This window comes from Bufo gargarizans, unplaced genomic scaffold, assembly GCF_014858855.1.
Source record: "Bufo gargarizans isolate SCDJY-AF-19 unplaced genomic scaffold, ASM1485885v1 original_scaffold_2108_pilon, whole genome shotgun sequence".
Taxonomy (NCBI): domain Eukaryota; kingdom Metazoa; phylum Chordata; class Amphibia; order Anura; family Bufonidae; genus Bufo; species Bufo gargarizans.
Window position 1 is genome coordinate 1 of NW_025334646.1, and position 69480 is coordinate 69480.

At 48.7% G+C, this 69480-nt stretch overlaps 1 protein-coding gene across 1 annotated transcript; it reads right to left on the bottom strand.

Moving 5' to 3' along the window:
• Positions 1 to 2035: 2035 nt before the first annotated feature.
• Positions 2036 to 53107, bottom strand: LOC122923973 (integrin alpha-L-like; the record flags this gene model as incomplete). The annotated part of the gene is made up of 17 exons (XM_044274876.1): positions 52918 to 53107; positions 47813 to 47877; positions 41156 to 41270; positions 37888 to 38018; positions 34776 to 34918; positions 34243 to 34387; positions 33332 to 33470; positions 30501 to 30568; positions 4265 to 4385; positions 3965 to 4113; positions 3752 to 3889; positions 3482 to 3685; positions 3061 to 3182; positions 2633 to 2778; positions 2403 to 2557; positions 2201 to 2314; positions 2036 to 2097 (listed from the first exon to the last, which is right to left on the bottom strand). Coding segments are annotated over exons 1-17 (2207 nt in total), but the record flags the coding sequence as incomplete, so codon positions are not given.
• Positions 53108 to 69480: the final 16373 nt, after the last annotated feature.

The window sequence follows — 69480 nt, forward strand, 5'->3', positions numbered from 1 at the left end:
GAATGACGTCAGCTGCCACGTTGGGTGGACCTCCATCGGAAGTTACGGTTGCGGGACAGTGGGAGCCCAGTCTCCATTCCCCAGCGGCAGTGTGAAGTGCAGGGAGAGGAGAGCAGCGGCCTCCCTCCCCAGCGGCAGGCTGAGTTACAGGGGGCAGAGGTAGTTGTTCCTGCCCCCCAGCAGCAGCATGATTTTTTGGGAATTGGGAGCCCAGTCTCCATTCCCCAGCGGCAGGTGGAGTTACAGGGGGCAGAGACAGTCGGTCCTGTCCCCCAGCGGCAGAGTGTCCTACAGGGAATAGAGAGCCCAGTCTCCTTTCCCCAGCAGCAGGACACTGTATTGGGAGCGGAGGCGGTCGGTCACCCTCCCCAGCGGCTGGAAGTATGTATGGGAGAGGAGCTCGTTACCCCCTCTCCCAGCGGCAGCTTAACGCACCAGGGGGAGACAGTAAGCCCCACAACAGTGCAGATGGGACCGTGGTCTCTGCACTTACAGCACAGGGGGTAGGGACAGTTGTCCCTGCCCCCCAGCAACAGGGCTGTTTAGCCAAAGGGGAGACAGTCGGTTTCCCCCTCCAACAACCAGACTCCAACCAGGCTTCTTCCGTGGTAGCGCTGGTACCAGGGCAGAGTACCGCTGATCCCTGCCCACAAAGCAACCTCCACTCCAAGCCAGGGAGCAACTCAGAGACCGGGAGTACCAGCTACCAATATAACCTTGGTGGATTCACTGGACAGAGACAGGCTACGAAATTCAGCAGGTCCAGTATTGGGTTGTGGGTGGGCTGCCAGACTAACTCAGGTACCGACCGGCGTGAGGTCAGGTATCTGGTTAGTCTTCCCTGGGGGGGGGGGGGGGGGGAGATGTGTGGCGAAACCAACCTCGCCACGGTGTTTTGGAGGGGGCTGTTTGCCAGCCTCCTGCCCTGGGATTATGGCCCCATAAGTTATTGGGTCTTAAGACACTTGGGACGGAGCCCTCTGTCCCTGGATTGCATCCTCTGCCTTACTTGCTTGGATGAAGCACATGGTGAGAACAATAGATAGCGGCCATTTTAGCTCACAGACACTGTTCTGACTTTCCCACACGGTGCTATCCTGCCTGTATTTGGGGCACAGAGACATCATTCAGTAGTTTGAAACTACCAAACAGGGGACACATTTATTAGTGACTATTTTCTGTATAACTTGTATATTTTCAGTGTAACTGTATCTTCCAAACTACTGAACGGATGTGGGTGAATTTTGGACATGTGGTTCACCCAGATCCCCCGGTTCCGAGGATATATTGGTTATGGGGTTATTGCATGTTTTTTGGGGTTCCTGTGATATGTTTTATAAAACTGTATTTCTCTGCCGTTGATAATTATATTCACCCTTGTGTTCAATGGTCATTATCGGCAGAGGGGAGGATTTTGTGTGGGTGTTTCTATTGTCCCATTGTGTGTTTAAATGGTGATGTCTGTCTTGTTGTCTCCACATGTGTATTGGTGATCTCCCCTTTGTCCTGAGAGATAATTGGATTGCCCTCGGTTGTCTCCCAGGCGGAGAGGAGGAAACCATGATGCATTGTGGGGATGTGTTGTATCTGTTCTGTATTTGCAAAACTGTAATAAAAACCAGGCTGGGTGTGCCAGCACATCAGACCACTGCTGACCCTCAACACGGAGCCTTGTCTCGTTATTGGGGGGATTCCCTGTATGCTGTTAGAGACTGATTGCCAGGAGTGTAAGCCGATTGTATGCTTTTCCTGTTCGTCTGCTGACAGCTATTTGTGAGGTTCCAGTTTGGAGTGCTATTTTGTATCCAGTTCGGGAGGTTGGTGTTCTGCAGTAGCTGTGCCTGTCTCTCAGAAAGGGGCATATCGCCTAAACGGATTTTAACCCCTTGACTGCAGAAACGGTCCGTTACAAACCTCTCATGCAGAATGGAGGGCGCTCACCCACTGCCACCTACATGACTGCTGTGCACATTCCTGGAATCATGGGTGGACATAGTGACCCCATGATGTAGAATTAACCCCCTCATTATCTTACCTCAGTTTGATGCTGGTGTCCGGCTCACAGGTCTCTTCTCCTTCACACATTTTAAAGGATATCTAAAGAGGGAGAGATGAGAATACAGGAGGTCACGCCATGTCCCCCACCTCTCCCGCCAGACGTAGAGCAGTGTAAGAATATGAAATGTGGCCCCACACCTACCTGGCCGGTGGCACTGAGATTACTGGATGGGGCGAGAAGCCAGGGAGAGTCAACATGCTCTGGAAAAGCTGTGAGAGACACCTGCACCTCAGAGACATCCTCCATATGACAGTCCTAAGGAAGGAAGAGACATGAGCCAAGTAGTCTCCTCCTCAGTAAGTCCAGGAGTGAGGATGATGGTGGTGAATACAGCAGGTCTTACCTGGAGGAATATGGTATACATGTGACACTGGGCCCCGGGCCCCTGGATTTCTACAGTCCCATTCATCTCTCTCTGTCTGTTTGTGAAGAGCATTCGGCTCTCAGGTTTCTGATAATCCAGAACAAGTCTGTACCGGATGGAGAGGGACACGGAGCCTGCAAGGCAATGTACAACAGAGTGAAGCTGCGTCCAGCAGGCCACCACGGGGCCCAGAAGTCCACATTGCTTACCGGTGTATTTGGGGGTCAGTATGTGGCCGTGCACACACGCCTGTAATGTCAGATTACTGTTACTGCCATTCGCCTCCAGGCTGGAAACAAGCAGGTACGTCTGGTTTGAAGTCACACTCACACTCACTTTGAGTACAGGCTGAGATCTGTGGACAGAGGATGATAGATGTGAAGCCCTCCATGTCTGATCCCGTGATGGGGTCACTCCATTTGTGTTTCTCGGGTGTTTAGTGCTTCTTGTTCTGTTTTGTGGGAGGATTTGGCGCTTCATACTTTGCTCCAGAACTGGCCATGGCATCATTGTGCGGGTAGTGAGGGTCCCACAGGGCCTTGGATCCTCTACTGGGGCGTGGGATCTAGCTGGGCGTACTGGACCCTGAAGCCATTGTGAGTCTACCATGTGCTGCACTCATAAATCATCATACAACCTGTGCAAAGTGACATGACCCCGTGATCCGACAACCACATCGATCAGGCCATCCTCTGTCATATCCAGGACTCCATGGAAGGAGAGACCAAATCCCAGGATTCCGGGAGGACTAAGCAGCCTCTGAAAGAGAAAAGACTCAACCAACATGGACTCTCTCCATCATACTAAATTGTCCCGTGGCCCATCATATCTATAACCCTCAGTCACTCTTGCCCACTATCCATAAGACCCTCAGTGACAATCTTGTCCATCATCTCCATGAACCTTGGTCTCTCTTTTGTCTGTCATTTATATGAACCATGGTCACCACTTTGTCATCTCTTTGACCCTATTACTTGTCCCCTTCTCGGACCTCCTGTTACCCCTGTTATCACTCCTCTGTTCTTCCTCCTATTTTGGGGTTTTATTTCAGCTATTACCTGGCTATAGAAAGGTGACAGTCCAGCAGAGCCCCCTTTATATATGTATAATGCTCCTCTTCCATCCATCTCATATGGGGCGCCCACAGCCACCTCAGTGATGTTGTCTCCATCCAGGTCTCCAAGTGATGAGACTGCAGCTCCGAACTGAGACTGAAGATGACCTGGTTCTCCATGGAGGGTGACCGTACACTCCAGCTTCTGCTAAAGGAAAAGACTGTTACTAACACAGATCAGCTTAACCGTCTCATGTGCTCACACGCCCCTCACCTCAGTAAACCGGCACACAGAGACCTGTCCAGACCATTTAGGTTCAGAATGATGAGGAGCAGAAATTAGCACCAGGTCAGTCACGCCATCTTGGTTAAGGTCAGATACTGCAATCTCTGCTCCAAAATATGAACCAACCTACAAGATGGAGGGAAAGTCTTATTAGGACATGACATCATATTGTCCATCCCTTCATGTTTCTTAAAGTCTGACCTGTTGCCCCAGTAAGGTATCAATGTTCTTCCATTTATTTTCACCAGCAACTTCCTGCAGGACAGTGACGCGTCCAATGTACTGGTGGCGTGGAGAGCCCACCACACAGAACAGTTCTTTCCCATTATGGAACATTTTCACAGAGTAACCTGTGGTGAATAATGAGGTGGTGGTTGACTTTGCCCCTGGAGGACTCATGACATGTCCCCTAGACCTGCAGAGTCTCATCAACATGAGTATATATTACATGGGTCATATTATATATGGGAGTAGAAGTAGGGAGCAATTGGTGGGGCTCACCCAGATATCCATACTTGTCCTCTTCTTTTGTAGACATGTAAATGAGTTCTTCCTGCTCTGAGAGACCAAGGATCCCACCAGACCAATCGAATATACCCGGATCTCCCAGGATGCTCCGATCCTACAGGAGAGATAAAGGACACAAGCCTTGGCATGCAGAGAAGACACCAGGATGGGACCATTGCACTGTGCAAGAATTCCCCCATATTAAGCCTCATTCACATATCAATGTTTTAGTCAGTGATCGCCATCAGTGATTGTGAGCCAACACCAGGATTGGAGCCTCCACAGACATGAGGTATCTGGAGAGATCTGCACCTGCTCTGAGCTTAGAGCTGCACCTGGTTTTAGCTCACAATCACTGGTGGAAATCACTGACCGAACACCGACGTGTGAATGAGGCTTTTTTCTTAGGTGAGCTTCCATACACTGACTCCCTTCAGTAGACCACTGTCTTACCTACACCTTAGGGTCCATTCACACATCCGTAGTGAATTGCGGATTTTTTTCTAGAGCTGCGGACTGAAAGATCGGGGCGGCACTCTGGAAATGCGGAGAGCACATGTGCGCATCCATTCCTGCCCCATTGAGAATATTTTGTGGAATGGATGCAGACCCATTCCACGGACGTGTAAATGGACCCTTATGCACATATCTGCCTCATCAATGGAAGGCTCACCCCTACCCCCCCCCCAGAGGACTACCTTCTTACCTGCCACTCATATTATATGTACATTGGCCTCATCAATGGAAGGCTCACCCCCCCCCCCCCCCCGAGAGGACTACCTCCTTACCTGCCACTCATATTATACAGTTGCAAGAAAAAGTATGTGAACCCTTTGGAATGATATGGATTTCTGCACAAATTGGTCATAAAATGTGATCTGATCTTTATCTAAGTCACAACAATAAACAATCACAGTCTGCTTAACCTAATGACACACAAAGAGTTAAATGTTACTGTAACGGACCGTTTCAGCAGACAAGGGGTTAAAATCCGTTTAGGCGATATGCCCCTTTCCGAGAGACAGGCACAGCTACTGCAGAACACCAACCTCCCGAACTGGATACAAAATAGCACGAACAGGAAAAGCGTATCAGTCAGCTTACACTCCTGGCAATCAGTCTCCAACAGCATACAGGGAATCCCCCCAATAACGAGACAAGGCTCAGTGTTGAGGGTCAAGCAGTGGTCTGACTGTACTTCAAGTACAGCCTCTTTTATTGATAAAAAACAAACATAGTACTGCCCACAGGGTTTTGAAATCCAACCAATCAGTAATTCACAACACACACAATGTAAATACAGCAACCAATCGTTCCCGCCCCCTAGAGGACCAGAAGGGAGACTGCGACACAGGACAGATACAACATATCCCCACAATGCATCATGGTTTCCTCCTCTCTGCCTGGGAGACGACCGAAGACAATCCAATTATCTCTCAGGACAAAGGGAGATCGCCAATACACATGTGGAGACAACAGGACAGACATCACCATTTAAACACACAATGGGACAATAGAAACACACCCACACAAAATCCTCCCCTCTGCCGATGATGACCATTGAACACAATGACGAATATAATTATCAAAGGCAGAGAAATACAGTTTTATAAAACATATCACAGGAACCCCAAAACATGCAATAACCCCATAACCAATATATCCTCGGAACCGGGGGATCTGGGTGAACCACATATCCAAAATTCACCCACATCCGTTCAGTAGTTTGGAAGATACAGTTTTATGCCAGTTACACTGAAAATATACAAGTTATACAGTCTCAAACTACTGAATGATGTCTCTGTGCACCAAATACAGGCAAGATAGCCCCGTGTGGGAAAGTCAGAACAGTGTCTGTGAGCTACAATGGCCGCTATCTATTGTTCTCACCATGTGCTTCATCCAAGCAAGTAAGGCAGAGGATGCAATCCAGGGACAGAGGGCTCCGTCCCAAGTGCCTTAAGACCCAATAACTTAAGGGACCATAATCCCAGGGCAGGAGGCTGGTAAACAGCCCCCTCCAAAACACCGTGGCGAGGTTGGTTTCGCCACAGTTACCATGTTTGTATTGAACGCACCATGTAAACATTCACAGTGCAGGTGGAAAAAGTATGTGAACCCTTGGATTTAATAACTGGTTGAACCTCCTTTGGCAGCAATAACTTCCACCAAACGTTCCCTGTAGTTGCAGATCAGACGTGCACAACGGTCAGGAGTAATTCTTGACCATTCCTCTTTACAGAACTGTTTCAGTTCAGCAATATTCTTGGGATGTCTGGTGTGAGTCGCTTTCTTGAGGTCCTGCCACAGCATCTCCATCGGGTTGAGGTCAGGACTCTGACTGGGCCGCTCCAGAAGGCGGATTCTCTTCTGTTTAAGCCATTCTGTTGTTGATTTACTTCTATGCTTTGGGTCGTTGTCCTGTTGCAGCACCCATCTTCTGTTGAGCTTGAGCTGGTGGACAGATGGCCTTAAGTTCTCCTGCAAAATGTCTTGATAAACTTGGGAATTCATTTTTCCTTCGATGATAGCAATCCGTCCAGGCCCTGACGCAGCAGAGCAGCCCAAACCATGATGCCCCCATCACCATACTTCACAGTTGGGATGAGGTTTTGAGGTTGGTGTGCTGTGCCTCTTTTTCTCCACACATAGTGTTGTGTGTTTCTTCCAAACAACTCCACTTTGGTTTCATCTGTCCACAGAATATTTTGCCAGTACTGCTGTGGAACATCCAGGTGCTCTTGTGCAAACTGTAAACGTGCAGCAATGTTTTTTTTGGACAGCAGTGGCTTCCTCTGTGGTATCCTCCCATGAAATCCATTCTTGTTTAGTGTTTTACGTATCGTAGATTCGCTAACAGGGATGTCAGCATATGCCAGAGACTTCTGTAAGTCTTTAGCAGACACTCTAGGATTCTTCTTCACCTCATTGAGCAGTCTGCGCTGTGCTCTTGCAGTCATCTTTACAGGATGGCCACTCCTAGGGAGAGTAGCAGCAGTGCTGGACTTTCTCCATTTATAGACAGTTTGTCTTACCGTGGACTGATGGACAGCAAGGCTTTTGGAGATACTTTTATAACCCTTTCCAGCTTTATGCAAATCAACAATTCTTAATCCTCGTAGGTCTTCTGAGAGCTCTTTTGTGCGAGGCATCATTCACATCAGGCAATGCTTCTTGTGAAAAGCAAACCCAGAACTGGTGTGTGTTCTTTATAGGGCAGGGCAGCTGTAACCAACACCTCCAATCTCATCTCAGTGATTGGACTCCAGTTGGCTGACACCTCACTCCAATTAGCTCTTAGAGATGTCATTAGTCTAGGGGTTCACATACTTTTTCCACCTGCACTGTGAATGGTTACATGGTGCGTCGTTCAATAAAAACATGGTAACATTTAACTCTTTGTGTGTTATTAGGTTAAGCCGACTGTGATTGTCTATTGTTGTGACTGAGATGAAGATCAGATCACATTTTATGACCAATTTGTGCAGAAATGCATATCATTCCAAAGGGTTCACATACTTTTTCTTGCAACTGTATGTACATTGGCCTCATAAATGGAAGGCTCACCCCCCCAGAGGACCACCTCCTTACCTGCCACTCATATTATATGTACATTGGCCTCATCAATGGAAGGCTCACCCCCCCCCCCCCCCGAGGACCACCTTCTTACCTGCCACTCATATTATATGTACATTGGCCTCATCAATGGAAGGCTCACCCCCCCCCCCAGAGGACCACCTCCTTACCTGCCACTCATATTATATGTAAATTGGCCTCATCAATGGAAGGCTCACCCCCCCCCCCCCCCAAGGACCACCTTCTTACCTGCCACTCATATTATATGTACATTGGCCTCATCAATGGAAGGCTCACTCCCCAGAAGACCACCTCCTCACCTGCCACTCATATTATATGTACATTGGCCTCATCAATGGAAGGCTCACCCCCCCCCCCCCCGAGGACCAGCTTCTTACCTGCCACTCATATTATATGTACATTGGCCTCATCAATGGAAGGCTCACCCCCCCAGAGGACCACCTCCTTACCTGCCACTCATATTATATGTACATTGGCCTCATCAATGGAAGGCTCACCCCCCCCCCCCCGAGGACCACCTTCTTACCTGCCACTCATATTATATGTACATTGGCCTCATCAATGGAAGGCTCACCCCCCCAGAGGACCACCTCCTTACCTGCCACTCATATTATATGTACATTGGCCTCATCAATGGAAGGCTCACCCCCCCCCCCCCCAGAGGACCACCTCCTTACCTGCCACTCATATTATATGTACATTGGCCTCATCAATGGAAGGCTCACCCCCCTCAGAGGACCACCTCCTTATCTGCCACTCATATTAAAGGTACATTGGCCTCATCAATTGAAGGCTTATCCTCCACACCCCAGAAGACCATCCCCTTACTTACAATTCTCATATATCCAAGACCATTTTTCAATGCAGTTTTCTGTGGTCTTCTTGTGGAGGTGTTGTAGGAATATTTAGTGGGAGTCTCAAAGAGCTTTACTGTAGATTTCTTGAAAGAAGAACCCCAATCTAAAATATTGGAGCTGCTCCCCTTATCACTCATACCAGGGACGACATCCCATGTCAGACATCAGTCCGAGCTACTGGGAGGTGAGAAGTCATAAGTGGCCCCATGAAATCCGCAAATATAATCCCACAAATACCCTGTGTTCCTCAGGTGGAGGGTGGAGATACTGGGAATACGTGACTATTTCTCAGGTGGAGGGGGCAGATACTGGAAATACTGGTCTGTTTCTCCGGTGGAGGGGGGAGATACTGGGAATACTAGAATATTCCTCGGACGGAGGGGGCAGATACTGGACTATTCCTCAGGTGAAGCGGGCATATACTGGGGATACTGGACTATTGCTCAGGTAGAGGGAGCAGATACTGGGAATACAGATCTGTTCCTCAAGCGGAGGGGTCAGATACTGGGAATAATGGACTATTCCTCAGGCGGAGGGGGCAGATACTGGGAATACCTGATTATTCCTCAGGCCGAAAGGGGTAGATACTGGGATACTGGACTATTCCTTAGGCGGAGGGTGCAGATACTGGGAAAATTGGACTTTTCTTCAGGTGGAGGGGCAGATATTGGGATACTAGACTATTCCTCAGGTGGAGGGGGTATATTCTGGGAATACTGGACCATTCTTCAGGTGAAGGGGCAGATACTGGGGATACTGGACTATTCCTCAGGTGGAAAGAGCAGATACTAGTCTATTCCTCAGGTGAAGGGGGCAGATATTGGTGATACTGGACTATTCCTCAGGTGGAGGGGGTAGATACTGGGGATACTGGAATATTCCTCAGTCGGAGGGGTATATTCTGGGAATACTGGACCATTCCTCAGGTGAAGGGGCAGATACTGGGGATACTGGACTATTCCTCAGGTGGAAAGAGCAGATACTGGTCTATTCCTCAGGTGGAGGGGGCAGATACTAGGAATACTGGACTATACCTCGGGCATCGGGGGGCAGATCCTGGGAATACTGGACTATTCCTCAGGTAGAGGGGGCAGATACTGGGAATACTGGACTATTCCTCAGGTGGAGTGGGCAGACACTGGGAATACTGGACTATTCCTCAGGTGGAGTGGGCAGACACTGGTGTGGCGAAACCAACCTCGCCACTGGGTTTTGGAGGGGGCTGTTTAAAAGCCTCTTGCCTCAGGATTATGGCCCATAGTAACTTTTAAACCCCTGAACCTATTCCAGGGAATTTTGGATAAGTTTGTCCCCCAAGTTATACTGTTTAAATGGTGATGTCTGTCCTGTTGTCTCCACATGTGTATTGGCGATCTCCCTTTGTCCTGAGAGATAATTGGATTGTCTTCGGTCGTCTCCCAGACAGAGAGGAGGAAACCATGATGCATTGTGGGGATATGTTGTATCTGTTCTGTGTCGCAGTCTCCCTTCTGGTCCTCTAGGGGGCGGGAACGATTGGTTGCTGTATTTACATTGTGTGTGTTGTGAATTACTGATTGGTTGGATTTCAAAACCCTGTGGGCATTACTATGTTTGGTTTTTATCAATAAAAGAGGCTGTACTTGAAGTACAGTCAGACCACTGCTTGACCCTCAAGACGGAGCCTTGTCTCGTTATTGGGGGGATTCCCTGTATGCTGTTGGAGACTGATTGCCAGGAGTGTAAGCTGACTGTACGCTTTTCCTGTTCGTCTGCTGGCAGCTATTTGTGAGGTTCCAGTTTGGAGCGCTATTTTGTATCCAGTTCGGGAGTTTGGTGTTCTGCAGTAGCTGTGCCTGTCTCACGGAAAGGGGCATATCGCCTAAACGGATTTTAATCCCTTGTCTGCTGAAACGGTCCGTTACATTGGTGGCAAGCAGCGGGATCGTTCCTACAGCCAGAAGGACAGCTACAGGAGACACCATTTCTGTGGATTCTACAATTTAAGGGCATCGCATGTCTCAGTACAGCGACCCTAAAAGCAACAGGATGGAACCAGCAGTGTTATACGAGGAGGAGGACCTGGATGGCCGGGATGCATTAAGGAAAGGCATCTGGTACCAGGCCCTGGATAATGTACAATACCAGCGAGGTGAGAGTCTCCCCAGTGAAGAGCAGCAGTTGCAGAAGCAAGTGGCCCTGCGGATGTCCTTCCTGGGAGAGCAGCCCCTGGAGGAATGGGTGAAGGAACTACAGCACCGGGTATGGCAGGAGCTATGGCTGGAGGATGTCTACCAGGCGCTTTGGTGGTATGTGGCACAGTTTATACCCTGGACAGCTGAGCATGACAAGCCAGAGGGAGAGGAGTTTGATGGTCCTGGCTTGTTATGGGAGTCCTTTGCAGAGCCTGACTTCGGGAGCCCTGCACAGTCCAGACTTCAGGACATTTTCTATGAGAGGGAGGCTAGGCATGAGTGGGATGACCCCCATGAGGTAGAGAAAGACCTGGCTCACCTAGCAACCCTGGAGTGGGAACTGGAGCAGGACTACCGAGATCTCTTCCACTCCATTGGGAAGGCTCAGCAGGACAGCAAGAAGTAAGACCCAGGTCCAGAGCCCTTCAGCTGGGAGGATATTGTGGATGTTTACTGGGAAGAACCCCAGGTGGCCGGTGGAGATGGGACCGAGGTCTCTCCACTGGTCCTGCAGGGAATTGGGAGCCTAGTCTCCATTCCCCAGCGGCAGGCTGAGTTACAGGGGGCAGAGGTAATTGTTCCTGCCCCCCAGCAGCAGCATGATTTTTTGGGAATGGGGAGCCCAGTCTCCATTCCCCAGCGGCCGTGTGATGTACAGGGAATTGGGAGCCCAGTCTCCATTCCCCAGCGGCAGGCGGAGTTACAGGGGGCAGAGACAGTCGGTCCTGTCCCCCAGCGGCAGAATGTCCTACAGGGAATAGAGAGCCCAGTCTCCTTTCCCCAGCAGCAGGACACTGTATTGGGAGCGGAGGCGGTCGGTCGCCCTCCCCAGCGGCTGGAAGTATGTATGGGAGAGGAGCTCGTTACCCCCTCCCCCAGCGGCAGCTTAACGCACCAGGGGGAGACAGTAAGCCCCACAACAGTGCAGATGGGACCGTGGTCTCTGCACTTACAGCACAGGGGGTAGGGACAGTCGGTCCTGTCCCCCAGCAACAGGGCTGTTTAGCCAAAGGGGAGACAGTCGCTTCCCCCTCCAACAACCAGACTCCAACCAGGCTTCTTCCGTGGTAACGCTGGCACCAGGGCAGAGTCCCGCTGATCCCTGCCCACAAAGCAACCTCCACTCCAAGCCAGGGAGCAACTCAGAGACCGGGAGTAGCAGCTACAAATATAATCTTGGTGGATTCACTGGACAGAGACAGGCTACTAAATTCAACAGGTCCAGTATTGGGTTGTGGGTGGGCTGCCAGACTAACTCAGGTACCGACCGGCGTGAGGTCAGGTATCTGGTTAGTCTTCCCTGGGGGGGGGGGGAGATGTGTGGCGAAACCAACCTCGCCACTGGGTTTTGGAGGGGGCTGTTTAAAAGCCTCTTGCCTCAGGATTATGGCCCATAGTAACTTTTAAACCCCTGAACCTATTCCAGGGAATTTTGGATAGGTTTGTCCCCAAGTTATACTGTTTAAATTGATGTAAGTTATATGTATGGACAATGTAACCTCACAAAGTTGTAACAACTTATAATAAGTGTAACTTGTCAGCTTGGGAGGAATATGCTGGGTGTGGTTCTATTGTCCCATTGTGTGTGTAAATGGTGACGTCTGTCCTGTTGTCTCCACATGTGTATTGGCGATCTCCCTTTGTCCTGAGAGATAATTGGATTGTCTTCGGTCGTCTCCCAGGCAGAGAGGAGGAAACCATGATGCATTGTGGGGATGTGTTGTATCTGTTCTGTGTCGCAGTCTTCCTTCTGGTCCTCTAGGGGGCGGGAACGATTGGTTGCTGTATTTACATTGTGTGTGTTGTGAATTACTGATTGGTTGGATTTCTAAACCCTGTGGGCAGTACTATGTTTGGTTTTTATCAATAAAAGAGGCTGTACTTGAAGTACAGTCAGACCACTGCTGACCCTCAACACGGAGCCTTGTCTCGTTATTGGGGGGATTCCCTGTATGCTGTTAGAGACTGATTGCCAGGAGTGTAAGCTGACTGTACGCTTTTCCTGTTCGTCTGCCGACAGCTATCTGCGAGGTTCCAGTTTGGAGTGCTATTTTGTATCCAGTTCGGGAGGTTGGTGTTCTGCAGTAGCTGTGCCTGTCTCTCGGAAAGGGGCATATCGCCTAAACGGATTTTAACCCCTTGTCTGCTGAAACTGTCCGTTACAACTGGGAATACAGATCTGTTTTTCCGGTGGAGGGGGGAGATACTGGGAATACTAGACTTTTCCTCAGGTGGAGGGGGCAGATCCTGGGAATACTGGACTATTCCTCAGGCAAAGGGGGCAGATACTGTTGATACTGGACTATTGTTCAGGTAGTGGGAGCAGATACTGGGAATACAGATCTGTTCCTCAGGTGGAGGGGGCAGATACTGGGAATTCTGGACTATCCCTAAGGCGGAGGGGGCAGATACTGGGATACTGGACTATTCCTCAGGTGGAGGGGGCAGATCCTGGGGATTCTAGACTATTCCTCAGTCAGACGGGGCAGATACTGGAATATTCCTCAGGTGGAGGGGGCAGATACTGGGAATACTGGACAGTAGTAAGGGTATATATATTCCGTCAAACTGCAAAGTGACAGGTACCACGCCCCCTTTATATTGCTTGATATTACATTTATATTGATTTAATATTAATTAAATTTAATAATAGCATTAAAAATCAAACTATGACAAATTGAATTTGTTTTAAAAAGATTTATAAATTTTCCTTATTTACAACAGTCCCGTGGGGACCGACGCGTTTGATTGTAATTACAGCATCGTATACATAATCGTTTCATGCGTTTTGTTACAAATGAACGCACAATACGGTAATTTTTTCTAAAATCGTTAGTGAACATTTTTAACACATTTTCAAAAGACATTCCTTTAGCGAGACATTGTAAGATATAGATACAGTAACGGCCGCGACCGGCGTCTCTAAAGCGGCGTCAAAGAGGGGTGGGTAAGGCGCCCTCGACATCCGCTCAAACAACAATGTCTATAGCTTTTAAGCGTGTATAAACAATGCTTGTAATTTAACGTTTTTTCAGATGCTTGGTAGTGGCGCAAGTGTCAACAGAACTGCAGCGTTCCCGGAACCACCAGAGCCGGGCTCCAGCGCCCCCGACAGTTGAAGTTCTTAATACTTACATCTTGCTGCTTGTCTTAAATTATTTAATAAAAGTCGTAATGACATATCCAGCTATCTTTCGCGGTGAGCCGTTTTATTTAGCGCGCTTGAAATTCTTAATACTTCTATCTTAATGTTTGTCTTTAAATTTCAGCCAAAAGAAAAGAAAACACCAAATCCCGCGTCGTTAAAGAGAGACGACGATCAACCACAAAACATCATCAGGAACAGTTTACCGATAGCTGGAATTCTAACGCCGCCGGTTCTGCAGAGTGGTGAGCCCACTAGCGCAATAAATGATATTACAGCTTTATGCGACATTACACCAATACCCAATACGCAGGATGTAATACCTTGTAAAAAGCGCATCACATTTGATACGCCAGACACATGCAGCAACATACAACAGATACGCGAACCCCAACAGCGATACGCGCCTCTTGTCCATTCCTGTTATTGCCGGGGTGGAGAGACGTACGACACGTTGAGGGATATCGCGAAAAGTAACAACAAAATGGCACGCGTGGCGATGTATTTAAAATGTTACGTTAAAGACTCTACGTCTCTAGCGTTTAACAGTCCCAACAAAATTACTGCGGGGCAAATACACGCTACACGTAACAAATACACACGACTGATTACGCATCTTGACGCTCTTGAAAAAGCTGCTGGACAGAGACCGACTAGTGATGACTGGTGGAGGTGGACGCCCTCATAAAAGCGCGGAAACAACTGTAAGGGCTGGGGTTAGAAAGTTAGAACAGGCTAAAAAAACAATCTGTTTTTCAGTTAAACGTTCTAAAATAGCTAGAGAAAAAAGGAGTCGCCAGCGTAACAATGCTACGCCGCCGCGTCCGAAATAGCTATAAAAAAAAGACAGAAATGTCGAAACAAGACTGGTGCGGCGGCTCGTCTGAATGCTGGACAAACACATCAGCAATCGCAGACCGCGCAAGCGGGGCACAGTCGTCCAAACAGCTCGCACACTAACAGACCTTCAAATACGCAATCAAAGCGTATTCAGTCCGGCGACCCGCAAAATGGCGACAGGCCCTTTAACACGGATGTTACAGACGAACCCCCTGAACCACAAAACGTTAGATCCGTTTATCTGGAACGTGTATACCATCAGTACCATGTACACGGAACACTTCAGATTCGCTAGCCTCGAAGCCATTCGCTCACTAGTTGACGCTCTTGATGCGATACACGCTTCTATACAGACATTGTTAGATAGGGTTTTACGGACGCCGATCCGGGTGACTTCATACAATTGCGTTTAAATGGCGGCAAAACATTTGATTTGATTCTTTCTAATAGGTATTCTAGAGATGGATTTAGGGCCGAAACATTTTTGGACAATATCGCTAACGCTTTGCAGAGTAACGCGGAGTGCATAGCCGGTAATACACCTAAACTAGTTGTCATCACTGTCAGGGGCCGCCGTGGTGGGGCCAGAAGGCGTTTGGGCGGTATCGCGGATAGTCGGATTATAGATCGTAAAAAACGACATTTATACGATTTTAATAATTACGATAATAACGTCTGCCTGGCCGCTAGTGTTTACGCTATTTTGGAGGGTAAAGGTACTTGTGCTACAGAGGTACTCGTGCTACAGAGATACACAGCCGTGCTACAGAGGTACTCGTGCTACAGAGGTACACAGCCGTGCTACAGAGGTACTCGTGCTACAGAGGTACACAGCCGTGCTACAGAGGTACTTGTGTTACAGAGGTACTTGTGCTACAGAGGTACTCGTGCTACAGAGATACACAGCCGTGCTACAGAGGTACTTGTGTTACAGAGGTACTCGTGCTACAGAGGTACTTGTGCTACAGAGGTACTCGTGCTACAGAGGTACTCGTGCTACAGAGATTCACAGCCGTGCTACAGAGGTACTCGTGCTACAGCGGTACTTGTGCTACAGAGGTACTCGTGCTACAGAGATTCACAGCCGTGCTACAGAGGTACTTGTGTTACAGAGGTACTCGTGCTACAGAGATTCACAGCCGTGCTACAGAGGTACTTGTGTTACAGAGGTACTTGTGCTACAGAGGTACTCGTGCTACAGAGATACACAGCCGTGCTACAGAGGTACTTGTGTTACAGAGGTACTCGTGCTACAGAGGTACTTGTGCTACAGAGGTACTCGTGCTACAGAGATTCACAGCCGTGCTACAGCGGTACTTGTGCTACAGAGGTACTCGTGCTACAGAGATTCACAGCCGTGCTACAGAGGTACTTGTGTTACAGAGGTACTCGTGCTACAGCGGTACTTGTGCTACAGAGGTACTCGTGCTACAGAGATTCACAGCCGTGCTACAGAGGTACTTGTGTTACAGAGGTACTCGTGCTACAGAGGTACACAGCCGTGCTACAGAGGTACTTGTGTTACAGAGGTACTTGTGTTACAGAGGTACTCGTGCTACAGAGGTACTTACGCTACAGAGGTACTCGTGCTACAGAGATTCACAGCCGTGCTACAGAGGTACTTGTGCTACAGAGGTACTTGTGCTACAGAGATTCACAGCCGTGCTACAGTGGTACTTGTGCTACAGAGGTACTTGTGCTACAGAGATACACAGCCGTGCTACAGCGGTACTTGTGCTACAGAGGTACTTGTGCTACAGAGGTACACAGCCGTGCTACAGCGGTACTTGTGCTACAGAGGTACTCGTGCTACAGAGGTACTCGTGCTACAGAGGTACTCGTGCTACAGAAATACACAGCTGTGCTACAGAGGTACTTGTGTTACAGAGGTACTCGTGCTACAGAGGTACACAGCCGTGCTACAGAGGTACTTGTGTTACAGAGGTACTTGTGTTACAGAGGTACTCGTGCTACAGAGGTACACAGCCGTGCTACAGAGGTACTTGTGTTACAGAGGTCCTTGTGTTACAGAGGTACTCGTGCTACAGAGGTACTCGTGCTACAGAGATTCACAGCCGTGCTACAGAGGTACTCGTGCTACAGAGATACACAGCCGTGCTACAGAGGTACTTGTGTTACAGAGGTACTTGTGTTACAGAGGTACTCGTGCTACAGAGGTACTCGTGCTACAGAGGTTCACAGCCGTGCTACAGAGGTACTTGTGTTACAGAGGTACTTGTGTTACAGAGGTACTCGTGCTACAGAGGTACTCGTGCTACAGAGATACACAGCCGTGCTACAGAGGTACTTGTGTTACAGAGGTACTTGTGTTACAGAGGTACTCGTGCTACAGAGGTACTCGTGCTACAGAGATTCACAGCCGTGCTACAGAGGTACTCGTGCTACAGAGATACACAGCCGTGCTACAGAGGTACTTGTGTTACAGAGGTACTTGTGTTACAGAGGTGTGGCGAAACCAACCTCGCCACTGGGTTTTGGAGGGAGCTGTTTAAAAGCCTCTTGCCTCAGGATTATGGCCCATAGTGACTGTAAAGGAGAAGACAGACCGGCCGCACAGCTTAACTCTGTCTGTAGAATTGTATTTTATGTTATTATGCGTTCGGTTACATTGTATGTTATGTGAGGGCACCCAGATAGCTAATAGTATTGTATTTGTGTATTCTGAGTGCCAGTCACCTAATGATATGCACTCAGACTTGAGCTATCTGGGCATATGTTAAATGTCTGTGTTTGCTGGGAGGGTGTGCCATTGTGTGTTTGGGTGGTGATTCCTGTCCTGTTGTCTCCGCATGTGTATTGGTGATCTCCCCTTTGTCCTGAGAGATAATTGGATTGTGTTCGGTCGTCTCCGGGACAGAGGGGAGGAAACCATGATGCATTGTGGGGATATGTTGTATCTGCAACAAACTGTAATAAAAACCAGGCTGGGTGTGCCAGCACTTCAGATCACTGCTTGACCCTCAACACGGAGCCTTGTCTCGTTATTGGGGGATTCCCTGTATGCTGTTGGAGACTGATTGCCAGGAGTGTAAGCTGACGGATACGCTTTTCCTGTTCGTCTGCCGGCAGCTATTCGCGAGGTTCCAGTTTGGAGTGCTATTTTGTATCCAGTTCGGGAGGTTGGTGTTCTGCAGTAGCTGTGCCTACATCTCGGAAAGGGGCATATCGCCTAAACGGATTTTAACCCCTTGTCTGCTGAAACGGTGCCGTTACAAGAGGTACTCGTGCTACAGAGATACACAGCCGTGCTATAGAGGTACTTGTGTTACAGAGGTACTTGTGTTACAGAGGTACTCGTGCTACAGAGGTACTCGTGCTACAGAGGTACTTGTGCTACAGAGGTACTTGTGCTACATAGGTACTCGTGCTACAGAGGTACTTGTGCTACAGAGGTACTCGTGCTACAGAGGTACTCGTGCTACAGAGATTCACAGCCGTGCTACAGAGGTACTTGTGTTACAGAGGTACTCGTGCTACAGAGGTACACAGCCGTGCTACAGAGGTACTTGTGTTACAGAGGTACTTGTGTTACAGAGGTACTCGTGCTACAGAGGTACTCGTGCTACAGAGGTACTCGTGCTACAGAGGTACTCGTGCTACAGAGGTACTCGTGCTACAGAGGTACTCGTGCTACAGAAATACACAGCCGTGCTACAGAGGTACTTGTGTTACAGAGGTACTCGTGCTACAGAGGTACACAGCCGTGCTACAGAGGTACTTGTGTTACAGAGGTACTTGTGTTACAGAGGTACTCGTGCTACAGAGGTACACAGCCGTGCTACAGAGGTACTTGTGTTACAGAGGTACTTGTGTTACAGAGGTACTCGTGCTACAGAGGTACTCGTGCTACAGAGGTACTCGCGCTACAGAGGCACTCGCGCTACAGAGGCACTCGCGCTACAGAGGCACTCGTGCTACAGAGATTCACAGCCGTGCTACAGAGGTACTCGTGCTACAGAGATTCACAGCCGTGCTACAGAGGTACTCGCGCTACAGAGGTACTCGTGCTACAGAGGTACTCGATGCTACAGAGGTACTCGCGCTACAGAGGCACTCGCGCTACAGAAGCACTCGTGCTGCAGAGGTACTCGTGCTACAGAGGTACTTGTGCTACAGAGGTACTCGTGCTACAGAGGTACTCGTGCTACAGAGGCACTCGTGCTACAGAGGCACTCGTGCTACAGAGGTACTCGTGCTACAGAGGTACTTGTGCTACAGAGGTACTCGTGCTACAGAGGTACTCGTGCTACAGAGGTACTCGTGCTACAGAGGTACTTGTGCTACAGAGGTACTCGTGCTACAGAGGCACTCGTGCTACAGAGGCACTCGTGCTACAGAGGTACTTGATGCTCAACCAACAGTCCGGTAAAGAAATGTCGACCCTGATTACACAGCCGCAAACCGACGATTGTCAAATGAGGCCCCAAGCAGCACAGATACTAACGAGATACTTACCAGTATTAATACACGTTATAGAAAAAGTGCAGAACTACTGTTACGTAAGCTGTACCGCGCTGGTAATAAGCCGCACTGGGACGCTATGGGCTATTGACCTGATTCGAACAGCTGCCCAGGGTCAGGGCTGCCCAAGGGTAAACCTCACGGTTGGGACTATTTTATGGAGACTATCGCACAGCTCAACGCCCCGGCAACGGTTATCGGCAATACAAGAGCAAGAGAACTTTTTGATAATTTGAAAAAGCGTTCGCTGAGTGAGTCCTTTTACACCGCTGGTGTTATTAACATCGCCTACTGTCGACGCGGGGCTCATTACTACCTAATAAGAGGCTCCCGCCGTAGTTGCAAGCGGCTTGGTTAACGCTGTAAATGTTCTTACTTTGGCGATTGTATATAAACTTTCTTTGTATTAAACATCTTATAATGTTTTTGTTTGTTTTACATCCATTTTTACTTTGCATGTGTATAAAATGTGTGTAATGTCTTATAATGTTTAATTTCTCACATAAACTGTTTTAAATGAAATGTAGTCCGTTTTTTCTTTTTACAATAAATATAATATCAAAATAAAATTGTACAAACAGTTAGGCCCCTTTCACACGAGCGAGTTTTCCATGCGGGTGCGATGCGTGAGGTGAACGCATTGCACCCGCACTGAATCCCGATCCATTCATTTCTATGGGGCTGTTCACATGAGCTGTGATTTTCACGCATCACTTGTGCGTTGCATGAAAATCGCAGCATGCTCCTCTTTGTGCGTTGCTGTGCGATAATCCACGCAACGCAGGCCCCATAGAAGTGAATGGGGTTGCGTGAAAATCGCAAGCATCCGCAAGCAAGTGCGGATGCGGTGCGATTTTCACGCATGGTTGCTAGGTGACAGTCTATTCACTGTATTATTTTCCCTTATAACATTGTTATAAGGGAAAATAATAGCATTCTGAATACAGAATACATAGTATAATAGCGCTGGAAGGGTTAAAAAAAAAAAAAAAAAAGTTAACTCACCTTATCCTCTTGTTCGCGTAGTTCGTTCCCGGTCTGTTCTTTGCTAGCTGTGGGCTTGGGCTAAAGGACCTTTGGTGATGTCAGATCACATGCTCCAATCACATGGTCCATCACCATGGTGATGGAGCATGTGATCTGACGTCATCAAAGGTCCTTTAGCCCAAGCCCACAGCTAGCAAAGAACAGACCGGGAACGAACTACGCGAACAAGAGGATAAGGTGTGTAACGGCTCGTTTCAGCAGACAAGGGGTTAAGATCCGTTTAGGCGATATGCCCCTTTCCGAGAGACAGGCACAGCTACTGCAGAACACCAACCTCCCGAACTGGATACAAAATAGCACTCCAAACTGGAACCTCGCAAATAGCTGTCAGCAGACGAACAGGAAAAGCGTATCCGTCAGCTTACACTCCTGGCAATCAGTCTCCAACAGCATACAGGGAATCCCACCAATAACGAGACAAGGCTCCGTCTTGAGGGTCAAGCAGTGGTCTGACTGTACTTCAAGTACAGCCTCTTTTATTGATAAAAACCAAACATAGTACTGCCCACAGGGTTTTGAAATCCAACCAATCAGTAATTCACAACACACACAATGTAAATACAGCAACCAATCGTTCCCGCCCCCTAGAGGACCAGAAGGGAGACTGCGACACAGAACAGATACAATACATCCCCACAATGCATCATGGTTTCCTCCTCTCTGCCTGGGAGACGACCGAAGACAATCCAATTATCTCTCAGGACAAAGGGGAGATCACCAATACACATGTGGGGACAACAGGACAGACATCACCAGTTAGACACACAATGGGACAATAGAACCACACCCAGCATATTCCCCCCAAGCTGACAAGTTACACTTATTATAAGTTGTTACAACTTTGTGAGGTTACATTGTCCATACATATAACTTACATCAATTTAAACAGTATAACTTGGGGGACAAACTTATCCAAAATTCCCTGGAATAGGTTCAGGGGTTCAAAAGTTACTATGGGCCATAATCCTGAGGCAAGAGGCCTTCAAACAGCCCCCTCCAAAACACTGTGGCGAGGTTGGTTTCGCCACAAGGTGAGTTAACTTTTTTAATTTTTTTTAACCCCTCCAGCACTATTGCACTGTGCAGTCTGTATTCAGAATGCTATTATTTTCCCTTATAACCATGTTATAAGGGAAAATAATACAATCTTCAGAACATCAATCCCAAGCCCGAACTTCTGTGAAGAAGTTCGGATTTTGGTACCAAACATGCGCAATTTTTCTCACGCGAGTGCAAAATGCATGACAATGTTTTGCACTCGCGCGGGAAAATTGCGCATTTTCCCGCAACGCACCCGCCTCTTATCCGGGCAAAAAACATGACGCCCGTGTGAAAGAGGCCTTAGGTCGCGTTGTTGAGTAGACGCTGCTTAAAACGCTGCTAAAATGCTGCAAATGCCGAAATATTGAGAAAACAGTACTACGCGCCAAAAGCCGTCGGCTCTCGTGGGGGCGCGGAATCCTTATTCAGAGAAGTCCGGAAATGTGGAATAAGAAAAGACTGGTTGAGCAGCGAGGACACACTGTACAAGCCCTAAAAGTCCTTTACAAGAAGCAAGGTTCTGGCGTCGGATGTAGACGCTCAGTGGCAGGAAAGTAATGGTGTAAAATACCGGCGGACATCTAAATATGCCTATAACGGAGCAGGAGAACGGAAAGGCTGAACGCTGATGTGAACGAAGCCTAAGGCATCATTGGTCGAACGTTTTACCAGAACGCTGAAAACTAAAGTGTGGCGCTATCTTAGAGAACAAAACACGGACATCGACAAGTTACCAGCCCTGGTGCATAGTTCTAACCGCACATCCCACAGAACCCTAAGGCGGCGCCCCGTCAATGTGACAAAAGAGAACTCTTCAGCCGTTTGGAAGAATATCTACGGTTATTACGCTACTATTAAAAACGTTAAACCGGTATTAAATAGAGGTGATCCCGTCAGAATTGTGCGCTATAAGGCGGCTTCCACAAAGGGGTGCGAACAAACCTATACGGACGAGATATTTAATATTCACGCTGTAAACACTCGGGGCCTCAGACCGTCCGACGAGTTCATGGAAGGCTCGTTCTACCCGGAGGAAGTCCAAAAAGTATAGAAAAAATACTGAAAAAGAAGAAAGTTCGGGGGAAAACGTTGTGTTTTGTAAAGTGGATAGGATACCCTGACAAGTAAAGCAGTGGACGAGTCTGTAAACTATGGCGGACGGATCGTTTTCTATCCCGCTACCCTGTAACGCATCTAAACCCAAAACTAAACTCAGAACAGCATCAATTATAGAAATACAAAGTCTTTTATTGGACATTCACTTGTATAAAACACGGAAATCCGTCTACACAAGCAGCATCGCCTCACACAGGACGGTCTCCGCGGCTCCGTCCCATTATACTACATGTAGTTCTGCAATAACGGATCCCTGACTGTAATACAGCAATCAGTCACCGCCTTCAGTCAGTATAGAGGGCCTCAAATACAACATGACACAGGGAAAATACAGGTAAATGCAGACCAAGCGGTCCTGGATCCCACACGTGTCTCGCGGTCGCTTTCCCTTGAGAACGGAGCCGCGGAGACCGTCCTGTGTGAGGCGATGCTGCTTACGTAGACGGATTTCCGTGTTTTATACAAGTGAATGTCCAATAAAAGAGTTTGTATTTCTATAATTGATGCTGTTCTGAGTTTAGTTTTGGGTTTATACGTGTAGTTGGTCCAGGACAGCAACAATACCGGGCGTTTACTCGCTTGCGATTTCGGATGCCTATAACGCATCTGCCAAACTTTATCCCAAAAACAGCATCGCCAATTGCACCACTAAGTTAGCAAAAGCGGTCCATCGAAGTGGCTTTAGTGGAGATTCAGTACCCACATACGTGGGAATCCTTTGGCCCCGGAGATGGCGAGTTCTACATCGCGACGAGCCGATCGGCGAGCTTTTTGTTAAATCTGGTTATTACTCCAATATGCACGATCTCGTCAAAGCCGTTAATAGCAAACTTGAATCTATAAAAATACCTCCCGATACGAGGACATTGACAGAACCGTTTGTGTAATAATTCGCCATTATACCAGCTCATGCCTTGTGTGAAGTTGGGGAATATTCTGGGGCTGCCGGGTATTCGCGAGCTCCGTCGCTCGAGAATGTGGACACCGAGCACATCGCTCTCCGCCACAAAGGACCCGGCTCGCCTGTTTCAGAACATCCTGCTGGCGGTATAAAGGGGCTTGCTCTAGTTTCATCAAAAGAGAAAAAAATGTATCCCGATATTAACGCCGGTTTTTATACAATGTTTGTTTGTACAGATATCGTCCAACATCCACTTGTTGGCGATCGTTACGTGCAACTTTTAAGAACTGTCGAGTTAGGCGGTAAAAATGGTGAGATAGTCACGCAAAAGTATCACCGGCCGGATTGTAAACATCATTTTGACACGGTTACAATATCGATACTCACGGATCAGGCTAAACCTGTTAAATTCTAATACGGTAAGACTATTGTGCGATTACACTTTAGACCGCGCGCGGTGACGACGCACTAAAGTGTTGTCCCAGAGAGTGTACGGTGACCCGGACGCGTATACGCATTATTACATAACGCAAGCCGGTCATGGTTTGGACGGCTTTCACGGTACAGAATTCATGCATGGTTCTGGCCTCGCCGGGTTATTTCAGGGTCTGTTCCGCCGCGTCGTTCCCCTATTTAAGAAAGGCGCGGAGCTTGTTAAGACGCACGTGAAAACAGCCGCCCGTAACATCACTAAAGAGGTTGTCACTACGGCGTCGACAGCCTTTATGGATCGTATAAATAGATCGACGCAAGGCCAGGAGGGCTCTGGTGTCGTACAAATACGTAAAAAAAGCGTAAAAGAAAACGTGAACGCGCTGCCATTGTCTTACCAACTTTTATGAATAAAGTATCACAACCTAAGAGACGTCGCCGCCAGAAAACAAGAAGTCGTTCACCGAGCGACATCTTCTAGTCAGACGCTATGGCTTTCGTGCATGACGCCTCCGGCAGCGGTGAAGATTACTACCACCTTAATAACACAGTGTTACACCTCGTTAGCAGAATCGTTAGTCCGGATAACACACCCGTACCAGACGGAGCCCGCGTTGCCCTTATTAACTACCCTATAGCGAGTCATTTTTATCAACTGGATATAACGTTTGGCGACACGTTGATTTCAAGAAGCGACAACCTTTATACGTATAGAGAGTATATAGAGGCCCTAATAAATTATAATTCACAAACTTTAGCGCCCAATTTATTCTATAAAGACACAGACGGCCATCATGATGACCGGGCTCTCGAAGGGGCGTAATGTCGGTTTCAGCAAGAGAGCACAGTATTCCGCACGCTCTAGAAGTGTGGAATTAATGGGACCCATTTACGCCAATATATTTAATCTACCGGAGTTAATACTGAACGGATTAGATCTAAAGATAAGATTTCTGCCTTATGTCGGCCGAGGCGCCCCATTTTAAAGTCCAAATACAGCGCGCGTCCCTGTTTGTCAAGAGTACAAGTATCGCCCGCTGTAAGAATCGGGCACAGTCGCGCTCTGTTAACAGCTAACGCAAAGTACTCGATCGATCAGGCATCGCTGAAAGTGTATAGCGTACCCGCCGATACTTGCATATCTAACCACGAGACTCTTTTTCTCGGAAACCTACCAAAAACAGTAATACTAGCGTTTGTGGATAACAAATCATTTTCTGGGAGTTACCAAAGAAACCCTTTGTGCTTCAACCTCTATAATGTGAATTATGCCTGTGGCGAAACCAACCTCGCCACGGTGTTTTGGAGGGGGCTGTTTAAAAGCCTCTTGCCTCAGGATTATGGCCCATGCTAACTTTTGAACCCCTGAACCTATTCAAGTGAATTTTGGATAGGTTTGTCCCCCAAGTTATACTGTTTAAATTGATGTAAGTTATATGTATGGACAATGTAACCTCACAAAGTTGTAACAATTTATAATAAGTGTAACTTGTCAGCTTGGGAGGAATATGCTGGGTGTGGTTCTATTGTCCCATTGTGTGTTTAAATGGTGATGTCTGTCCTGTTGTCTCCACATGTGTATTGGCGATCTCCCTTTGTCCTGAGAGATAATTGGATTGCCCTCGGTTGTCTCTGGGACAGAGAGGAGGAAACCATGATGCATTGTGGGGATGTGTTGTATCTGTTCTGTGTCGCAGTTTCCCTTCTGGTCCTCTAGGGGACGGGAACTATTGGTTGCTGTATTTACATTGTATGTGTTGTAAGATACTGATTGGTTGGATTTCAAAACCCTGTGGGCAGTACTATGTTTGTTTTTTATGAATAAAAGAGGCTGTATCTGAAGTACAGTCAGACCACTGCTGACCCTCAACACGGAGCCTTGTCTCGTTATTGGGGGGATTCCCTGTATGCTGTTGGAGACTGATTGCCAGGAATGTAAGCTGACTGTACGCTTTTCCTGTTCGTCTGCTAGCAGCTATTCGCGAGGTTCCAGTTTGGAGTGCTATTTTGTATCCAGTTCGGGAGTTTGGTGTTCTGCAGTAGCTGTGCCTGTCTCTCAGAAAGGGGCATATCGCCTAAACTGATTTTAACCCCTTGTCTGCTGAAACGGTCCATTACATTGGTGGCAAGCAGCTGGATCGTTGCTACAGCCAGAAGGACAGCTACAGGAGACACCATTTCTGTGGATTCTACAATTTAAGGGCAACGCATGTCTCAGTACAGCGACCCTAAAAGCAACAGGATGGAACCAGCAGTGTTATACGAGGAGGAGGACCTGGATGGCCAGGATGCATTAAGGAAAGGCATCTGGTACCAGGCCCTGGATAATGTACAATACCAGCGGGGTGAGAGTCTCCCCAGTGAAGAGCAGTGGTTGCAGAAGCAAGTGGCCCTGCGGATGCCCTTCCTGGGAGAGCAGCCCCTGGAGGAATGGGTGAAGGAACTAGAGCACCGGGTATGGCAGGAGCTATGGCTGGAGGATGCCTACCAGGCGCTCTGGTGGTATATGGCACAGTATATACCCTGGACAGCTGAGCATGACAAGCCAGAGGGAGAGGAGTTTGATGGTCCTGGCTTGTTATGGGAGTCCTTTGCAGAGCCTGACTTCGGGAGCCCTGCACAGTCCAGACTTCAGGACATTTTCTATGAGAGGGAGGCTAGGCAGAATTGGGATGACCCCCATGAGGTAGAGAAAGACCTGGCTCACCTAGCAACCCTGGAGTGGGAACTGGAGCAGGACTACCAAGATCTCTTCCACTCCATTGGGAAGGCTCAGCAGAACAGCAAGAAGTCAGACCCAGGTCCAGAGCCCTTCAGCTGGGAGGATATTGTGGATGTTTACTGGGAAGAACCCCAGATGGCCGGTGGAGATGGGACCGAGGTCTCTCCACCGGTCCTGCAGGGAATTGGAAGCCCAGTCTCCATTCCCCAGCGGCAGGCGGAGTTACAGGGGGCAGAGACAGTCGGTCCTGTCCCCCAGCAGCAGCATGATTTTTTGGGAATGGGGAGCCCAGTCTCCATTCCCCAGCAGCAGGTGGAGTTACAGGGGGCAGAGACAGTGTCCTACAGGGAATAGAGAGCCCAGTCTCCTTTCCCCAGCAGCAGGACACTGTATTGGGAGCGGAGGCAGTCGGTCGCCCTCCCCAGCGGCTGGAAGTATGTATGGGAGAGGAGCTCGCTACCCCCTCTCCCCAGCGGCAGCTTAACACACCAGGGGGAGACAGTAAGCCCCACAACAGTGCAGATGGGACCGTGGTCTCTGCACTTACAGCACAGGGGGTAGGGACAGTCGGTCCTGCCCCCCAGCAACAGGGCTGTTTAGCCAAAGGGGAGACAGTCGGTTTCTCCCTCCAACAACCAGACTCCAACCAGGCTTCTTCCGTGGTAACGCTGGCACTAGGGCAGAGTCCCGCTGATCCCTGCCCACAAAGCAACCTCCACTCCAAGCCAGGGAGCAACTCAGAGACCGGGAGTACCAGCTACCAATATAACCTTGGTGGATTCACTGGACAGAGACACCCTACTAAATTCAACAGGTCCAGTATTGGGTTGTGGGTGGGCTGCCAGACTAACTCAGGTACCGACCGGCGTGAGGTCAGGTATCTGGTTAGTCTTCCCTGGGGGGGGGGGGGGGAGATGTGTGGCGAAACCAACCTCGCCAATGTGTGTTGGAGGGAGCTGTTTGAAGGCCTCTTGCCTCAGGATTATGGCCCATACTAACTTTTGAACCCCTGAACCTATTCCAGGGAATTTTGGATAGGTTTGTCCCCCAAGATATACTGTTTAAATTGATGTAAGTTATATGTATGGACAATGTAACCTCACAAAGTTGTAACAATTTATAATAAGTGTAACTTGTCAGCTTGGGAGGAATATGCTGGGTGTGGTTCTATTGTCTATTGTCTATAGTCCCATTGTGTGTTTAAATGGTGATGTCTGTCCTGTTGTCTCCACATGTGTATTGGCGATCTCCCTTTGTCCTGAGAGATAATTGGATTGCCCTCGGTTGTCTCTGGGACAGAGAGAAGGAAACCATGATGCATTGTGGGGATGTGTTGTATCTGTCCTGTGTCGCAGTCTCCCTTCTGGTCCTCTAGGGGGCGGGAACGATTGGTTGCTGTACTTGCATTGTGTGTGTTGAAAGATATTGATTGGTTGGATTTCAAAACCCTGTGGGCAGTACTATGTTTGTTTTTTATGAATAAAAGAGGCTGTATCTGAAGTACAGTCAGACCACTGCTGACCCTCAACACGGAGCCTTGTCTCGTTATTGGGGGGATTCCCTGTATGCTGTTAGAGACTGATTGCCTGTCACGGACGGTGTACAGGAAACAAGACAAAGCAACATGCATATATGACAGAGTGGATCTAAAGCTAAGGAACCAAAAGGGAGACCCCTGCACAAGACCTGAGACTTTCCCTGGCTGCTCAGCCTATGCAAAGATCCCAGAGGTGGATGGTTGCATATCCACGTACCTCGACTATATAACCCCTGAACACCCTACAATAGTGAGGGGACACGACCACCGGCTCCCTACACCAGACACGGAGGGAGTCAGGGTCACCTGGGATCCAGCAAACAGAAAATAACAGATAAATGTTCAGCACTTAACTTTGTAGCAGACTGGAAAACAAGATCAGCATGCACACACACTCCAGGAAGTAGTATAAGCCGCCCAGTAATGCATTATGGGGCGGAATTTAAAGGGAAGCAATTAGTCCAACTACATGACAGCTGAGAGAGGCTAACGAGATGAGGAACTGAACAGCACAACAAAGAGAACTCAAGGAGGAGGTTCTGAAAGGCTTCTGTCAGAGCTTCTCAGCTGTCTGGTTGTGACATTGCCAGGAGTGTAAGCTGATTGTATGCTTTTCCTGTTCGTCTGCTGACAGCTATTTGCGAGGTTCCAGTTTGGAGTGCTATTTTGTATCCAGTTCGGGAGGTTGGTGTTCTGCAGTAGCTGTGCCTGTCTCTCAGAAAGGGGCATATCGCCTAAACAGGTTTTAACCCCTTGTCTGCTGAAACAGTCCGTTACAATGCCGCCTTACATTTGGATGGTCAGATACCGGCAAAACCTTTTCAACCCAACTTCCAAGACGAATCAGCTGTTCCTGAATATATGGCCCTAGTACATATTTCGGGGAAACACAAGGCCGACAATGCTTTATCCGTGGATCGGCGCGAGTTTTTGAACACTTTGTTCGCTTTTGATTTATCGCCGGATCAAGAGCCCGGCGGTCATTTCTCTCTAGTAAAAACTGGCAATCTGAGAGCTGAAATTAGATTTGCCGAACCGATTGCGAACACAATTAAAATGATTGTATATTCAGGTCATGAAAATATTATTTAAATAAATAATCGGCGGGAGGTATTATATGATTTTCAATAAACATGAATAATTATGAAATTGCCTGTGTTATTAAAGCTGATATTAAACGCCCGGCGCAAATTTAAGGGTGTATTTCCGTGCGATTTATTACAGAGGGATAAAATCGACAGGCCCGCTGCATACATTGTAAATACAGATAATTCGTATCAGCGGGGGAAGCATTGGATTTTAATTTTGATGTATCTATTTTTTTTTATAGTTATGGTTTATCACCCACAAATGAAATATTTCCTGGCGACTTTTATGAAGTTTTACATAAAAATTCTAAGACTATAAGGTATCAAAACAGACAAATACAAGACGCCGTTAGTACAGTCTGCGGCCGTTACTGTATCTATATCTTACAATGTCTCGCTAAAGGAATGTCTTTTGAAAATGTGTTAAAAATGTTCACTAACGATTTTAGAAAAAACACTGTATTGTGCGTTCATTTGTAACAAAACGCACAAAACGATTATGTATACGATGCTGTATTTACAATCAAACGTGTCTGTCCCTACGGGACTGTTGTAAATAAGGAAAATTAATAAATCTTTTTAAAACTAATTCAATTTGTCATCGTTTGATTTTTAATGCAATTATTAAATTAAATATTAAAATCAATATAAATTTAATATCAAGCAATATAAAAAGGGCGGGGGTATTTGTATAAAAGGGGGCGTGGTACCTGTCACTTTGCAGTTTGACAAAAAATATACCCCCTTACTACTCTGGACTATTCCTCAGGTGGAGGGGACAGATACTAGGGATACTGGACTATTCCTCAGGTGGAGGGGACAGATACTAGGGATACTGGACTATTCCTCAGTCGGAGGGGCAGATACTGGACTATTCCTCAGTCGGAGGGGCAGATACTGGACTATTCCTCAGTCGGAGGGGCAGATACTGGACTATTCCTCAGTCGGAGGGGCAGATACTGGACTATTCCTCAGTCGGAGGGGCAGATACTGGACTATTCCTCAGTCGGAGGGGCAGATACTGGACTATTCCTCAGTCGGAGGGGCAGATACTGGGGATACTGGACTATTCCTCAGGTGGAGGGGGCAGATACTGGGTTTACTGGACTATTCCTCATTCGGGGGGGCAGATACTGAACTGTCTGCAGAATAGACTCCGGAGTGTCCCCGGCGCCCCTCAGTGGTGGACCTGTTCTGCTAAACGTATTGTGGAGCACCTCGCACTCCATATAACACCTACTGTTCACCTACCTGTGTAAAAGAGGCACTCAACCCAGCAGAAGACATTTCTCGTGTAAAACCGGAACCATGTGCGACCCCTGGAAGTAAAAATTATGGATGACATCACCTTTATCATGTTATATCCCCCCCCCCCCGTCCAGGTCATCTCACACCGGGTCTGTATGTGGACAGTACAGGTTCATTCACACTTGGCAGATTAGATGCAGCACTGTCTCCAACTCTCCGATTCCTCTGGAAGAAGAACTGACTTTCAGTCATAGAAATATTCTGCCATAAAAGTGCCAGGTGTGAATATTCCCTAATACAGGCTCTAAGATCAGTACAGGATAAGTAATGTATGTGCACAGCGACTGCACCAGCAGAATAGTGAGTGCAGCTCTGGAGTATAATACAGGATGTAACTCAGGATCAGTACAGGATAAGTAATGTATGTACACAGTGACTGCACCAGCAGAATAGTGAGTGCAGCTCTGGGGTATAATACAGGATGTAACTCAGGATCAGTACAGGATAAGTAATGTATGTACACAGTGACTGCACCAGCAGAATAGTGAGTGCAGCTCTGGAGTATAATACAGGATGTAACTCAGGATCAGTACAGGATAAGTAATGTATGTACCCAGTGACTGCACCAGCAGAATAGTGAGTGCAGCTCTGGAGTATAATACAGGATGTAACTCAGGATCAGTACAGGATAAGTAATGTATGTGCACACTGACTGCACCAGCAGAATAGTGAGTGCAGCTCTGGAGTATAATACAGGATGTAACTCAGGATCAGTACAGGATAAGTAATGTATGTACACAGCGACTGCACCAGCAGAATAGTGAGTGCAGCTCTGGAGTATAATACAGGATGTAACTCAGGATCAGTACAGGATAAGTAATGTATGTACACAGTGACTGCACCAGCAGAATAGTGAGTGCAGCTCTGGAGTATAATACAGGATGTAACTCAGGATCAGTACAGGATAAGTAATGTATGTACACAGTGACTGCACCAGCAGAATGAGTGCAGCTCTGGAGTATAATACAGGATGTAACTCAGGATCAGTACAGGATAAGTAATGTATGTACACAGTGACTGCACCAGCAGAATAGTGAGTGCAGCTCCGGAGTATAATACAGGATGTGACTGAGGATCAGTACAGGATAAGTAATGTATGTACACAGCTACTGCACCAGCAGAATAGTGAGTGCAGCTCTGGGGTATAATACAGGATGTAACTCAGGATCAGTACAGGATAAGTAATGTATGTACACAGTGACTGCACCAGCAGAATAGTGAGTGCAGCTCTGGGGTATAATACAGGATGTAACTCAGGATCAGTACAGGATAAGTAATGTATGTACACAGCGACTGCACCAGCAGAATAGTGAGTGCAGCTCTGGAGTATAATACAGGATGTAACTCAGGATCAGTACAGGATAAGTAATGTATGTACACAGCGACTGCACCAGCAGAATAGTGAGTGCAGCTCTGGAGTATAATACAGGATGTAACTCAGGATCAGTACAGGATAAGTAATGTATGTACACAGTGACTGCACCAGCAGAATAGTGAGTGCAGCTCTGGAGTATAATACAGGATGTAACTCAGGATCAGTACAGGATAAGTAATGTATGTACACAGCTGACTGCACCAGCAGAATAGTGAGTGCAGCTCTGGAGTATAATACAGGATGTAACTCAGGATCAGTACAGGATAAGTAATGTATGTACACAGTGACTGCACCAGCAGAATAGTGAGTGCAGCTCTGGAGTATAATACAGGATGTGACTGAGGATCAGTACAGGATAAGTAATGTATGTACACAGCGACTGCACCAGCAGAATAGTGAGCGCAGCTCTGGGGTATAATACAGGATGTAACTCAGGATCAGTACAGGATAAGTAATGTATGTACCCAGTGACTGCACCAGCAGAATAGTGAGCGCAGCTCTGGGGTATAATACAGGATGTAACTCAGGATCAGTACCGGATAAGTAATGTATGTACACAGTGACTGCACCAGCAGAATAGTGAGTGCAGCTCTGGAGTATAATACAGGATGTAACTCAGGATCAGTACAGGATAAGTAATGTATGTACACAGTGACTGCACCAGCAGAATAGTGAGTGCAGCTCTGGAGTATAATACAGGATGTAACTCAGGATCAGTACAGGATAAGTAATGTATGTACACAGTGACTGCACCAGCAGAATAGTGAGTGCAGCTCTGGAGTATAATACAGGATGTAACTCAGGATCAGTACAGGATACGTAATGTATGTACACAGTGACTGCACCAGCAGAATAGTGAGTGCAGCTCTGGAGTGTAATACAGGATGTAACTCAGGATCAGTACAGGATAAGTAATGTATGTACACAGTGACTGCACCAGCAGAATAGTGAGCGCAGCTCTGGAGTATAATACAGGATGTAACTCAGGATCAGTACAGGATAAGTAATGTATGTACACAGTGACTGCACCAGCAGAATAGTGAGTGCAGCTCTGGAGTGTAATACAGGATGTAACTCAGGATCAGTACAGGATAAGTAATGTATGTACACAGTGACTGCACCAGCAGAATAGTGAGTGCAGCTCTGGAGTATAATACAGGATGTAACTCAGGATCAGTACAGGATAAGTAATGTATGTACACAGTGACTGCACCAGCAGAATAGTGAGTGCAGCTCTGGAGTATAATACAGGATGTAACTCAGGATCAGTACAGGATAAGTAATGTATATACACAGTGACTGCACCAGCAGAATAGTGAGCGCAGCTCTGGGGTATAATACAGGCTGTAACTCGGGATCAGTACAGGATACGTAATGTAATGTAAGTACAATGACTCACCCTCAATGGCCAGCATCTTGGATTGCATCTCTTTAAAAATGGCCTCCAGCTGTGAGAAATCCCCTATCTCGTGTGTGTGATGTTCCTTTGGATTAGAGGGCAGTTCAGTTATATCTTCAGCTTTAAAGTTGTTTCCGACCTGTGTGGAGTAAGTGAAAATTGTAAAGAATACATAGGCTGACATTTAAAGTGAAAGTTTAGAGTAGAGGATAGCCCTGTGGTGGTGTCATAGAGGATTCATGGAGGACAGAGAATAGCCCTGTGGTGGCGTCATAGAGGATTCATGGAGGACAGAGAATAGCCCTGTGATGGTGTCAGAGGATTCATGGAGGACAGAGAATAGCTTTGTGCCGGTGTCATAGAGGATTCATGGAGGACAGAGCATAGCCCTATGGTGGTGTCATGGGTGATTCATGAGGACAGAGAATAGCCCTGTAGTGGTGTCATGGGTGATTAACGGAGGACAGAGGATAGCCCTGTGGTGGTGTCATAGATGATTCATGGTTGACAGAGCATAGTTCTGTGGTGGTGTCATTAGTGATTCATGGGGGATAGAGAATAGCCTTGTGATGGTGTCATGGGTGATTCACGGAGGATAGCCTTGAGATGGTGTCATGAGTGATTCATGGAGGATAGTCTTGTGATGGTGTCATGAAAAGTGGAGGACAGAGGATAGCCCTGGGTATGGTGTCATGGGTGAAAAGTGGAGGACAGAGGATAGCCCTGTGGTGGTGTCATAGATGATTCATGGTGGACAGAGCATAGCCCTGTGGTGGTGTCATGGGTGATATAGCCCCGTGGTGGTGTCATGAGTTATTTATGGAGGATGGAGGATAGGCCTGTCATTGTGTCATGGGTGAGGAGTTGAGGACAGAGGATAGCCCAGTAATGTCAAACCATAAGCTGATTACCCCAATGACATAACGGGTGACTTTTAGTTTGTCTGCAGCTTCTGTTGCTCCGTTGTTACCATCATTGACTTCTCCATCAGTCAGCAGCAGAAGTACCTTCTTGGCGTGCTGCCGGGCTCCAGCTTCTGGGGTGAAGATCTCGTTTCTGCAGGAAAACATGCGTCAGCCTAATTCCTTCTCATCACATAAAACAGGCTTATCCCGAATCTACACATAGACCTTCAGAAACGACAGATGTCAAGGAGCTGCCATTGCTTCCTGTAATCCAATGTGTATGGGATGAGATACAGGTGTGTGGCAGAGTGAACATGTGCCATATCTGAGGTCACATAAGAGCTATGCCCGTCTCCCGGCAGCAGCCCCAACACCAATGCTTCATACATTCTCAGGAAGAGTAATGGCAGAGCTGGAATGAGAAGTATAAAGACACTCTATATAAGGCCCCATCCCTGACCAGCAGAGGACACACTGACTACTCCACTCAACAGAATCTATTCCTCATGGTATCATCTCCAGGAATGCTGAGCACTTACAGTGTGAATCTGAGGGCTCTGTATAAATATCCAAAACCTCCTATATGCTTCATCTCCTTAATTTTTTCTTCGGCTTTTCCAAGTTGATGATCCGTAAAGTTCAAAACTGTCTTTGGCATTGTTGAAAACATAACAACAGAAAACTGTGAAGAGAAAAGTGATGGTTTATTGTAAAGAAGGAAAAAAGGCAAAAGAACAGACCCCAAAAGAGAAGGAGGTGGAACAAAAGAGCCTGGGCAGCAGAAAGTGGAGATCATGGAAGGCACTCAGGAAGGGGGGATGTAGGAGGTCTGTGGAAAATACAGATGGAAAGGTGGTTGGTTGGTAGGATACTGAGAAATACACTAGTGTGTGATGGTGGAGGGTGCTGGAGAATGGAGATATTGGTTTGCAATGATGGAGGGTACTGTAGAATGGGGATGTGTGTGTGATGGTGGAGGGTGCTGGAGAATGGAGATATTGGTATGTGATGGTGGGGGGTGCTGGAGAATGGAGATATTGGTGTGTGATGGTGGAGGGTGCTGGAGAATGGAGATATTGGTGTGTGATGGTGGGGGGTGCTGGAGAATGGAGATATTGGTATGAGATGGTGGAGGGTTCTGGAGAATGGAGATATTGGTGTGGGATGGTGGAGGGTGCTGGAGAATGGAGATATTGGTATGAGATGGTGGAGGGTGCTGGAGAATGGAGATATTGGTGTGTGATGGTGGGGGGGTGCTGGAGAATGGAGATATTGGTATGTGATGGTGGGGGGTGCTGGAAAATGGAGATATTGGTATGTGATGGTGGAGGGTGCTGGAGAATGTAGATATTGGTGTGTGATGGTGGAGGGTGCTGGAGAATGGAGATATTGGTGTGTGATGGTGGGGGGTGCTGGAGAATGGAGATATTGGTGTGTGATGGTGGGGGGTGCTGGAGAATGGAGATATTGGTATGTGATGGTGGGGGGTGCTGGAGAATGGAGATATTGGTATGTGATGGTGGGGGGTGCTGGAGAATGTAGATATTGGTGTGTGATGGTGGAGGGTGCTGGAGAATGGAGATATTGGTATGTGATGGTGGGGGGTGCTGGAGAATGGAGATATTGGTGTGTGATGGTGGGGGGTGCTGGAGAATGGAGATATTGGTATGTGATGGTGGGGGGGTGCTGGAGAATGGAGATATTGGTGTGTGATGGTGGGGGGTGCTGGAGAATGGAGATATTGGTGTGTGATGGTGGGGGGGTGCTGGAGAATGGAGATATTGGTATGTGATGGTGGGGGGTGCTGGAAAATGGAGATATTGGTATGTGATGGTGGAGGGTGCTGGAGAATGTAGATATTGGTGTGTGATGGTGGAGGGTGCTGGAGAATGGAGATATTGGTGTGTGATGGTGGGGGGTGCTGGAGAATGGAGATATTGGTGTGTGATGGTGGGGGGTGCTGGAGAATGGAGATATTGGTATGTGATGGTGGGGGGTGCTGGAGAATGGAGATATTGGTATGTGATGGTGGAGGGTGCTGGAGAATGTAGATATTGGTGTGTGATGGTGGAGGGTGCTGGAGAATGGAGATATTGGTATGTGATGGTGGGGGGTGCTGGAGAATGGAGATATTGGTGTGTGATGGTGGGGGGTGCTGGAGAATGGAGATATTGGTATGTGATGGTGGGGGGTGCTGGAGAATGGAGATATTGGTATGTGATGGTGGGGGGTGCTGGAGAATGTAGATATTGGTGTGTGATGGTGGAGGGTGCTGGAGAATGGAGATATTGGTATGTGATGGTGGAGGGTGCTGGAGAATGGAGATATTGGTATGTGATGGTGGAGGGTGCTGGAGAATGTAGATATTGGTGTGTGATGGTGGAGGGTGCTGGAGAATGGAGATATTGGTGTGTGATGGTGGAGGGTGCTGGAGAATGGAGATATTGGTATGTGATGGTGGGGGGTGCTGGAGAATGGAGATATTGGTATGTGATGGTGGGGGGTGCTGGGGAATGGGGATATTGGTATGTGATGGTGGGGGGTGCTGGAGAATGGAGATATTGGTATGTTATGGTGGAGTGTACTGAAGATTGGAGATGTTGGTATGTGATGGTGGAGGGTGCTGGAGAATGGAGATATTGGTTTGCAATGATGGAGGGTACTGTAGAATGGGGATGTGTGTGTGATGGTGGAGGGTGCTGGAGAATGGAGATATTGGTATGTGATGGTGGGGGGTGCTGGAGAATGGAGATATTGGTATGTGATGGTGGAGGGTGCTGGAGAATGTAGATATTGGTGTGTGATGGTGGAGGGTGCTGGAGAATGGAGATATTGGTATGTGATGGTGGGGGGTGCTGGAGAATGGAGATATTGGTGTGTGATGGTGGGGGGTGCTGGAGAATGGAGATATTGGTGTGTGATGGTGGGGGGTGCTGGAGAATGGAGATATTGGTATGTGATGGTGGGGGGTGCTGGAGAATGTAGATATTGGTGTGTGATGGTGGAGGGTGCTGGAGAATGGAGATATTGGTATGTGATGGTGGAGGGTGCTGGAGAATGGAGATATTGGTATGTGATGGTGGAGGGTGCTGGAGAATGTAGATATTGGTGTGTGATGGTGGAGGGTGCTGGAGAATGGAGATATTGGTGTGTGATGGTGGAGGGTGCTGGAGAATGGAGATATTGGTATGTGATGGTGGGGGGTGCTGGAGAATGGAGATATTGGTATGTGATGGTGGGGGGTGCTGGGGAATGGGGATATTGGTATGTGATGGTGGGGGGTGCTGGAGAATGGAGATATTGGTATGTTATGGTGGAGTGTACTGAAGATTGGAGATGTTGGTATGTGATGGTGGAGGGTGCTGGAGAATGGAGATATTGGTTTGCAATGATGGAGGGTACTGTAGAATGGGGATGTGTGTGTGATGGTGGAGGGAACTAATAATACTGGTATGTGAGGTTAGTGGATGATGATGATGAAAAAGAGCAGAGAATTTTGAAAACTTGAGAGATGTTGGAGTTGAATGGAAGAAAGGGTAGGGAACTGGTGTACAGTTTTTGCTGAAGAGTAGACATGATGGAATATGAAGACGTTCAGGGGCAGTGGAGATCCCGTTCTCATGTATCATGGTCATCAGCCACCTCTCTTACATGTACAGTGCTGCTCTTTAGGTTCTGGATTGTGTTCAGTAGGAACTTCTGAACTTTTCCAAACTCTAGTTCCCCCACACTGTGCGAGTCATCGAATAGGAAACACAGATCCACATCATCATTCTGGCATTCTAGAGAACATCAATGAGACAAGAATGAAGAGTACACAGAGGAAATGAGACACCTCTCCATATAACATTCACCAGAAAGATGGGCTGGAATACTACGGTACTTCATGAAATGTGGAGGCAAGAACCAAATGGAGAAACAGGAGTAGTAGGCAAGGAGGAATGGTAAAGCTGGTGGGGAGCAACGCGGGGAAAACAAGCAGTATGTGGGGAGGAGGGAATGGGTGGGGAGGGTGAGAGAAAGACAATAGGCAGGATGTGGGAAAGGGTGGGTGAGGAGGAGACAGGCAATAGGTAGGAATGGAGGAAGGAGTGGATGAGGAGAAGAAGACAGGCAGAAGGTAGGGATGGAGAAAGGAGTGAATGAGGAGAAGAAGACAGGCAGAAGGTAGGGATGGAGAAAGGAGTGAATGAGGTGAAGAAGACAGGCAGAAGGTAGGGATGGAGAAAGGAGTGAATGAGGAGAAGAAGACAGGCAGAAGGTAGGGATGGAGAAAGGAGTGAATGAGGTGAAGAAGACAGGCAGAAGGTAGGGATGGAGGAAGGAGTTGGTGAGGAGGAGGAGACAGTCAGTAGGTAGGGATGGAGGAAGAAGAGGGTGAGGAGGAGGAGACAGATAGGTAGGTATGGAGGAAGAAGTGGGTGAGGAAGAGAGACAGGCAGTAGGTAGGGATGGAGGAAGGAGTGGGTGAGGAAGAGAGACAGGCAGTAGGTAGGGATGGAGGAAGAAATGGTGGGAATTGGGAAGGACAGGTGGTAGTTTGGGATTGAAGATGGTCGAGCAAATAGGGATGAAGGAGGAAGTGAGGGCTATAGAGTGGAACAGCCAGTAGGTCGGGATGTAGGACAAAAGAGGCCTGAAAAGCATAGTTGCCAAGAGCCTCAAATTTGCCAGGATTGTCCTAAATGTTGAGAAAATCCTGGCACAAAATCAGAAGGATTTATGCAAATTGTGGACTGGAAGTCGGCTTTCTAGAGGAATTTGTGGTGTACCTGGGGTGGGACTTAAAGCGGCCCTGTCACCAGGATCACCCCTATTAAACCAGACTGGCTGCTAGGGATCATCACACTGATTAAAACTGTACCTTTCTTTTGTCTGTATGATAAACAGCTACAGAAATATCTACGTTTTTATTCATATGCGAATGAGCAATTCAAGCACTCAGAGGCGGGGCCGAATAATCTGAGCCCCCCCTTCCATTGATTGACAGGGCTAGACAGCAATGACTATGAAAATTGTAGATTCGCACTGAAGGCATCAAAACTATGAATTATCACATGTGGAATTATATACATAACAAAAAGTGTGAAACAACTGAAAATATGTCATATTCTAGGTTCTTCACAGTAGCCACCTTTTGCTTTGATTACTGCTTTGCACACTCTTGGCATTCTCTTGATGAGCTTCAAGAGGTAGTCACCTGAAATGGTCTTCACTTCACAGGTGTGCCCTGTCAGGTGTAATAAGTGGGATTTCTTGCCTTATAAATGGGGTTGGGACCACCAGTTGCGTTGTGGAGAAGTCAGGTGGATACACAGCTGATAGTCCTACTGAATAGACTGTTAGAATTTGTATTATGGCAAGAAAAAAGCAGCTAAGTAAAGAAAAACGAGTGGCCATCATTACTTTAGGGAATGAAGGTCAGTCAGTCTGAAAAATTGGGAAAACTTTGAAAGTGTCCCCAAGTGCAGTCACAAAAACCATCAAGCGCTACAAAGAAACTGGCTCACATGCGGACCGCCCCAGGAAAGGAAGACCAAGAGTCACCTCTGCTGTGGAGGAGAAGTTCATCCGAGTCACCAGCCTCAGAAATCGCAGGTTAACAGCAGCTCAGATTAGAGACCAGGTCAATGCCACCCAGAGTTCTAGCAGCAGACACATCTCTAGGACAACTGTTAGGAGGAGACTGTGTGAATCAGGCCTTCATGGTAGAGGATCTGCTAGGAAACCACTGCTAAGGACAGGCAACAAGCAGAAGAGACTTGTTTGGGCTAAAGAACACAAGGAATGGACATTAGACCAGTGGAAATCTGTGCTTTGGTCTGATGAGTCCAAATGTGAGATCTTTGGTTCCAACCACCGTGTCTTTGTGCGACGCAGAAAAGGTGACCGGATGGACTCTACATGCCTGGTTCCCAACGTGAAGCATGGAGGAGGAGGTGTGATGGTGTGGGGGGGCTTTGCTGGTGACACTGTTGGGGATTTATTCAGAATTGAAGGCATACTGAACCAGCATGGCTACCACAGCATCTTGCAGCGGCATGCTATTCCATCCGGTTTGCGTTTAGTTGGACCATCATTTATTTTTCAACAGGACAATGACCCCAAACACACCTCCAGGCTGTGTAAGGGCTATTTGACCATGAAGGAGAGTGATGGGGTGCTGCGCCAGATGACCTGGCCTCCACAGTCACCGGACCTGAACCCAATCGAGATGGTTTGGGGTGAGCTGGACCGCAGAGCGAAGGCAAAAGGGCCAACAAGTGCTAAGCATCTCTGGGAACTCCTTCAAGACTGTTGGAAGACCATTTCAGGTGACTACCTCTGGAAGCTCATCAAGAGAATGCCAAGAGTGTGCAAAGCAGTAATCAAAGCAGAAGGTGGCTACTGTGAAGAACCTAGAATATGACATATTTTCAGTTGTTTCACACTTGTTTGTTATGTATATAATTCCACATGTGATAATTCATAGTTTTGATGCCTTCAGTGCGAATCTACAATTGTCATAGTCATGAAAATAAAGAAAACTCTTTGAATGAGAAGGTGCGTCCAAACTTTTGGTCTGTACTGTAGGTGTCTGTTTTGTGGGCAAGAATAGGCATTTCTACCATAAGGTGGGATGCGTGGAACAGGAAAATTGCAGACCGCGCATATGCCTGGTATCCATGTTTTGTGGATCCGCGATTTGAACACGAGAAATCACATATTGTCAACAGGTTTGTATAAGAAGGGTGAGAGTAACACATGATTTGTGCACATACCCAGGTGTGGTGCGTTAACCCCTTGATATCTGAGGCAGTGTTTAAGTAGGACATAAGGTACCCCAAGGATCCTTCACAAACCTCCCCCAGTCATCACTGGATACCATGGCTGCATAGGTGTCTGATACTAGGGCCACTTGTCCCCTTGTTGTACCTACCTTCAAAACCAGGGGTACTCTTACTGGACACAGTGAGACTGGAGTCCACGATGTAGCAGGCCCCATTTGTGTACTGGGTCTCAAAACAGTTGTGAGGAATAGCAGAGCCACATACCTGGAGGCAAACAGATTAAGTACTTAGGGTGATAAATCATATCTCTGGAGACGTTATTAATATGTATACCGCCATATGGGTTTAAGTATGTACCGCATGTAAAGTTTCTGTTTTCCACCATTTGTGTGCGTCTTACTGTCTGCTTCTCAGTCACACAGCATATAAAGATAGGGGGCACAACAAGACCAGCTTACTGCAATGGTGATGCACTGATCTACTGTCTCCCTATAGTCCCTAGAGAGGTTTCCCTCTTCCATGGACAATGCTTCCAGCAGTTTTTTGTTCTTGCACTGCATCTTGATGGGATGTACATCCAGGGTCTGAAAGCTGGGGGGCAATTTCCTTTAGATGCTCTAGAGTGGAATTACAGGCAGCAATGTCAATCCAAAACAGCAAATCCCCACCACCTGACAGCCGTATAACCCCTAACCAGAACATCTCCACCACCTGACAGCAGTATAACCCCTAACAGAGCATCCCCACCACCTGACAGCAGTATAACCCCTAACCAGAACATCCCCACCACCTGACAGCAATATAACCCCTAACCAGAACATCCCCACCACCTGACAGCAATATAACCCCTAACAGAGCATCCCCACCACCTGACAGCAGTATAACCCCTAACCAGAACATCCCCACCACCTGACAGCAGTATAACCCCTAACCAGAACATCCCTACCACCTGACAGCAGTATAACCCCTAACCAGAACATCCCCACCACCTGACAGCAGTATAACCCCTAACCAGAACATCCCCACCACCTGACAGCCATACAACGCCTAACAGAACATCTCCACCACCTGACAGCAGTATAACCCCTAACCAGAACATCTCCACCACCTGACAGCAATATAACCCCTAACCAGAACATCTCCACCACCTGACAGCAATATAACCCCCAACCAGAACATCCCCACCACCTGACAGCCATACAACCCCTAACAGAACATCTCCACCACCTGACAGCAGTATAACCCCTAACAGAGCATCCCCACCACCTGACAGCAGTATAACCCCTAACCAGAACATCTCCACCACCTGACAGCCGTATAACCCCTAACCAGAACATCTCCACCACCTGACAGCAGTATAACCCCTAACCAGAACATCTCCACCACCTGACAGCAGATTAACCTCTAACCAGAACATTTCCACCACCCGACAGCCGTATAACCCCTAACCAGAACATCCCCACCACCTGACAGCCATACAACCCCTAACAGAACATCTCCACCACCTGACAGCAGTATAACCCCTAACAGAACATCTCCACCACCTGACAGCAGTATAACCCCTAACCAGAACATCTCCACCACCTGACAGCAGTATAACCCCTAACCAGAACATCTCCACCACCTGACAGCAGTATAACCCCTAACCAGAACATCCCCACCACCTGACAGCCATACAACCCCTAACAGAACATCTCCACCACCTGACAGCAGTATAACCCCTAACCAGAACATCCCCACCACCTGACAGCCATACAACCCCTAACAGAACATCTCCACCACCTGACAGCCATACAACCCCTAACAGAGCATCCCCACCACCTGACAGCAGTATAACCCCTAACCAGAACATCCCCACCACCTGACAGCAGTATAACCCCTAACAGAACATCTCCACCACCTGACAGCAGTATAACCCCTAACCAGAACATCCCCACCACCTGACAGCAGTATAACCCCTAACCAGAACATCCCCACCACCTGACAGCAGTATAACCCCTAACCAGAACATCCCCACCACCTGACAGCAGTACAACCCCTAACAGAACATCTCCACCACCTGACAGCCATACAACCCCTAACAGAACATCTCCACCACCTGACAGCAGTATAACCCCTAACAGAACATCTCCACCACCTGACAGCCGTATAACCCCTAACAGAACATCTCCACCTCCTGACAGCAATACAACCCCTAACCAGAACATCCCCACCACCCGACAGCCGTATAACCCCTAACCAGAACATCCCCACCACCTGACAGCCATGCAACCCCTAACCAGAACATGTCCACCACCTGACAGCCATACAACCCCTAACAGAGCATCCCCACCACCTGACAGCAGTATAACCCCTAACCAGAACATTTCCACCACCTGACAGCAGATTAACCTCTAACCAGAACATCTCCACCACCTGACAGCAGTATAACCCCTAACCAGAACATCCCCACCACCTGACAGCCATACAACCCCTAACAGAACATCTCCACCACCTGACAGCAGTATAACCCCTAACAGAACATCTCCACCACCTGACAGCAATACAACCCCTAACCAGAACATCCCCACCACCCGACAGCCGTATAACCCCTAACCAGAACATCCCCACCACCTGACAGCCATACAACCCCTAACCAGAACATCTCCACCACCCGACAGCCGTTTAACCCCTAACCAGAACATCCCCACCACCCGACAGCCGTATAACCCCTAACCAGAACATCCCCACCACCTGACAGCAATATAACCTCTAACCAGAACATCCCCACCACCTGACAGCAGTATAACCCCTAACCAGAACATCCCCACCACCTGACAGCAGATTAACCTCTAACCAGAACATCTCCACCACCTGACAGCAGTATAACCCCTAACCAGAACATCCCTACCACCTGACAGCCGTATAACCCCTAACCAGAACATCCCCACCACCTGACAGCAGATTAACCTCTAACCAGAACATCCCCACCACCTGACAGCAGTATAACCCCTAACCAGAACATCCCTACCACCTGACAGCCGTATAACCCCTAACCAAAACATCCCCACCACCTGACAGCAGTATAACCCCTAACCAGAACATCTCCACCACCTGACAGCAATATAACCCCTAACCAGAACATCCCCACCACCTGACAGCAGTATAACCCCTAACCAGAACATCTCCACCACCTGACAGCCATACAACCCCTAACCAGAACATCTCCACCACCTGACAGCAGTATAGCCCCTAACCAGAACATCCCCACCTCCTGACAGCAGATTAACCTCTAACCAGAACATCCCCACCACCCGACAGCCATTTAACCCCTAACCAGAACATCCCCACCACCCGGCAGCCGTATAACCCTTAACCAGAACATCCCCACCACCTGACAGCAGATTAACCTCTAACCAGAACATCCCCACCACCCGACAGCCGTTTAACCCCTAACCAGAACATCCCCACCACCCGACAGCCGTATAACCCCTAACCAGAACATCCCCACCACCTGACAGCCATACAACCCCTAACCAGAACATCCCCACCACCTGACAGCAGTATAACCTCTAACCAGAACATCTCCACCACCTGACAGCAGTATAACCCCTAACCAGAACATCCCCACCACCTGACAGCCATACAACCCCTAACCAGAACATCCCCACCACCTGACAGCAATATAACCCCTAACCAGAACATCTCCACCACCTGACAGCAATATAACCCCCAACCAGAACATCCCCACAACCTGACAGCAGATTAACCTCTAACCAGAGCATCCCCACCACCTGACAGCAATATAACCCCCAACCAGAACATCTCCACCACCTGACAGCAATATAACCCCCAACCAGAACATCCCCACCACCTGACAGCAGATTAACCTCTAACCAGAACATCCCCACCACCTGACAGCAGATTAACCTCTAACCAGAACATCCCCACCACCTGACAGCAGATTAACCTCTAACCAGAACATCCCCACCACCTGACAGCAGATTAACCTCTAACCAGAACATCCCCACCACCTGACAGCCATATAACCCCTAACCAGAACATCCCCACCACCTGACAGCAGATTAACCTCTAACCAGAACATCCCCACCACCTGACAGCCGTATAACCCCTAACCAGAACATCCCCACCACCTGACAGCCGTATAACCCCTAACCAGAACATCCCCACCACCTGACAGCCATACAACCCCTAACAGAACATCTCCACCACCTGACAGCAGTATAACCTCTAACCAGAACATCCCCACCACCCGACAGCAGATTAACCTCTAACCAGAACATCCCCACCACCTGACAGCAGTATAACCCCTAACCAGAACATCTCCACCACCTGACAGCAGATTAACCTCTAACCAGAACATCTCCACCACCTGACAGCAGATTAACCTCTAACCAGAACATCCCCACCACCTGACAGCAGATTAACCCCTAACCAGAACATCCCCACCACCTGACAGCAGATTAACCTCTAACCAGAACATCCCCACCACCTGACAGCAGATTAACCTCTAACCAGAACATCTCCACCACCTGACAGCCATACAACCCTTAACCAGAACATCTCCACCACCTGACAGCAGTATAACCCCTAACCAGAACATCCCCACCACCTGACAGCAGATTAACCTCTAACCAGAACATCCCCACCACCTGACAGCAGATTAACCTCTAACCAGAACATCTCCACCACCTGACAGCAGTATAGCCCCAACCAGAACATCTCCACCACCTGACAGCAGTATAGCCCCTAACCAGAACATCCCCACCACCTGACAGCAGTATAGCCCCTAACCAGAACATCTCCACCACCTGACAGCAGTATAGCCCCTAACCAGAACATCTCCACCACCTGACAGCAGTATAGCCCCTAACCAGAACATCCCCACCACCTGACAGCAGATTAACCTCTAACCAGAACATCCCCACCACCTGACAGCAATATAACCCCTAACCAGAACATCTCCACCACCTGACAGCAGTATAACCCCTAACAGAACATCTCCACCACCTGACAGCAGTATAACCCCTAACCAGAACATCTCCACCACCTGACAGCAGTATAACCCCTAACCAGAACATCTCCACCACCTGACAGCAGTATAGCCCCTAACCAGAACATCTCCACCACCTGACAGCAGTATAACCCCTAACCAGAACATCTCCACCACCTGACAGCAGATTAACCTCTAACCAGAACATCTCCACCACCTGACAGCCATATAACCCCTAACCAGAACATCTCCACCACCTGACAGCAGATTAACCTCTAACCAGAACATCTCCACCACCTGACAGCCGTATAACCTCTAACCAGAACATCTCCACCACCTGACAGCAGTATAGCCCCTAACCAGAACATCTCCACCACCTGACAGCAGTATAACCCCTAACCAGAACATCTCCACCACCTGACAGCAGATTAACCTCTAACCAGAACATCTCCACCACCTGACAGCCGTATAACCTCTAACCAGAACATCTCCACCACCTGACAGCAGTATAGCCCCTAACCAGAACATCCCCACCACTTGACAGCAGTATAACCCCTAACCAGAACATCCCCACCACCTGACAGCAGATTAACCTCTAACCAGAACATCTCCACCACCTGACAGCAGTATAGCCCCTAACCAGAACATCTCCACCACCTGACAGCAGTATAGCCCCTAACCAGAACATCTCCACCACCTGACAGCAGTATAACCCCTAACCAGAACATCCCCACCACCTGACAGCAGATTAACCTCTAACCAGAACATCTCCACCACCTGACAGCCGTATAACCCCTAACAGAGCATCCCCACCACCTGACAGCCGTATAACCTCTAACCAGAACATCTCCACCACCTGACAGCAGTATAGCCCCTAACCAGAACATCCCCACCACTTGACAGCAGTATAACCCCTAACCAGAACATCCCCACCACCTGACAGCAGATTAACCTCTAACCAGAACATCTCCACCACCTGACAGCAGTATAGCCCCTAACCCCACCACCTTGTAGCAATGTAGCTCTAAACCAGAATGCACTTCTGCTGTAGGTATTGGGGGTCATTTACTAAGACCGGCACCTTCAGTAGTCTGTATGCCAGGTGGGAAAACTACTCCAGCCTGCTTAGAGACATCCTCCAGCATCTTGTGTTCTGAGGCTATACCTCTTATGTATATATATATATTTATTGTGTGGGCTGAAACGTTGCCAGGGAATAAACGGGTCATGACCTTTTACCACATTTGGAGTGCTGCCTATTTTTGGGATATACTACACTTGAGGAAAGGCTGTCCACCTTTCCACAGGATTTGCACCCAAACTTTTTCTTTCAGTGTGCTGCTGTTACTCTTTGGTTTTATATATATATATTTATTTATTTTGTGGCCCTCTCTAATGGTCGCTGCCTGCACTGTACCCTCAGAAGTCGTGAGAGCTTGATGCAGGTCCTAGGATGATATTTTGGCTTTTTGGGGAAGTCTTCAATCATCTTATGCTCTTTGGCACCTTGCACTCTTATGTAGATGTAATGGGTGGCCCTCTCTCTAATGTAGGAGTCCTGCACTGTCACGTCAGTAGTGGCGTCAGCTTCCAGAAGGTCCGTGGATTATGTTGGGGCTTCCTGCTGATCATGCAGTAATGGCTCTTTATCTTGTGTGTCTGAGGAGCAGATCCTGAGATATGAAGAGATGGGATACATAACAACAGGTTCCCATCGTCTAAATCTCAACAACAAAGGAAGAATCTAATGTATCGTCTGTGCATGCAGGAGATGGACCTACACCATCACTACTGCAAAAGTGGTCACACGTACAAGACAACGGTTGGACAAAGGATCCACTTCCAGAGTCAGCCCAAGGTGAGAGGTGCTGTCTATATCTACAATATAAAGAGAAAGGGCATCATGAGAGGCTTTCTGGTAGTATAACAACGCTACACCTATATATCCATCACCTGTATAAACCATTATGCACTCATATCTATCACCCATATCCACAATACTCTCATATATCCACTACTATCCATCACCCATATACTCTACTACAGCTTCATATATCCATCACTCATATTCTATTATACCCTCATATAACACCACCCATATACACTACTATACCCTCATATATCACCACCCATATACACTACTATACCCTCATATATCACCACCCATATACACTACTATACCCTCATATATCCATCACCCATATCCACAATACTCTCATATATCCACTACTATCCATCACCCATATACTCTACTACAGCCTCATATATCCATCACTCATATACACTACTATACCCTCATATAACACCACCCATATACACTACTATACCCTCATATCCATCACCCATATACACTGCTATACCCTCATATAACACCACCCATATACACTACTATACCCTCATATATCACCACCCATATACACTACTATATCCTCATATATCCATCACCCATATACACTGCTATACCCTCATATATCCACTCATATACTCTACTACAGCCTCATATATCAATCACTCATATACACTACTATACTTTAATATATCCATCATCTATATTCACTGCTATACACTCACATATACATCACCCATATCCATTATACTATCCTTTTCATCACACATATACACTACTAAACCCTCATATCCATCACCCATATCCACTACTATACCCTTATATATCCATCACCCATATACAGTTGTGGCCAAAAGTTTTGAGAATTACATAAATATTGGAAATTGGAAAAGTTGCTGCTTAAGTTTTTATAATAGCAGTTTGCACATCCTCCGAAATGTTATGAAGAGCGATCAGATGAATTGCATAGTCCTTCTTTGCCATGAAAATAACTTAATCCCAAAAAAACCTTTCCACTGCATTTCATTGCTGTCAGTAAAGGACCTGCTGAGATCATTTCAGCAATCGTCTTGGTAACTCAGGTGAGAATGTTGACGAGCACAAGGCTGGAGATCATTATGTCAGGCTGATTGGGGTAAAATGGCAGACTTGACCTGTTAAAAGGAGGGTGATGATTGAAATCATTGTTCTTCCATTGTTAACCATGGTGACCTGCAAAGAAACGCGTGCAGCCATCATTGTGTTGCATAAAAATGGCTTCACAGGCAAGGATATTGTGGCTACTAAGATTGCACCTCAATCAACAATTTATAGGATCATCAAGAACTTCAAGGAAAGAGGTTCAATTCTTGTTAAGAGGCTTCAGGGCGTCGAAGAAAGTCCAGCAAGCGCCAGGATCGTCTCCTAAAGAGGATTCAGCTGCGGGATCGCAGTGCCACCAGTGCAGCGCTTGCTCAGGAATGGCAGCAGGCAGGTGTGAGCGCATCTGCAGGCACAGTGAGGCGAAGACTTGGAAGATGGCCTGGTGCCAAGAAGGGCAGCAAAGAAGCCACTTCTCTCCAAAAAAAACATCAGGGACAGATTGATCTTCTGCAGAAAATATGGTGAATGGACGGCTGAGGACTGGGGCAAAGTCATATTCTCCGATGAAGCCTCTTTCCGATTGTTTGGGGCATCAGGAAAAAGGCTTGTCCGGAGAAGAAAAGGTGAGCGCTACCATCAGTCCTGTGTCATGCCAACAGTAAAGCATCCTGAGACCAGTCATGTGTGGGGTTGCTTCTCATCCAAGGGAGTGGGCTCACTCACAATTCTGCCAAAAAACACAGCCATGAATAAAGAATGGAACCAAAACACCCTCCAACAGGCAACTTCTTCCAACAATCCAACAACAGTTTGGTGAAGAACGATGCATTTTCCAGCACGATGGAGCACCGCGCCATAAGGCAAAAGTGATAACTAAGTGGCTCGGGGACCATAATGGTGACATTTTGGGTCCATGGTCTGGAAACTCCCCAGATCTTAATCCCATTGAGAACTTGTGGTCAATCCTCAAGAGGCGGGTGGACAAACAAAGACCCACTAATTCTGACAAACTCCAAGAAGTGATGATGAAAGAATGGGTTCCTATCAGTCAGGAATTGGCCCAGAAGGTGATTGAGAGCATGCGCAGTCGGATTGCAGAGGTCCTGGAAAAGAAGGGCCAACACTGCAAATACTGACTCTGCATACGTAAATGTCAGGTAATTGTCGATAAAAGCCTCTGAAACGTATGAAGTGCGAGTAATTATATTTCACTACATCACAGAAACAACCGAAACAAAGATCTAACAGCAGTTTAGCAGCAAACTCTGTGAAAACTAATATTTGTGTCATTCTCAAAACTTTTGGCCACGACTGTACACTACTATACTCTCATATCACCACCCATATACACTACTATACGCTCATATATCCATCACCTATATACACTACTATACGCTCATATATCCATCACCTATATATACTACTATACCCTCATATATCCATCACCCATATACACTACTATATCCTTACATATCCATCACCTATATATACTACTATACCCTCATATATCCATCACCCATATACACTACTATATCCTTACATATCCATCACCTATATACACTACTATAGTCTCATATATCCATCACCTATATATACTACTATACTCTCATATATCCATCACCCATATACGCTACTATACGCTCATATAACACCACCCATATACACTACTATACGCTCATATATCCATCACCTATATACACTACTATACGCTCATATATCCATCACCTATATATACTACTATACCCTCATATATCCATCACCCATATACACTACTATATCCTTACATATCCATCACCTATATATACTACTATACTCTCATATATCCATCACCCATATACGCTACTATACGCTCATATAACACCACCCATATACACTACTATACGCTCATATATCCATCACCTATATACACTACTATACGCTCATATATCCATCACCCATATACGCTACTATACGCTCATATAACACCACCCATATACACTACTATACGCTCATATATCCATCACCTATATACACTACTATACGCTCATATATCCATCACCTATATATACTACTATACCCTCATATATCCATCACCCATATACACTACTATATCCTTACATATCCATCACCTATATATACTACTATACTCTCATATATCCATCACCCATATACACTACTATACCCTCATATATCCATCACCCATATACACTACTATAGTCTCATATATCCATCACCCATATACACTACTATACTCTCATATATCACCACCCATATACACTACTATATCCTCATATAACACCACCCATATACAGTCATGTGAAAAAATTAGGACACCCTTTGAAAGCATGTGGTTTTTTGTAACATTTTTAATAAAAGGTTATTTCATCTCCGTTTCAACAATACAGAGAGATTAAAGTAATCCGACTAAACAAAGAAAACTGAAGAAAAGTCTTTTCAAGATCTTCTGTAAATGTCATTCTACAAAAATGCCTATTCTAACTGAGGAAAAAGATAGGACACCCTTGCCCCTAATAGCGAGTGTTACCTCCTTTGGCTGAAAGAACTGCAGTGAGACGGTTCTTGTAGCCATCTACCAGTCTTCGACATCGGTCTGAGGAAATTTTACCCCACTCCTCAATGCAGAACTTTTTCAGCTGTGAGATGTTTGAGGGGTTTCTTGCACGTACAGCCCTTTTCAAGTCACCCCACAGCATCTCAATGGGATTCAAATCTGGACTTTGACTTGGCCATTCCAGGACTCTCCATTTCTTCTTTTTCAGCCAATCTTTGGTTGATTTACTAGTATGTTTTGGGTCATTGTCATGTTGCATGGTCCAGTTCCGCTTCAGCTTTAATTTTCTAACTGATGGTCTCACATGTTCTTCAAGCACCTTCTGATACACAGTAGAATTCATCGTGGATTCTATGATGGTGAGCTGACCAGGTCCTGCTGCAGCAAAGCAGCCCCAAACCATGACACTTCCACCTCCATGCTTCACAGTTGGTATGAGGTTCTTTTCTTGGAATGCTGTGTTTGGTTTACGCCAAACATGTCCTCTGCTGTTGTGTCCAAATAATTCAATTTTGGACTCATCTGTCCAAAGAACATTATTCCAGAAGTCCTGGTCTTTGTCAACTTTATCTCTGGCAAATGTCAGTCTGGCCTCGATGTTTCTCTTGGAAAGCAAAGGTTTCCTCCTTGCACACCTCCCATGCAAGTTAAACTTGTACAGTCTCTTTCTGATTGTAGAGGCATGTACTTCTACATCAACAGTAGCCAGAGCCTGCTGTAGTTCTCGAGATGACACTTTAGGGTTTTTGGAGACCTCTTTTAGCATCTTGCGGTCTGCTCTTGGGGTGAACTTGCTGGGGCGACCAGTCCTGGGCATGTTGGCAGTTGTTTTGAAAGCCCTCCACTTGTAGACTATCTTCCGGACAGTGGAATGGCTGATTTCAAAATCTTTTGAGATCTTTTTAAATCCCTTCCCAGACTCATAGGCTGCTACAATCTTTTTTCTGAAGTCCTCTGACAGCTCTTTTGCTCTCACCATGGTGCTCACTCTCACTTCAACAGTCAGGAGCACACCAAACTAAATGTCTGAGGTTTAAATAGGGCAAGCCTCATTCAACATGCAGAGTAACGATCTACTAATTATGTGCACCTGGTGTGATATACCTGTGTGAGATCTGAGCCAATTTAAGAGGGAATACATGTGAGGGTGTCCTATCTTTTTCCTCAGTTAGAATAGGCATTTTTGTAGAATGACATTTACAGAAGATCTTGAAAAGACTTTTCTTCAGTTTTCTTTGTTTAGTCGGATTACTTTAATCTCTCTGTATTGTTGAAATGGAGATGAAATAACCTTTTATTAAAAATGTTACAAAAAACCACATGCTTTCAAAGGGTGTCCTAATTTTTTCACATGACTGTACACTGCTTTACATTGAAGCACACCCCACTTTCACTGCATGCACACACAAGTACACCTCCGCCGCACATAACCACTTACCTGGCAGTGTGATGTTGACACAGTTATTCCTAATGTCACAGGCACACAGAATGTTGGATCCTGGATCTCCAATAAGCAATCTGGAAAGAGTGAACTTAAGTGAGAATGGAACAAAACTGAGAGAAGGAAACTGCTGGTGTGTTAAGCCCCATTGAGTGCTGGAGGGCTGTTCATCAAGGTCCTCTTCCATGTGTCAGCCCCCATACACCTTGTGACATTGTGCTATATTAAAAAGGAACTATTGCTAAAAAAAAGCTACTAAAGTGCTGAAAACCCCACAGATCACTGAAACAAAGAGGAAGACTGTGCCAAGCACTTTATTCTCCTCTCCTCAGATGTTGCAGGTTGTGAGATCAGAGAAAGACAAATATAATGCTAAGCGGCGCCTACTTCTCTGAGAAGAGGTGGACAATGTATTCCCTGACAGGAGGAGGAGGAGAACAGTCAGACAATGTATTCACTGACAGGAGGAGTAGGAGAACAGGCAGACAATGTATTCACTGACAGGAGGATGGAGGAGAACAGGCAGACAATGTATTCACTGACAGGAGGAGGAGAACAGGCAGACAATGTATTCACTGACAGGAGTAGGAGAACAGGCAGACAATGTATTCCCTGACAGGAGGAGGAGGAGAACAGTCAGACAATGTATTCACTGACAGGAGGAGTAGGAGAACAGGCAGACAATGTATTCACTGACAGGAGGATGGAGGAGAACAGGCAGACAATGTATTCACTGACAGGAGGAGGAGAACAGGCAGACAATGTATTCACTGACAGGAGTAGGAGAACAGGCAGACAATGTATTCACTGACAGGAGGAGGAGGAGAACAGGCAGACAATGTATTCACTGACAGGAGGAGTAGGAGAACAGGCAGACAATGTATTCACTGACAGGAGGAGTAGGAGAACAGGCAGACAATGTATTCACTGACAGGAGGATGGAGGAGAACAGGCAGACAATGTATTCACTGACAGGAGGAGGAGGAGAACAGGCAGACAATGTATTCACTGACAGGAGGAGGAGGAGAACAGGCGGACAATGTATTCACTGACAGGAGGAGTAGGAGAACAGGCAGACAATGTATTCACTGACAGGAGGAGGAGGAGAACAGGCAGACAATGTATTCACTGACAGGAGGAGTAGGAGAACAGGCAGACAATGTATTCACTGACAGGAGGATGGAGGAGAACAGGCAGACAATGTATTCACTGACAGGAGGAGGAGGAGAACAGTCAGACAATGTATTCACTGACAGGAGGAGTAGGAGAACAGGCAGACAATGTATTCACTGACAGGAGGAGGAGGAGAACAGTCAGACAATGTATTCACTGACAGGAGGAGTAGGAGAACAGGCAGACAATGTATTCACTGACAGGAGGAGTAGGAGAACAGGCGGACAATGTATTCACTGACAGGAGGAGGAGGAGGAGAACAGGCAGACAATGTATTCACTGACAGGAGGAGTAGGAGAACAGGCGGACAATGTATTCACTGACAGGAGGAGGAGGAGAACAGGCAGACAATGTATTCACTGACAGGAGGAGGAGGAGAACAGGCAGACAATGTATTCACTGACAGGAGGAGGAGGAGAACAGTCAGACAATGTATTCACTGACAGGAGGAGGAGGAGAACAGGCAGACAATGTATTCACTGACAGGAGGATGGAGGAGGAGAACAGGCAGACAATGTATTCACTGACAGGAGGAGGAGGAGAACAGGCAGACAATGTATTCACTGACAGGAGGATGGAGGAGGAGAACAGGCAGACAATGTATTCACTGACAGGAGGAGGAGGGGAACAGGCAGACAATGTATTCCCTGACAGGAGGAGGAGAACAGGCAGACAATGTATTCACTGACAGGAGGAGGAGGAGGAGGAGAACAGGCGGACAATGTATTCACTGACAGGAGGATGGAGGAGGAGAACAGGCAGACAATGTATTCACTGACAGGAGGATGGAGGAGAACAGGCAGACAATGTATTCACTGACAGGAGGATGGAGGAGAACAGGCGGACAATGTATTCACTGACAGGAGGAGGAGGAGAACAGGCAGACAATGTATTCACTGACAGGAGGAGGAGGAGGAGAACAGGCAGACAATGTATTCACTGACAGGAGGAGGAGGAGGAGAACAGGCAGACAATGTATTCACTGACAGGAGGAGGAGGAGGAGGAGAACAGGCAGACAATGTATTCCCTGACAGGAGGAGTAGGAGAACAGGCGGACAATGTATTCACTGACAGGAGGAATACATTGTCCTGAGAGATAATTGGATTGTCTTCGGTCGTCTCCCAGGTAGAGAGGAGGAAACCATGATGCATTGTGGGGATAGGTTGTATCTGTCCTGTGTCGCAGTCTCCCTTCTGGTCCTCTAGGGGGCGGGAACGATTGGTTGCTGTACTTGCATTGTGTGTGTTGTGAATTACTGATTGGTTTGGTTGGATTTCAAAACCCTGTGGGCAGTACTATGTTTGTTTTTTATCAATAAAAGAGGCTGTACTTGAAGTACAGTCAGACCACTGCTAGACCCTCAAGACGGAGCCTTGTCTCGTTATTGGGGGGATTCCCTGTATGCTGTTGGAGACTGATTGCCAGGAGTGTAAGCTGACGGATACGCTTTTCCTGTTAGTCTGCTGACAGCTATTTGTGAGGTTCCAGTTTGGAGTGCTATTTTGTATCCAGTTCGGGAGGTTGGTGTTCTGCAGTAGCTGTGCCTGTCTCTCGGAAAGGGGATATCGCCTGAACGGATTTTAACCCCTTGTCTGCTGAAACGGGTCCGTTACACTCCATAACAGTGCCATCGACAAGTGCCCCATAACAGTGCCATCCACAGATCCCCCATAACAGTGCCATCCACAGATGCCCCCATAACAGTGCCATCCACAGATGCCCCATAACAGTGCCATCCACAGATGCCCCATAACAGTGCCATCCACAGATGCCCCATAACAGTGCCATCCACAGATCCCCCATAACAGTGCCATCCACAGATGCCCCCATAACAGTGCCATCCACAGGTCCCCCATAACAGTGCCATCGACAAGTGCCCCCATAACAGTGCCATCGACAAGTGCCCCCATAACAGTGCCATCCACAGATGCCCCCATAACAGTGCCATCCACAGACCACCATTAGTTCAAAACCCACCAAAAGCACATCTTTTGGTTCAAAATATTTTTTTCTTATTTTCCACCTCAAAAGCGTCTTATAGGGCGAAAACTACGGTATATGTTGTCAGTATTTACTGGGAGATAGGACAGCCAGGTGGGACGTGTAGCTTCTTCGGTAAACTCACTCTAGTAGCATATAATAGTACAGAAAACCCCAGCGGGCGATTTACCCCTATAACAATGGAGTAACCACACAACAGGCAGAGATGCGAGAGGAAAACAGAATACGCGCTGGGACTGACAAACGTTAGAGTTGGTCCCTTCAGAAAAGTTATTTTGTGGATTTTTAACTCTTTTTCCACTTCCTACATTTGAGGATATTCTGTCCTAATGTGAATAAGACCAAAAAGTCAGTATATTAGAGACGTCCCTGACTCTGTGCTGTATGAAGTCAGTTTGATCCAGATAGTGAATGACGAGGAGATGGAGAAGTGAACATGTGCAGGAGCACCGCAGTAATGAATGCTGTGAGAACAGTGTGGCACCAGACTGGCCAGAGACCCTACAGGGGAATTTCCTGGTGGGCCGGAGTCCTCTTTACATGATGAGCGCTCAGCAGTAATGAATGCTGTGAGAACAGTGTGGCACCAGACTGGCCAGAGACCCTACAGGGGAATTTCCTGGTGGGCCGGAGTCCTCTTTACATGATGAGCGCTCAGCAGTAATGAATGCTGTGAGAACAGTGTGGCACCAGACTGGCCAGAGACCCTACAGGGGAATTTCCTGGTGGGCCGGAGTCCTCTTTACATGATGAGCGCTCAGCAGTAATGAATGCTGTGAGAACAGTGTGGCACCAGACTGGCCAGAGACCCTACAGGGGAATTTCCTGGTGGGCCGGAGTCCTCTTTACATGATGAGCGCTCAGCAGTAATGAATGCTGTGAGAACAGTGTGGCACCAGACTGGCCAGAGACCCTACAGGGGAATTTCCTGGTGGGCCGGAGTCCTCTTTACATGATGAGCGCTCAGCAGTAATGAATGCTGTGAGAACAGTGTGGCACCAGACTGGCCAGAGACCCTACAGGGGAATTTCCTGGTGGGCCGGAGTCCTCTTTACATGATGAGCGCTCAGCAGTAATGAATGCTGTGAGAACAGTGTGGCACCAGACTGGCCAGAGACCCTACAGGGGAATTTCCTGGTGGGCCGGAGTCCTCTTTACATGATGAGCGCTCAGCAGTAATGAATGCTGTGAGAACAGTGTGGCACCAGACTGGCCAGAGACCCTACAGGGGAATTTCCTGGTGGGCCGGAGTCCTCTTTACATGATGAGCGCTCAGCAGTAATGAATGCTGTGAGAACAGTGTGGCACCAGACTGGCCAGAGACCCTACAGGGGAATTTCCTGGTGGGCCGGAGTCCTCTTTACATGATGAGCGCTCAGCAGTAATGAATGCTGTGAGAACAGTGTGGCACCAGACTGGCCAGAGACCCTACAGGGGAATTTCCTGGTGGGCCGGAGTCCTCTTTACATGATGAGCGCTCAGCAGTAATGAATGCTGTGAGAACAGTGTGGCACCAGACTGGCCAGAGACCCTACAGGGGAATTTCCTGGTGGGCCGGAGTCCTCTTTACATGATGAGCGCTCAGCAGTAATGAATGCTGTGAGAACAGTGTGGCACCAGACTGGCCAGAGACCCTACAGGGGAATTTCCTGGTGGGCCGGAGTCCTCTTTACATGATGAGCGCTCAGCAGTAATGAATGCTGTGAGAACAGTGTGGCACCAGACTGGCCAGAGACCCTACAGGGGAATTTCCTGGTGGGCCGGAGTCCTCTTTACATGATGAGCGCTCAGCAGTAATGAATGCTGTGAGAACAGTGTGGCACCAGACTGGCCAGAGACCCTACAGGGGAATTTCCTGGTGGGCCGGAGTCCTCTTTACATGATGAGCGCTCAGCAGTAATGAATGCTGTGAGAACAGTGTGGCACCAGACTGGCCAGAGACCCTACAGGGGAATTTCCTGGTGGGCCGGAGTCCTCTTTACATGATGAGCGCTCAGCAGTAATGAATGCTGTGAGAACAGTGTGGCACCAGACTGGCCAGAGACCCTACAGGGGAATTTCCTGGTGGGCCGGAGTCCTCTTTACATGATGAGCGCTCAGCAGTAATGAATGCTGTGAGAACAGTGTGGCACCAGACTGGCCAGAGACCCTACAGGGGAATTTCCTGGTGGGCCGGAGTCCTCTTTACATGATGAGCGCTCAGCAGTAATGAATGCTGTGAGAACAGTGTGGCACCAGACTGGCCAGAGACCCTACAGGGGAATTTCCTGGTGGGCCGGAGTCCTCTTTACATGATGAGCGCTCAGCAGTAATGAATGCTGTGAGAACAGTGTGGCACCAGACTGGCCAGAGACCCTACAGGGGAATTTCCTGGTGGGCCGGAGTCCTCTTTACATGATGAGCGCTCAGCAGTAATGAATGCTGTGAGAACAGTGTGGCACCAGACTGGCCAGAGACCCTACAGGGGAATTTCCTGGTGGGCCGGAGTCCTCTTTACATGATGAGCGCTCAGCAGTAATGAATGCTGTGAGAACAGTGTGGCACCAGACTGGCCAGAGACCCTACAGGGGAATTTCCTGGTGGGCCGGAGTCCTCTTTACATGATGAGCGCTCAGCAGTAATGAATGCTGTGAGAACAGTGTGGCACCAGACTGGCCAGAGACCCTACAGGGGAATTTCCTGGTGGGCCGGAGTCCTCTTTACATGATGAGCGCTCAGCAGTAATGAATGCTGTGAGAACAGTGTGGCACCAGACTGGCCAGAGACCCTACAGGGGAATTTCCTGGTGGGCCGGAGTCCTCTTTACATGATGAGCGCTCAGCAGTAATGAATGCTGTGAGAACAGTGTGGCACCAGACTGGCCAGAGACCCTACAGGGGAATTTCCTGGTGGGCCGGAGTCCTCTTTACATGATGAGCGCTCAGCAGTAATGAATGCTGTGAGAACAGTGTGGCACCAGACTGGCCAGAGACCCTACAGGGGAATTTCCTGGTGGGCCGGAGTCCTCTTTACATGATGAGCGCTCAGCAGTAATGAATGCTGTGAGAACAGTGTGGCACCAGACTGGCCAGAGACCCTACAGGGGAATTTCCTGGTGGGCCGGAGTCCTCTTTACATGATGAGCGCTCAGCAGTAATGAATGCTGTGAGAACAGTGTGGCACCAGACTGGCCAGAGACCCTACAGGGGAATTTCCTGGTGGGCCGGAGTCCTCTTTACATGATGAGCGCTCAGCAGTAATGAATGCTGTGAGAACAGTGTGGCACCAGACTGGCCAGAGACCCTACAGGGGAATTTCCTGGTGGGCCGGAGTCCTCTTTACATGATGAGCGCTCAGCAGTAATGAATGCTGTGAGAACAGTGTGGCACCAGACTGGCCAGAGACCCTACAGGGGAATTTCCTGGTGGGCCGGAGTCCTCTTTACATGATGAGCGCTCAGCAGTAATGAATGCTGTGAGAACAGTGTGGCACCAGACTGGCCAGAGACCCTACAGGGGAATTTCCTGGTGGGCCGGAGTCCTCTTTACATGATGAGCGCTCAGCAGTAATGAATGCTGTGAGAACAGTGTGGCACCAGACTGGCCAGAGACCCTACAGGGGAATTTCCTGGTGGGCCGGAGTCCTCTTTACATGATGAGCGCTCAGCAGTAATGAATGCTGTGAGAACAGTGTGGCACCAGACTGGCCAGAGACCCTACAGGGGAATTTCCTGGTGGGCCGGAGTCCTCTTTACATGATGAGCGCTCAGCAGTAATGAATGCTGTGAGAACAGTGTGGCACCAGACTGGCCAGAGACCCTACAGGGGAATTTCCTGGTGGGCCGGAGTCCTCTTTACATGATGAGCGCTCAGCAGTAATGAATGCTGTGAGAACAGTGTGGCACCAGACTGGCCAGAGACCCTACAGGGGAATTTCCTGGTGGGCCGGAGTCCTCTTTACATGATGAGCGCTCAGCAGTAATGAATGCTGTGAGAACAGTGTGGCACCAGACTGGCCAGAGACCCTACAGGGGAATTTCCTGGTGGGCCGGAGTCCTCTTTACATGATGAGCGCTCAGCAGTAATGAATGCTGTGAGAACAGTGTGGCACCAGACTGGCCAGAGACCCTACAGGGGAATTTCCTGGTGGGCCGGAGTCCTCTTTACATGATGAGCGCTCAGCAGTAATGAATGCTGTGAGAACAGTGTGGCACCAGACTGGCCAGAGACCCTACAGGGGAATTTCCTGGTGGGCCGGAGTCCTCTTTACATGATGAGCGCTCAGCAGTAATGAATGCTGTGAGAACAGTGTGGCACCAGACTGGCCAGAGACCCTACAGGGGAATTTCCTGGTGGGCCGGAGTCCTCTTTACATGATGAGCGCTCAGCAGTAATGAATGCTGTGAGAACAGTGTGGCACCAGACTGGCCAGAGACCCTACAGGGGAATTTCCTGGTGGGCCGGAGTCCTCTTTACATGATGAGCGCTCAGCAGTAATGAATGCTGTGAGAACAGTGTGGCACCAGACTGGCCAGAGACCCTACAGGGGAATTTCCTGGTGGGCCGGAGTCCTCTTTACATGATGAGCGCTCAGCAGTAATGAATGCTGTGAGAACAGTGTGGCACCAGACTGGCCAGAGACCCTACAGGGGAATTTCCTGGTGGGCCGGAGTCCTCTTTACATGATGAGCGCTCAGCAGTAATGAATGCTGTGAGAACAGTGTGGCACCAGACTGGCCAGAGACCCTACAGGGGAATTTCCTGGTGGGCCGGAGTCCTCTTTACATGATGAGCGCTCAGCAGTAATGAATGCTGTGAGAACAGTGTGGCACCAGACTGGCCAGAGACCCTACAGGGGAATTTCCTGGTGGGCCGGAGTCCTCTTTACATGATGAGCGCTCAGCAGTAATGAATGCTGTGAGAACAGTGTGGCACCAGACTGGCCAGAGACCCTACAGGGGAATTTCCTGGTGGGCCGGAGTCCTCTTTACATGATGAGCGCTCAGCAGTAATGAATGCTGTGAGAACAGTGTGGCACCAGACTGGCCAGAGACCCTACAGGGGAATTTCCTGGTGGGCCGGAGTCCTCTTTACATGATGAGCGCTCAGCAGTAATGAATGCTGTGAGAACAGTGTGGCACCAGACTGGCCAGAGACCCTACAGGGGAATTTCCTGGTGGGCCGGAGTCCTCTTTACATGATGAGCGCTCAGCAGTAATGAATGCTGTGAGAACAGTGTGGCACCAGACTGGCCAGAGACCCTACAGGGGAATTTCCTGGTGGGCCGGAGTCCTCTTTACATGATGAGCGCTCAGCAGTAATGAATGCTGTGAGAACAGTGTGGCACCAGACTGGCCAGAGACCCTACAGGGGAATTTCCTGGTGGGCCGGAGTCCTCTTTACATGATGAGCGCTCAGCAGTAATGAATGCTGTGAGAACAGTGTGGCACCAGACTGGCCAGAGACCCTACAGGGGAATTTCCTGGTGGGCCGGAGTCCTCTTTACATGATGAGCGCTCAGCAGTAATGAATGCTGTGAGAACAGTGTGGCACCAGACTGGCCAGAGACCCTACAGGGGAATTTCCTGGTGGGCCGGAGTCCTCTTTACATGATGAGCGCTCAGCAGTAATGAATGCTGTGAGAACAGTGTGGCACCAGACTGGCCAGAGACCCTACAGGGGAATTTCCTGGTGGGCCGGAGTCCTCTTTACATGATGAGCGCTCAGCAGTAATGAATGCTGTGAGAACAGTGTGGCACCAGACTGGCCAGAGACCCTACAGGGGAATTTCCTGGTGGGCCGGAGTCCTCTTTACATGATGAGCGCTCAGCAGTAATGAATGCTGTGAGAACAGTGTGGCACCAGACTGGCCAGAGACCCTACAGGGGAATTTCCTGGTGGGCCGGAGTCCTCTTTACATGATGAGCGCTCAGCAGTAATGAATGCTGTGAGAACAGTGTGGCACCAGACTGGCCAGAGACCCTACAGGGGAATTTCCTGGTGGGCCGGAGTCCTCTTTACATGATGAGCGCTCAGCAGTAATGAATGCTGTGAGAACAGTGTGGCACCAGACTGGCCAGAGACCCTACAGGGGAATTTCCTGGTGGGCCGGAGTCCTCTTTACATGATGAGCGCTCAGCAGTAATGAATGCTGTGAGAACAGTGTGGCACCAGACTGGCCAGAGACCCTACAGGGGAATTTCCTGGTGGGCCGGAGTCCTCTTTACATGATGAGCGCTCAGCAGTAATGAATGCTGTGAGAACAGTGTGGCACCAGACTGGCCAGAGACCCTACAGGGGAATTTCCTGGTGGGCCGGAGTCCTCTTTACATGATGAGCGCTCAGCAGTAATGAATGCTGTGAGAACAGTGTGGCACCAGACTGGCCAGAGACCCTACAGGGGAATTTCCTGGTGGGCCGGAGTCCTCTTTACATGATGAGCGCTCAGCAGTAATGAATGCTGTGAGAACAGTGTGGCACCAGACTGGCCAGAGACCCTACAGGGGAATTTCCTGGTGGGCCGGAGTCCTCTTTACATGATGAGCGCTCAGCAGTAATGAATGCTGTGAGAACAGTGTGGCACCAGACTGGCCAGAGACCCTACAGGGGAATTTCCTGGTGGGCCGGAGTCCTCTTTACATGATGAGCGCTCAGCAGTAATGAATGCTGTGAGAACAGTGTGGCACCAGACTGGCCAGAGACCCTACAGGGGAATTTCCTGGTGGGCCGGAGTCCTCTTTACATGATGAGCGCTCAGCAGTAATGAATGCTGTGAGAACAGTGTGGCACCAGACTGGCCAGAGACCCTACAGGGGAATTTCCTGGTGGGCCGGAGTCCTCTTTACATGATGAGCGCTCAGCAGTAATGAATGCTGTGAGAACAGTGTGGCACCAGACTGGCCAGAGACCCTACAGGGGAATTTCCTGGTGGGCCGGAGTCCTCTTTACATGATGAGCGCTCAGCAGTAATGAATGCTGTGAGAACAGTGTGGCACCAGACTGGCCAGAGACCCTACAGGGGAATTTCCTGGTGGGCCGGAGTCCTCTTTACATGATGAGCGCTCAGCAGTAATGAATGCTGTGAGAACAGTGTGGCACCAGACTGGCCAGAGACCCTACAGGGGAATTTCCTGGTGGGCCGGAGTCCTCTTTACATGATGAGCGCTCAGCAGTAATGAATGCTGTGAGAACAGTGTGGCACCAGACTGGCCAGAGACCCTACAGGGGAATTTCCTGGTGGGCCGGAGTCCTCTTTACATGATGAGCGCTCAGCAGTAATGAATGCTGTGAGAACAGTGTGGCACCAGACTGGCCAGAGACCCTACAGGGGAATTTCCTGGTGGGCCGGAGTCCTCTTTACATGATGAGCGCTCAGCAGTAATGAATGCTGTGAGAACAGTGTGGCACCAGACTGGCCAGAGACCCTACAGGGGAATTTCCTGGTGGGCCGGAGTCCTCTTTACATGATGAGCGCTCAGCAGTAATGAATGCTGTGAGAACAGTGTGGCACCAGACTGGCCAGAGACCCTACAGGGGAATTTCCTGGTGGGCCGGAGTCCTCTTTACATGATGAGCGCTCAGCAGTAATGAATGCTGTGAGAACAGTGTGGCACCAGACTGGCCAGAGACCCTACAGGGGAATTTCCTGGTGGGCCGGAGTCCTCTTTACATGATGAGCGCTCAGCAGTAATGAATGCTGTGAGAACAGTGTGGCACCAGACTGGCCAGAGACCCTACAGGGGAATTTCCTGGTGGGCCGGAGTCCTCTTTACATGATGAGCGCTCAGCAGTAATGAATGCTGTGAGAACAGTGTGGCACCAGACTGGCCAGAGACCCTACAGGGGAATTTCCTGGTGGGCCGGAGTCCTCTTTACATGATGAGCGCTCAGCAGTAATGAATGCTGTGAGAACAGTGTGGCACCAGACTGGCCAGAGACCCTACAGGGGAATTTCCTGGTGGGCCGGAGTCCTCTTTACATGATGAGCGCTCAGCAGTAATGAATGCTGTGAGAACAGTGTGGCACCAGACTGGCCAGAGACCCTACAGGGGAATTTCCTGGTGGGCCGGAGTCCTCTTTACATGATGAGCGCTCAGCAGTAATGAATGCTGTGAGAACAGTGTGGCACCAGACTGGCCAGAGACCCTACAGGGGAATTTCCTGGTGGGCCGGAGTCCTCTTTACATGATGAGCGCTCAGCAGTAATGAATGCTGTGAGAACAGTGTGGCACCAGACTGGCCAGAGACCCTACAGGGGAATTTCCTGGTGGGCCGGAGTCCTCTTTACATGATGAGCGCTCAGCAGTAATGAATGCTGTGAGAACAGTGTGGCACCAGACTGGCCAGAGACCCTACAGGGGAATTTCCTGGTGGGCCGGAGTCCTCTTTACATGATGAGCGCTCAGCAGTAATGAATGCTGTGAGAACAGTGTGGCACCAGACTGGCCAGAGACCCTACAGGGGAATTTCCTGGTGGGCCGGAGTCCTCTTTACATGATGAGCGCTCAGCAGTAATGAATGCTGTGAGAACAGTGTGGCACCAGACTGGCCAGAGACCCTACAGGGGAATTTCCTGGTGGGCCGGAGTCCTCTTTACATGATGAGCGCTCAGCAGTAATGAATGCTGTGAGAACAGTGTGGCACCAGACTGGCCAGAGACCCTACAGGGGAATTTCCTGGTGGGCCGGAGTCCTCTTTACATGATGAGCGCTCAGCAGTAATGAATGCTGTGAGAACAGTGTGGCACCAGACTGGCCAGAGACCCTACAGGGGAATTTCCTGGTGGGCCGGAGTCCTCTTTACATGATGAGCGCTCAGCAGTAATGAATGCTGTGAGAACAGTGTGGCACCAGACTGGCCAGAGACCCTACAGGGGAATTTCCTGGTGGGCCGGAGTCCTCTTTACATGATGAGCGCTCAGCAGTAATGAATGCTGTGAGAACAGTGTGGCACCAGACTGGCCAGAGACCCTACAGGGGAATTTCCTGGTGGGCCGGAGTCCTCTTTACATGATGAGCGCTCAGCAGTAATGAATGCTGTGAGAACAGTGTGGCACCAGACTGGCCAGAGACCCTACAGGGGAATTTCCTGGTGGGCCGGAGTCCTCTTTACATGATGAGCGCTCAGCAGTAATGAATGCTGTGAGAACAGTGTGGCACCAGACTGGCCAGAGACCCTACAGGGGAATTTCCTGGTGGGCCGGAGTCCTCTTTACATGATGAGCGCTCAGCAGTAATGAATGCTGTGAGAACAGTGTGGCACCAGACTGGCCAGAGACCCTACAGGGGAATTTCCTGGTGGGCCGGAGTCCTCTTTACATGATGAGCGCTCAGCAGTAATGAATGCTGTGAGAACAGTGTGGCACCAGACTGGCCAGAGACCCTACAGGGGAATTTCCTGGTGGGCCGGAGTCCTCTTTACATGATGAGCGCTCAGCAGTAATGAATGCTGTGAGAACAGTGTGGCACCAGACTGGCCAGAGACCCTACAGGGGAATTTCCTGGTGGGCCGGAGTCCTCTTTACATGATGAGCGCTCAGCAGTAATGAATGCTGTGAGAACAGTGTGGCACCAGACTGGCCAGAGACCCTACAGGGGAATTTCCTGGTGGGCCGGAGTCCTCTTTACATGATGAGCGCTCAGCAGTAATGAATGCTGTGAGAACAGTGTGGCACCAGACTGGCCAGAGACCCTACAGGGGAATTTCCTGGTGGGCCGGAGTCCTCTTTACATGATGAGCGCTCAGCAGTAATGAATGCTGTGAGAACAGTGTGGCACCAGACTGGCCAGAGACCCTACAGGGGAATTTCCTGGTGGGCCGGAGTCCTCTTTACATGATGAGCGCTCAGCAGTAATGAATGCTGTGAGAACAGTGTGGCACCAGACTGGCCAGAGACCCTACAGGGGAATTTCCTGGTGGGCCGGAGTCCTCTTTACATGATGAGCGCTCAGCAGTAATGAATGCTGTGAGAACAGTGTGGCACCAGACTGGCCAGAGACCCTACAGGGGAATTTCCTGGTGGGCCGGAGTCCTCTTTACATGATGAGCGCTCAGCAGTAATGAATGCTGTGAGAACAGTGTGGCACCAGACTGGCCAGAGACCCTACAGGGGAATTTCCTGGTGGGCCGGAGTCCTCTTTACATGATGAGCGCTCAGCAGTAATGAATGCTGTGAGAACAGTGTGGCACCAGACTGGCCAGAGACCCTACAGGGGAATTTCCTGGTGGGCCGGAGTCCTCTTTACATGATGAGCGCTCAGCAGTAATGAATGCTGTGAGAACAGTGTGGCACCAGACTGGCCAGAGACCCTACAGGGGAATTTCCTGGTGGGCCGGAGTCCTCTTTACATGATGAGCGCTCAGCAGTAATGAATGCTGTGAGAACAGTGTGGCACCAGACTGGCCAGAGACCCTACAGGGGAATTTCCTGGTGGGCCGGAGTCCTCTTTACATGATGAGCGCTCAGCAGTAATGAATGCTGTGAGAACAGTGTGGCACCAGACTGGCCAGAGACCCTACAGGGGAATTTCCTGGTGGGCCGGAGTCCTCTTTACATGATGAGCGCTCAGCAGTAATGAATGCTGTGAGAACAGTGTGGCACCAGACTGGCCAGAGACCCTACAGGGGAATTTCCTGGTGGGCCGGAGTCCTCTTTACATGATGAGCGCTCAGCAGTAATGAATGCTGTGAGAACAGTGTGGCACCAGACTGGCCAGAGACCCTACAGGGGAATTTCCTGGTGGGCCGGAGTCCTCTTTACATGATGAGCGCTCAGCAGTAATGAATGCTGTGAGAACAGTGTGGCACCAGACTGGCCAGAGACCCTACAGGGGAATTTCCTGGTGGGCCGGAGTCCTCTTTACATGATGAGCGCTCAGCAGTAATGAATGCTGTGAGAACAGTGTGGCACCAGACTGGCCAGAGACCCTACAGGGGAATTTCCTGGTGGGCCGGAGTCCTCTTTACATGATGAGCGCTCAGCAGTAATGAATGCTGTGAGAACAGTGTGGCACCAGACTGGCCAGAGACCCTACAGGGGAATTTCCTGGTGGGCCGGAGTCCTCTTTACATGATGAGCGCTCAGCAGTAATGAATGCTGTGAGAACAGTGTGGCACCAGACTGGCCAGAGACCCTACAGGGGAATTTCCTGGTGGGCCGGAGTCCTCTTTACATGATGAGCGCTCAGCAGTAATGAATGCTGTGAGAACAGTGTGGCACCAGACTGGCCAGAGACCCTACAGGGGAATTTCCTGGTGGGCCGGAGTCCTCTTTACATGATGAGCGCTCAGCAGTAATGAATGCTGTGAGAACAGTGTGGCACCAGACTGGCCAGAGACCCTACAGGGGAATTTCCTGGTGGGCCGGAGTCCTCTTTACATGATGAGCGCTCAGCAGTAATGAATGCTGTGAGAACAGTGTGGCACCAGACTGGCCAGAGACCCTACAGGGGAATTTCCTGGTGGGCCGGAGTCCTCTTTACATGATGAGCGCTCAGCAGTAATGAATGCTGTGAGAACAGTGTGGCACCAGACTGGCCAGAGACCCTACAGGGGAATTTCCTGGTGGGCCGGAGTCCTCTTTACATGATGAGCGCTCAGCAGTAATGAATGCTGTGAGAACAGTGTGGCACCAGACTGGCCAGAGACCCTACAGGGGAATTTCCTGGTGGGCCGGAGTCCTCTTTACATGATGAGCGCTCAGCAGTAATGAATGCTGTGAGAACAGTGTGGCACCAGACTGGCCAGAGACCCTACAGGGGAATTTCCTGGTGGGCCGGAGTCCTCTTTACATGATGAGCGCTCAGCAGTAATGAATGCTGTGAGAACAGTGTGGCACCAGACTGGCCAGAGACCCTACAGGGGAATTTCCTGGTGGGCCGGAGTCCTCTTTACATGATGAGCGCTCAGCAGTAATGAATGCTGTGAGAACAGTGTGGCACCAGACTGGCCAGAGACCCTACAGGGGAATTTCCTGGTGGGCCGGAGTCCTCTTTACATGATGAGCGCTCAGCAGTAATGAATGCTGTGAGAACAGTGTGGCACCAGACTGGCCAGAGACCCTACAGGGGAATTTCCTGGTGGGCCGGAGTCCTCTTTACATGATGAGCGCTCAGCAGTAATGAATGCTGTGAGAACAGTGTGGCACCAGACTGGCCAGAGACCCTACAGGGGAATTTCCTGGTGGGCCGGAGTCCTCTTTACATGATGAGCGCTCAGCAGTAATGAATGCTGTGAGAACAGTGTGGCACCAGACTGGCCAGAGACCCTACAGGGGAATTTCCTGGTGGGCCGGAGTCCTCTTTACATGATGAGCGCTCAGCAGTAATGAATGCTGTGAGAACAGTGTGGCACCAGACTGGCCAGAGACCCTACAGGGGAATTTCCTGGTGGGCCGGAGTCCTCTTTACATGATGAGCGCTCAGCAGTAATGAATGCTGTGAGAACAGTGTGGCACCAGACTGGCCAGAGACCCTACAGGGGAATTTCCTGGTGGGCCGGAGTCCTCTTTACATGATGAGCGCTCAGCAGTAATGAATGCTGTGAGAACAGTGTGGCACCAGACTGGCCAGAGACCCTACAGGGGAATTTCCTGGTGGGCCGGAGTCCTCTTTACATGATGAGCGCTCAGCAGTAATGAATGCTGTGAGAACAGTGTGGCACCAGACTGGCCAGAGACCCTACAGGGGAATTTCCTGGTGGGCCGGAGTCCTCTTTACATGATGAGCGCTCAGCAGTAATGAATGCTGTGAGAACAGTGTGGCACCAGACTGGCCAGAGACCCTACAGGGGAATTTCCTGGTGGGCCGGAGTCCTCTTTACATGATGAGCGCTCAGCAGTAATGAATGCTGTGAGAACAGTGTGGCACCAGACTGGCCAGAGACCCTACAGGGGAATTTCCTGGTGGGCGAGTCCTCTTTACATGATGAGCGCTCAGCAGTAATGAATGCTGTGAGAACAGTGTGGCACCAGACTGGCCAGAGACCCTACAGGGGAATTTCCTGGTGGGCCGAGTCCTCTTTACATGATGAGCGCTCAGCAGTAATGAATGCTGTGAGAACAGTGTGGCACCAGACTGGCAGAGACCCTACAGGGGAATTTCCTGGTGGGCCGGAGTCCTCTTTACATGATGAGCGCTCAGCAGTAATGAATGCTGTGAGAACAGTGTGGCACCAGACTGGCCAGAGACCCTACAGGGGAATTTCCTGGTGGGCCGGAGTCCTCTTTACATGATGAGCGCTCAGCAGTAATGAATGCTGTGAGAACAGTGTGGCACCAGACTGGCCAGAGACCCTACAGGGGAATTTCCTGGTGGGCCGGAATCCTCTTACATGATGAGCGCTCAGCAGTAATGAATGCTGTGAGAACAGTGTGGCACCAGACTGGCCAGAGACCCTACAGGGGAATT